Source organism: Watersipora subatra, chromosome 7 (assembly GCF_963576615.1).
Source record: "Watersipora subatra chromosome 7, tzWatSuba1.1, whole genome shotgun sequence".
Lineage (NCBI taxonomy): Eukaryota > Metazoa > Bryozoa > Gymnolaemata > Cheilostomatida > Watersiporidae > Watersipora > Watersipora subatra.
In genome coordinates, this window is record NC_088714.1 from 17,047,572 (window position 1) to 17,119,660 (window position 72,089).

General features: G+C 35.5%; 2 protein-coding genes and 1 long non-coding RNA gene across 3 annotated transcripts in view; 2 read left to right on the top strand and 1 right to left on the bottom strand.

Moving 5' to 3' along the window:
• Nucleotides 1-18,935: 18,935 nt before the first annotated feature.
• LOC137400002 (uncharacterized) lies at nucleotides 18,936-39,239 on the top strand. The gene is made up of 8 exons (XR_010979200.1): nucleotides 18,936-19,051; nucleotides 19,738-19,797; nucleotides 19,928-20,046; nucleotides 22,108-22,178; nucleotides 37,587-37,685; nucleotides 37,797-37,889; nucleotides 38,285-38,352; nucleotides 38,462-39,239. It is a non-coding gene; the product is annotated as an uncharacterized lncRNA (long non-coding RNA).
• A 5,676-nt stretch (nucleotides 39,240-44,915) lies between these two features.
• LOC137400486 (THAP domain-containing protein 1-like) lies at nucleotides 44,916-45,820 on the bottom strand. The gene is made up of 2 exons (XM_068086812.1): nucleotides 45,791-45,820; nucleotides 44,916-45,407 (listed from the first exon to the last, which is right to left on the bottom strand). Exons 1-2 carry the CDS (start codon nucleotides 45,818-45,820, stop codon nucleotides 44,916-44,918), a joined length of 522 nt encoding a protein of 173 aa, XP_067942913.1.
• Nucleotides 45,821-61,750: 15,930 nt separating this feature from the next.
• LOC137400487 (uncharacterized) overlaps nucleotides 61,751-72,089 on the top strand; it is a 10,418-nt gene continuing 79 nt past the window's right edge. The window contains exons 1-2 of the mRNA XM_068086813.1: nucleotides 61,751-61,842; nucleotides 70,221-72,089. The exon at nucleotides 70,221-72,089 is cut by the window's right edge and continues 79 nt beyond it. Coding sequence (XP_067942914.1) covers nucleotides 61,751-61,842; nucleotides 70,221-71,742 — 1,614 coding nt within the window. The 3' untranslated portion in view covers nucleotides 71,743-72,089. The remainder of the gene's footprint in view (nucleotides 61,843-70,220) is intronic.

Genomic DNA, 72,089 nt, shown 5'->3' on the forward strand with positions numbered 1-72,089 from the left:
AATATTGCAGAGCACTCCTTGAGATGACAAATGATGGACAGTGTGTACTTTACCATGCCATTGTTTCATAAGATAGACATTGTTTCTTTATGATTTATGTATATAAGATGCCAAGCAACATAAAGAATGGCAAATACTGTATATTGTCACAATTTTCACACCGCACATGCGAGGGCGTATATAAATGCAACGCCATTTACAAAATTACTGTTACATGTAAAATGATCTCTATATGATATGCAATGATACGCAATGATATACAGCCACCCAAGAATAGGCAACGGCTATCATATGGGCGGGGTTTAATGATCGAGCTCTGTTGGGATTGTGCTAGCCTGGGTTTCGGAGCTAACACAATTCTCGCGGGGCGGTCACGTTGCCTTGCTAGATTTTGGAGAACATGACTCGCTATTATCGTTTCATTAGCTCATTCAGTCAGTAGACCCAGCGGTTCACAATAGCAAACCTTGAATTTCTACAATGTAGGGGTAATACCTAACCAAAATAATGAATCCATGCAAAATAAAACATTTCAAATTACCTACTTTTACTAATTTTGAATTTGGTAAAGGTCGTAGTATATGCTTAAAGTTGAATATAATTTACCCAAAATTACCCAAACAACGGCCTTTTTTCCCTGGTTTTTGATTAATATTTTGTCACCCCTAATATAAAATGATAAAGTCTTTTATCATTGTCACATTGTTTTACCTGGCCAATAAGATGGGACAGTAGGCAACTGTATCCACAGTATCCACTGTGTTGTAAGGATGATTGCTTAACGTGAGACAAATAACTCTCGTTAGCAAGTTTATTCAAATTTTCCATTGGCAATGTGCTAGGCTAATAGCAAGTGGCAGACAACTCTCATTACTTCTCATTGTTTATAAACTGATTTTGAATACTCAGGCAACGCCGGGGTAGCAAAGCTAGTTTATATATATATATATAAACTAGCTTTGCTATCTCGGCAAAGCAACTTATATATATATATATATATATATATATATATATATATATATATATATATATATAAGTTGCTTTGCTGGGGTAGCAAAGCTAGTTTATATATATATATATATATATATATAAACTAGCTGTGCTACCCCAGCAAAGCAACTTATATATACATATATATATATATATATATATATATAAGTTGCTTTGCCGGGGTAGCAAAGCTAGTTTATATATATATATATATATATATATATATATATATATATATATATAAACTAGCTTTGCTACCCCGGCGTTGCCTGAGTACTCAAAATCAGTTTATAAACAATGAGAAGTAATGAGAGTTGTCTGTCACTTGCTATTAGCCTAGCACATTGCCAATGGAAAATTTGAATAAACTTGCTAATGAGAGTTATTTGTCTCACGTTAAGCAATCATCCTTACAACACAGTGGATACTGTGGATACAGTTGCCTAATGTCCCATCTTATTGGCCAGGTAAAACAATGTGACAATGATAAAAGACTCTATCATTTAGGTATTAGTTAGGTATATATATATATTATATATTATATATATATATATATATATATATATAAACTAGCTTTGCTACCCCGGTGTTGCCTGAGTATTCAAAATCAGTGCTATCTTAGCTTACACATCTTTCCTTCTAAACCTAACCAATTAGTAATTTGTAATTAATTTCACATTTTACAACAAGCATTTTTAAGATTATTGTAAGATTATCTGTTAGATTATCTGTAAGATTTACTGTAAGATTTATCGTGTAAGACTGCAAGTATCAGTTATTTCTCTCTCTTATATTTACATGCATTTAAATACTTTGATAAATAAATATATAGATATATAGTTTTACATTCTCTTATCTATATATATATATATATATATATATATATATATATATATATGTATATATATATATATTTGAAAAATTATCGCGAAAAAAGTAAACTTTTAGTATTTGCGTTACAAATTTGTTTCGTGCGGAGTACTCATCAGACGCAATTGTACTAAAAATTTAAAGTACAATCGCGTCTGATGAGTGCTTCGCACGAAACAAATTTGTAACGCAAATACTAAAAGTTTACTTTTTTCGCAATAATTTTTCAAATATTTCATACTCCACTAATAATCTTTTAGGTTTTTAGTGTAGAGTTCTCTTTTTATATGCTTTTGCACTTGCTTTTAGTTAATATATATATATATATATATATATATATATATATATTCATCAAAGTATGCGTGTGGATCTGTCTGCCATTCCGGCTATAGCAATTAAATGCTTGAAATTAAAATTCCGCACTTGAAAGAACTTCAACTCACAAAGAAGGTAACCAAAAGTTACTTAATCAAACACTCTACCACTGAGCTACAACGCCATATTGCTCAAAGAAGTTGTCATATACCGCATGCCCCATGCGCATGCTAATTATTTTAGCAATGCACTCACGCATTATGATGCCCCTGTTCCAAAATTTTTAGGGACCTAAGTATATGTAACGAAATGCTTCTTCGTCTTTTTTCGTTAGAGTTAATCATTTATATCGAACTTCAAATTTGGTGATTTTTGTACTGATTGCATACGTACCAAAAGATATAGGTTGCACTGGTATTTCGTAGTTTACATACTTGCTATTTATTTTACATCTACATTTAGTTCGTTACTAATTTATTCCAACTCTTCAGAAGACTTTTCCCAGCTACATTATGTTTCTTGACTTCTGATTTGATACCTGCGTTCCACAATCATTAAATACGAACTAAATCTTTGTTAGTTTAAAAAGTCTTTTTACATTATTTCTTTTAGTTCAAATTAAAACATTTTTGTTTGTATGAACATTTTTCGATCTGCTATTTAACGTTTACTTTAATAGCGGTATAGTACATTAACAAGCGCAATTTCCTTTCCTCAACAGATAAATATTGAGTTCGTTACACACGCGATTCACAAAAGTTCCTATCGGCGCTCGCTTTGTGTATTAGCTTACACATCTTTCCTTCTAAACCTAACCAATTAGTAATTTGTAATTAATTTATTAATTTCACATTTTACAACAAGCATTTGTGAGATTATTGTAAGATTATCTGTTAGATTATCTGAAAGATTTACTGTAAGATTTATCGTGTAAGATTACAAGTATCAGTTATTCCTCTCTCTCTTATAATTACATGCATTTAAATACTTTGATAAATAAATATATATATATATAGTTTTACATTCTCTTATCTATCTATCTATATATATATATATATATATATATATATATATATCTTATATAAGATATATATATCTTATATAAGATATATATATCTTATATATATATATAGATTATATAAGATATATATATCTTATATAAGATATATATATCTTATATAAGGTATATATATCTTATATATATATATATATATATATATATATATATATATATATATATATATATATATATATATATATATATATATATATATATATATATATATATATATATATATATATATATATATATATATATATATATATATATAGATAAGACATACATCTGTAGCAGCTTGTTTTCATGAATCTAACCAAGGTGTGAGACTGCCTACGATATGTCTCAAACTGATTAGACAGATAAGATTGAAAATGCTGGAACTAATTAGATAGAGGGTGGGTGACCAATGTTTCTACTGCCTTTTCTATTGATCATTAGCATGCAGTGACTGATATAACGTTTTTAGTACCTAATTAAATTTTTAAAATCTTAATTTTCCGAGCTGTGACTGTAAACTGGGGTATGAAAAGCTCAGAATAAATTGATGACGCAGTCTGTTACATTTATAGCAGCAACCAGCTATCAGGTTTTACCAGTCTAACATGTCTTAAATAATTTTTTGCTTCATTGGAATAAAATGCTCATCGCATTCCGCCAAACTGAGAGAATGTACAATATATGGAGCACCTAATATTTAAGATTTTTGACTGAAATTACATTAACTACCATATTATTCAACAACAACATTTCTAAAGATCTTACCTGGTCAATCATTCATTAGCTTGAAGTTTTTGGTGAAATAATAACTGTTTTATTTTGCTAAATCATTTATTCAACTAAAGTTCATTAGAATCTACATAAACTTCTAAGGCTGTAAGTCTACCAAAATTAATTTTACAACATTACACAAACTTTTTTACAATTAACATAAGAAATGATCAAGCTGAGATGTTAGTCAAAAACCAAGTCAACCATAAATAGTATGTTGTCCTTAAAAGGACAGCTATGAACTAAAATATATATTAATAAGTGCAATGTTTATTTATATAATAATATATGCTGAAGACAAATAAAGGTACATTGTTTTGTATGCTAAAATAATCATGAGGGATGCAATTACACCGGTCTCAACTCTAGATAGAGAATCATAACAGAACAACATTACAACAGACTTTAGAATCTGAGTTGGTTGATCTTCAAACTCAAGTAAGTTAGAAACCAATTTTCTTGATACATTTTGAGCAATCACAGTTTCCAAAAAGATACAGCTTACACATCAAGACAACCACCTGTAGCTTATAAATGACTACCTCAAATATACTCTTTAGTAAATGCTGTGAGCTGGTTACAACCGCTTAGAAAACAAGTAGATATAAAACGGCTACTACAGCTTCTATTTCTTAGTTTGATGCCTGCTTCTCCCAGTCTTTCAACATTTAAGCAAAATCACACAAGAGTTGGTTTCAGAATATATTAGCTAGGTATGTGGTTAGTTTCCTCCACTTGACCGAATTTACTAGTTTAATTTATTAAACTGCAACATCAAAGTGGTTAGTTTCCTCCATTTGACCGAATTCAGCAGTTTAAATTATTAAACTGCAACATCAAAGTGAACCAATCAAATTAAATTTAGAATAAATAACCTCTTTGACATACCATTATCAAATAATTATATTAAAGATCCACCCTTTACATAGCTAACAATGGAGGTTAAAGGTCAGGCAGCACTATATAAATTGAAACAAGGAAGTCTATCATCAGTATTTTACAATTTAGTCAGCCTCAAGAGTCAGCATGAAGATTCAACTGGTTATTTTAGCTATTACTGTTATTGGCAGCATCAGATCAGCTCCTCAAAATGAAGCAGCAGTAGCAGCAGGTCAAGAAAAGATGCCTGTGGTAAGTTGTGTTTTCAGACTATTTCTGACAGCATAGCTCTTGTACGTCACCATTCTGTTGTTTGCGTAAGATTGATGGCCATAGAGTAACTCATTTTATTTTTCTCATAGATAAATGGCCGTTATAAATAGGAGTATAAGAAGGGTCTATAGAAGAGCACCTGCCACAGTTGCCATAAAAAATAGACTGCAATTACAAATGTCAAGTAATGATTAGAAATTACTTAATATCCTTCGTGAGCATTTAAAATAAATTGAATTAAATTCCAAGCAGATCCTAAATTAAAGCATAATTTATACTTTAAGCAAGCATTGACAGAATTTACAGAGTAAATCCTTGTTAAAATTATAAATATTCTACGGTTTTTAGTGTTGTAACTCTATTTTTAGGGTGTTGCTGAAAAAAAAGGGGCAGATGATTCTTCAGCTGACTACCAAAATGGTGAATATGGTTCGCCGTAGCATCATCAAATATTTAGCTTGGATTTAAATACTCTGAATAGTAAACATAAATATGCAACTTCGGTATATCATACAGAGTAATAACAGCAGTAGATTACTAGCAACTTTTTTCTGTTACCATTTCATTCACATTGAGTTTAACCTTGGAGGATATCTTTAGGTACAGACATCTCCTAGTTAAAGTGACCACTCTGAAGACGTTTCATTTTATGAAATAATTAATTATGAAAGGATTACTTGCAGATCACCATACTGTGTATTACGGCACTAAGGACATGAGCAACGTATACACGGCCCCTTACTATGCCAGTTGGACTGTGAGTATCATTTGCATTGTTCACAGTAACAAGGGAAGTTTTATCAATATTGTGTTACTCATACAGAGCTGTAATTATCTAATAGTTTAACAACCATGCTGTAATTTGTTCCTCAAAAGTTAGGGTTCATTTCAGGTGCAGTTGCCGTTATGTTGTCAGTCTGTTGTAGCTACTCTGAAAATGTATATCGATAAAGTTGAGAGAGACAATTTCCAAAGGTTCCCTGTTTTAGATCACCTTAGCATACTAATCTATGTGATAGGTGTCGCATAAAAAGCAATTCGAGGTCAGGTTCTGTTGCTATCCTTGCTGGTAGTCTTTCTGAAGAATCAGATCACAACATGTAGTCTTCTAGTCAGGAGTTCTAAACCATTAAAACACTGAACTGTTCCTTTCTTTGTAACAATAAATGGAACAAACCACGTTATTTTTGGATAATTATGTTAGATTAGCTCACAGTTTGTGAGAATTAAAGTTTAAATAGAACCTTCTATTATGCAGTGGTCTGTGGTTGAGAAAAATTGCCCATTTTTTAGCGTGGGCTAAAAAGTATGTTTTTTCTAGTACACTTGATTGATTGATTTTTAACAAAGCTTATAGGCTTATGGAATACACATTTTTGGTATTTGTTTCCCTCTGCATTGATCTAAATTTTAACATCTGTGTTAGGCCTATAACAAAATGGCTACTGACTTGGCACAATGCCAGAGAGAAAGAGACGCTCTCATGGTTGCTCAAAGTTATGAACTCCAACAAGAGGCTAGAGAACCAGTGGAAGAAGACGAATCCAAAGAAGAGGAAGGTATAAAGTATAAACTATCATAAAGTATCCAAATAAATACTGTTACCAAGGAGCAGCACTTGGCCTGTTACGGGAGAGAGGGGACGAGGGGGAGGGAGGAGAGGGCTGTATGGGCTAATTAACCTTGTATAGATACTGCTTCAAGTATGCATTATTAATTTGAGTAAACTTTTAGGAAAGAATGAACAATCTTCAGGTTATTTTCCTTTTCAACTATTTAAATAAAACTGTACTCACTTTTTAAAACCATGGTGATACTTTCATTTAACTCTTTTTTGGATATACAATATATTATTAGTAATATTATTATCATTATTATTACTATTACTATTATTATTAAAAATATCTCTTTTTAGGGTTCAAAATAAATATGGAAAACTGATAAGAAATTTTTTTCTCCAACTTGCTGCCAGAATGGAAAGTTTGAAACCACCTAATTTTATGGACATTTAGTCTCATTCAGACTCTTTTTAGTTACATTTATACTATCTGCAACAGTATTTACAATACTTGCTTACAGTTGCTTTCATGTGTGCTATCAAACCCGATTCTGGACCCTGCAGATCATATGTCCAGAGATACTACTATAATGAAGACACGCAGAAGTGTGAAATTTTTACTTATGGCGGGTGCTATGGCAACACCAACAACTTCAGGTCAGAGCTAGGATTCTGAGCTATGCTACTTTCTGCCAGTGAAATCAGTTTATGATTGCGATGAATAATAATAATTACTTTAAGAACAAACAACTGCAGATTAACTCTGAAGTTGCAGATTAACTCTGATATATAAAAAATAGTTGTGATGTCCTAGTCAAACTTTCAGAAGTCAAATGAGATACAAAAGTTTGACTATAACTTTTCATCAACTTTAACTAATTCTTTCTAGCGATTAAAAAATGTGGCAACCATGATTGTCAAAGTTTCTTGTAACTTACTCTTTTACCATTTGTTTATGTCAAAACATGTAAACAGCTTCAGAGCAAATATTTTAAGTTGAACTTTAAATTTAACTTTAGATTCAAACTATCTTTACAACTTCATAGTTTACCGATGCTAAAAGTTTATTTTACACCTAATTAAGGTTTTAAGACCTTTTGTGGTTTGTTTCCTTTTTTACGGGAAAGTTACAGGTTGAATGATTACATATGCATTTGCATACTGACCAATCGCATATGAACTCTAACTATTATTTTGAAAGTATTATAGCTAGCTGCATTAACATTCTTCCACCTATTATCTATTCTCGTAGCAAAGAAAAGTACTTTGAACACTATTTGTTAAACCATTTATTTAGTTATAGTGGCGAACTGTTGCTCTTTTTTGTTTTATAATTGTTGTATGGGATAATTTAAAAAAAATATTTTGGAATGAAATGATTGGCAACAAAGTGTTAATATGAGACGTATGCCGCAATGCTATATAGATATCACAATAATCACATTTTAGGTAGCTTAGTGTAAGCCCCTAAACTGTGCTTATCAACATTAAAGTGATAAACATAAATAAATATTTCATTTTAGAACTAAATACGAATGTGAAAACTCTTGTATGAACCGATGCAGAAAGCCTATCAGCGTTGGATACTGTGTAGCTCGTCTCCCCCGTTACTATTATAACTCTGCGACAGCAAGATGTGAGCTTTTCTATTACGGTGGATGTGGAGGAAACAGCAACAACTTTATGTAAGTCAAAAAACTGTTTTTTCTTACTTATGCCAAAAATATACCAATGTGCAAAAAATAAAACTCTGAACTAAGGGCTTGCTAATATTTTAAAATATAAAAAAAAATCTTATAAATATACATTTTAGGACTATACAGGAGTGCCGAGCGAGTTGTGACAGTGTCTGCGTTTTACCTAAAGAACAAGGTCCTTGCGGCAGTGCCATGGCAAAATGGTATCACAACTCAGTGACTGGTCAGTGTGAAGCATTCATTTACAGTGGCTGTGGAGGAAATGCTAACAACTTTATGTAAGTACTATCTGTGCTACCCAGCGTTGCCCAGGTAATAAAACGTTCTTTGGACAGAAAACTGATTTGTATTTAACATATAACAACTTCTGCCATTCTAACTTTCAAACAACATATCATGAGAGAAGTGTTTCGTGTAGTTGAAATAAATTAAAAAAGAAAATAAAAACAGCTTTAAAGCTTTTCAAATTTTGTCAAACTACTGTAACTAAAAGTTTTTTTCAGGACAATTGAATTAAAAATTAATAAAACAACTGTAAAGGTTTGCAAACCACTGTAAATTAAAAATTTTATAACTCTCAGCGACGTATATCTTTTAATAATGTACAGTGGAACATCAGTTCTTGAACATAATTCGTTCTAGAAGGTTGATAGAGATCTGAAACAATTTTTCTCATTAGAATAAATGTAAGTAAACTTTAATCCACTCCAAGTCGAAAAAACAACTTCGGTCAAGTATTTTACATTTTACGCCATAAATTGTACTGCATACTATAAATAAAAACGAGTACACATAGATTGTGTTTAATTTTAATTAAACACAATTTTTCTATTTATGATGATGGAAAAAGAAAACAAAACTAAACATTTTGTATATTTTGCTCTTAAAACAGACATTAAAGGTTAAAATACAATGACAAAAATTGTAGAAATTGATAATGAAACAACAAAAATTGCAACAGATCAGTTACATCAAAAATCTTAGGAAAAAGAAAATATAAACAGCAACAGCACGTTTACTTCACATCTTTGGAGGAGAATCTTAATCCAAAACTATTTAGGGTAACTCGACTAAAGGGGTTATCTCCATTGCAAATTTCTTTGTTAAATGAGACGTCATCCCAGATGGTTCCTCCCTTTTTGTAAAGAATTTATGAAGCTTTTCCATTGTTAACGAATGTTCCCATGCTGTTTCCGGAGCTGTTACAATTTCAATGCGCATGCTCATAATTAACACGTGCATGGTGTATGTGGTGTAGGAAAACATCTCTGGTTGCTATGCCGTTTTAGCTCAGTGGTAGAGTGTCTGGATATGTAATTTTTTGATGCATTTGTGGTGGTTATCGCGAGTTCAAATCCATCAGAATGTGAAACTTCAAATTTTAATAGCTATAGCTGGAGGGACACACATATTTTGAGAAATGTATATATAAATAAAACATTTTAGCTTGGCAAGAAACAGTGTTTCTTGTCAATCTCAAACAATGAGCAAATAGGAAACAGCAATATCTCACTTTATTGGCGCTTACAAAGTTTAAAAATGACTCATTAACAATACAGTTACCTGTAGTCTCTCATACAAATCTCAACAACTTTAACTGTTATGCTATTTTCAGTCATTGACAGCTGTTAATGAAGCTTCATTTGTCTCCCGTCCGTAGATAGTGCTAATACGGGGGTGATGATAGCACACTACAGATAACCAGAACTAGTACCCTGGTAGTGTAACGCACCATGAGAGATTATCAGGCGTACTGATAAAGCACAGATAATAAGTATGTGCGCAATTATTCCATAAATACTAAGGCGGTTGATTGGCTCAGGGGTAAGAGTGGCGTCTACCGATGTGAATGTAGAAGTTGAAATCCCATATACATGGGGAAATCCCCGTATATATAGTTGAAATCTCATATACTCGACTTACACCATAGATCCGTTCTTAAACTATGGTGTAAGTCGAACTTTAGTGTAAGTCGGAACACCATAAATAAAGTACTCCAAAGGCTCTGTACTGTAAAGTATTGTACATTGCTTTAATGAAATGCATCAAATGACATAACAAAGTATTAATTAAAGAAAAAAACTCTTTACCACATGAAGTAAATATTATGTTTTTTTAAAGAGAGAACAATTTCTTACCTTATTCCTATGGTTGACTAGCGTTTTGGATCGCTTAATAATGTCTAGTTTTCTTTGCATAGTGATGGCCTTTCTTTTCTTTGATACACTACCATCAGAAGCATCTGACTTTCGTTGTGGAGCCATAACAAAGGGCAAAAAGTTAACAGAAACAAGCAAACACGTGAGAGACCGGCAAGACACAACACAACCAATATGGCACTAGAACAAACTGACGCTATCTTCCTCACCTAGCACCGGCTCACAGCGTGTTTGTCTGCTCCTCTCTGCTGCGCGAGAGGAACTAGTTCGCTGTTTGTTACGTTTCTTACGATGCAGAACAGTGTTTAATGTTTTTTATATTTCTTATGGGGTAGTGCGTCGTAACGCCAAAACGGTGTAAGTCGGGACCGTCGAAAACTGAGAGCCTCCTGTATAGCAACATTTTATCCACACTTCCAATACTGACTACGGACAAAAATGGCCTTTAGTATTGATCGCTAAATTATGAGCTTGTCAACAAGTATAAACAATCCATTTTGCTTCAGAATTTAGAATAAAGTCAACAGAGTCTTTATTTAAAAATTAAAGTAATTTTATAAGCTATCGGGGTTGACAGTCCTGAAAGTTGAGCTGTTAATTTATATACGATTTACGATATATGATCATTTAAATATAAAATCACGTTTGTACGTTGGCCTAGCACCGTTGCCATCTGAATATGACAATGAGCAAGGTTCAAGTGCAATCAGCTGTTAGGGAAGTTTCTGGTCAGCCAATAACTAACAGTTGTTTCTGCAAACTAAATCAGATTTTGGTCCAATAGACTGAGTTTTATTTCTGTAGAAATACAATCTTAAAATTAGCAAAGTAGTTGGTGTGCAAAACCTTTTCAATTTTGTTCCTATCAATGAAGCCATTCAATTTGCCAATCAGTGTATAGATCAGCTGCCACAAAATATTTTCAAACTATTTAATAAAAAAAACTCCAACAACAGTCCTTATTACACAACTATTATTCTGAAAATAATTTTTTACTATTATATTTCACTTTTTAGGACCAAGGAGGCCTGTGATGCACGATGTTAGACAAGGAAACATGACGAGGCAACTCCAACGTGTAACGGAAAGATTGCATTTGTTTTTCTAAACAAACTGTGTTACATGTAGATGTGTTCTCTGATTTATCTGGTGGCTGTGGATAAACCTAATAAAGTTTGATCTTGTTAAAAGTAGTAACTCGATACAAACATAGAGTGTGATACATCTATGCACACATTGATTACAATGGCTTGATCTTTACATAAGCAATGATAACTCTATGAATCTATCAACTTCAATAACCTTGTGCTTGTGAAGATTAGAACACCAACTACAATAACTTTATGCCGACTTAAACCTTACCATAGAGGTAGACAGCATCATAACTGAACGAAGAACATTAAGCCAACATGGACCCATTTATTCTTTTTGTTGATTGCATGTTGCATCCAATGACAACCGTGGTGATCACTGTGTATACAACAACAACCTGTTGAAAGCTCCGAAATTCAAATACACATAACCATCATTTGCCTTGGACTTTTGGAGTGCTTGTCCATCTATCCTAATCTATTTTTTGTTTTGACCATTGGAATCAAAACAGGTAAAGGCAACTCTAAAGTATTGACCAAACAGCAATACTACAGAGCACTCGGTGAGATGAAAATGTTGGGCATTGTGTACTTTATTATACCTATGCTTCATAAGATAGATGTCATTTCTCTATAGCTGTGTATATAACATGCCAAGCAACACATAAAGAATGGCAAATACTATATATTGCCTCAATTGTCACAATGCACATGGAGGTCATATATAAATGTAATGTCATTTACAAAACTACCGCTACAAGTAAAATGAAAGTTAAACAAAAAATATGAAAATATTACTAGTAGTAAAATCTAAACAAAAATACTCTGTACATCAATTCACTATTATAAGATAGATTGATATATATCATATAGATGATATTATAATTATATATATATATTAATATCATCTATATTATATATACACGGTTATATATACACTGTATATAACATATATATTAATATAGATGTTATTAATACTCTGTACATCAATTCACTAGTATACGATAGATTGATATATATAATATAGATGATATTATAAATAAATATATATTAATATCATCTATGTTATATATACACGGATATATATACACTGTATATAACATCCATATTAATATAGATTTTATTAATATATAGATCGATATTATATATTGTCTGAATCATATATATAATAAATCTATATTATATAATATAAATACATAGGCCTATATGATTCAGATGATATATAATATTAACTATATAAAAGGCTCTTATAAAAATTATATAACATATATATTATAATATATAATATAATATACCAGAATATAATATATATGTACTATATTCTGATTTTACCCCGGATTTCTCACATATATATTCTCATTTTTTATAAAAGCCCCTGACTTCAAATTCCTCCAACCATATAGCACTGGTGTGAACCTGTCAAACAGGAAATGATCAAAGCAAACGAGGAAAACTCACTCAGAGTTAGCCCTTTGCGTATCAGTGCTCTTGTCCATAATGCTGAAGCAACTAGATTAAAAGTAAACCTACAATTATTAGTAAAGTCTTTTGTAAAGTTGAAAATAGTAACATATCTTTGAATATTTGATAAGATGCCTATCACATCTATATATATTATATATCTTATATCTATATATATATATTTCTCAAAGTCCGTCTGTTGGAAATCCGTCTGTTGGAAATCCGGCTCTAGCTATTATTAGAACATCTGAGCTGGACAACAATACAGACTCAAAGTCATGGCTTACCGTCATTGGAAGCCTAACCTTATTAACTAGCTTAGTGGAGTTTCCATTGGCAATATGCCAGGCTACTAGCTTGAAAGGTACAGTTGTTTGACAAAGTTTTAAAACTTTTACAGTCGTTTTTATCTTTCTCTTAATTTATTTCAACTACACGACACACTTCTCTCATGATATGTAGTTTGAAAGTTAGAATGGCAAATGTTGTAATATGTTAAATACAAATCAATTTTCTGTCCAAAGACTTCTATTACACGGGCAACGCCGGGTGGCACAGCTGGTACATGTATATTTCTCAAAGTGTGTTTTATGTCGTATGGCTTATGTCTATCTTCATCCCGGCTATAGGCTATTAAAATCTTTGAATAAAGAATCTGTACCAAAGAAGATTTGACCTCAGACCCTCTCATTCACCAGTCCGGCACCCTTCTCAATAGGCCACAAAGATTGAGTTCTACGTTGGCCGATATAAGTCGGTATATGGGAGCACATAGCTAACGGCTTTGCATACCTCGCAGGGTGATTGCGTAAGTAAGTGATTGTCATTAGTTAGCTTACTAAAAATTTCCCATTGGCAATCTGCCAGGCTAATAGCACGTGGCAGGCAACTCTCATTACTTGTTATTGTTTATAATCTGATTTTTAGTACCCGGGCAACGCCGGGTAGCATAGCTAGTCATTTATATATATAAATCTCAGTGTTTGTCTGTATTCTGTCTGTCTATTTGTCTGTCTGTCTGCATGTTTAAGGTATAAGTAAAAATTACACGAAAATAAACACAGTACACAAAAGTAAACACAATAAACAGAAATAAACAAACACTTTCATTTAAAATTACGATGGTAAATATTTTATATTTTGATTAATAATAAATTTCATGTTTTTTTTTTCTTATTACCCGTGCAACGCCGGACATTCAGTAGTTTGAAAACATATGTAAAATGTACCCAATACTTGTGGCAAGATGTATCAAGTGCTTTCAAAGAATTTTTGTTGCAGCCAAATGCAACACAAAATTTTAACGTGGTTTTGTTTTCAACAACATGCTGCAATTCAAACACAATCATCACTGAAGTAGAGAGTGAAATGACAATGGTTGGTTTTAAGAATTTCTGCAACTGCTCAAACTTTGGAGAAGTTGTACAAGAGGAGAAGATATATCTGCTCATAACTACAAAGACAGGAAGGTTTTGAGCAAAATCTAAAAACTGGTAAAAAATAACATGTTGCTGGGTGTCACCATCTCACACAATACTAACGGATAATAGAATTCTCATGTTGTCTACACAAATATTTTATTGTTTATAGCAGCAACTAATTACATGCAGAAGTGGAGAAAATTGTAAAATGAAAAAATGTGAAAATATTATTTACTATTGTTTATTTCCCATTATCATTGCATTTTTATTATTAGTAGTGCAATATGTGATGCAAGTACTAAGCCTGTCAACTAATGAAATGAGCGTTGTAGCCTGTGTAGGTGAAAAAAGTGAGACTACAGTAGTTTGTAACAAAGCGGAGTTCCCGTATCATTCTTGCTATTAATTGTTATAGTTTAAAATATTATTATACCAATAAAATTAATTGGTGTTCTGATTGATGAGAGTCACAGAGCAGACAATGAACAATTAAATAAATACATAAATGATAATTGTTTTATTCTGATAATGATTATTATCATTGAATAATAATTTAAGAAACAACAAATATAAAACTACTGGGTAGTAATAAACAATCGTAGTGGTGGGTAAGAAGAGGAAGAGATAGTAGTCAGCAATGGTAACAGTAAGTGAGTGTGTAGTGATTAGTACTAGAGTAGTACTAGCAGTAGTAAGTAATAATAATCACAATAACAATAATGAAGTGGCAGCAATACCACTAAAAACACTGTTAGAAACAGTAAATAGAAGGCAGATGAATATAACAGATTTTTGTAATGACAATTATAGACATTTTGCAGTAGCTAGGACATATATTGAAGGTCTCCGGATCCAGAAACAAAGCTAAAACGAACAGAGAACAGACATATGACTTACCATCTAAAATGACAACTTCATACATTCAACAAAAGGATTGTGTCTAGATCGGCCCATTTTTTATGTGTCTTTCTCATATACTATCAACTCATGTATCTATAGAATATTAATAGAACAATACATTCATAATATATATACACACAGACTGCAATGCATCTGTGTACCTGCTGATGATGCATTGCTTAGAATAGCTTTTTTCTTACATTTATTATATCTCTATGCCTGTATTCATTGTAGTAATTCTGTGTATACATCAACTATGATCATTTTATGTATTTACTGAGTAAAATAGCTATTTGTTTGCATGCACTATGGTAACTCTATGCTTGCATATACTATGTAAACTCTATGCTTGCACATACTTTGGTAACTCTATGCTTGCATACGCTATGGTAACTCTATGCTTGCATATACTATGGTAACTCTATGCTTGCACATACTATGGTAACTTTATGCTTGCATGCATTATGGTAACTCAATGCTTGCATACACTATGGTAACTCTATGCTTGCATACTCTATGGTAACTCTATGCTTGCACATACTATGGTAACTTTATGCTTGCAAGCATTATGGTAAAGCAATGCTCGCATACACTATGGTAACTCTATGCTTGCATATACTATAGTAACTCTAAGCTTGCATATGCTATGGTAATACTGGATGTTCATCGATTGTGATAACTTATGTATTCATTGACTACAAAAGATCAGTTCGTGTATGGAAAACGATAAGGTTGTGTAAGCCTGTGTAGTATGATAAACCAGCAGATGTAATAAGCTAAAAGCATTACATAACATTATTACATTACCAGCATTACATACATCTTTTAACAATCAGTACGCATGGCTAGTATTTGAGAATATGATGCCGATACTCAAGACAAGCATGTTCTGCTGGCCTCTAAAAATCTGTCTTCTTAAATATCTTTTGTTTTCAAATCGTTCAAATTTTAGCCATCTCATTGGTGTGCTTTGTAAGCATGCGGAATACAACAAAGTTTTTTCTGAAAGTGTTAAATAAAATTTTACAAAACAGAGACAAAGACTCATAGCAGTTACCAAATTTATACTAACTTTAGATACCTTAGACTTAACAAATTTAAACCTAAACTAGAATATAATAAACAGTCACTTTACGTCTGCAGTCCTTTTTTATTGTGCACCATCAATACGGCAGTCACTTCTACCATGCTTTTCGGTATGAATAATGCCTCCTCACAATATGCTGTATCACACCTCGACTTTATTGAAGGCCACCCAATTCCCAAGAGTTGTGTTCTACTTCATTGGGTAAAAAAAGAGACAGCTCTACTTTTAGCTTAGGAATTTATTAATTTCTATACTTTGGGCTAGCCAACAGAATGATTTAAATCCAATGCTACCTGAAATGCAACCAGCAGATTTCAAATGGCGAGAGCTGAAACTAACTCTATATTATGCTGAAACCAACAGACTGCACTGAGCTCAATACTATGTAAAATACAACCAGCAGAATGCCCTAGGCAGGATTTGAAACCAACTCCTTATGCGCTGCTAAACCAAAAGATTGTGCTGGGTCCAATGCTACTAAAAAAATAATTTGTTGAACCTAACAGGAGGGAGCCGAAACCAACTTACAGCCCTTTTGAGGCCATCATAAAGTTTATCCTATAGGAGTATAGATTATCTCTATGGTTTTACACATAGATATATAACCCTTATATATCTATGTGTAAAATATATTTATGGTTTATATATTTATGGTTATATATCTACGGTAATATATCTATGGTTTATATATCTATGGTTTTACAAAACTATTCTCCTCTAAGACTTGTTTCTGTCTCAGAATAGACAAGGGTTGGAAATATTCTACTTTTGTTTTGCTGAGCTAGTAAGTTTTCACATACGCTGGATGCGCTGAATTTATTTAGCGAATGAATGTCTGATTAGCGTTTATGCTGTTGATTAGTTCGATTCAGGCACCATTTTTAGTTGCCCGTGATTCTTTCTGAACTCTGCCGTCTGCAAGGGCTATTCATTACTATTGAAGGGTTTTCTCTGTTTTTTGGTATAGCCTGTTCCTTTATGCTGCTGTTGCTGCATAATCAATTTCTATTCTGCTCTATTTCATATGTCTGACAAATGAGTGATTTTGTGATCCTCAGAAACTTACACACTTCAGTTAAAGTTTGGTTCTACTGCCTTTTGTCTTAACATAGGATTTTAACCATACCTTGTAAGTAGTTATATGCTTGTCTCAAATATTGTTTGCGCACAAATCTTAGTCACAGCTATGCATTGCTGCGTAAGCTCAGAGCTCACATGATTGATGCTCCTTTATTCAGTGTATTTGTGCGCAAGATATGCATCAGTGATCATTGCAGTGCATAAATCTTGACACTTGGCTTTGTGTGTTGTAACTAGCTGGACTCCTTGTGGGTATGTTTGTGAGCATAACCTTAAGTGTTGTAATGGTGGATTGAATGTGAGACTTCAATCCGCAGACAATATTTGTTTCTATCTTTGAGGTTTTTTCGGAGCAGCTCAGAGTTTGATATTGATGAGTATTATTGATGAGTTTTATGAGTATACCACTTCTGCTGAAAGCATGATTTTGGTTTCATTGAAGTAAGACTGTACTACTTCTTGGTTACTGAAAATTTTTTATGTGCTGCTTTTTTAAAAATATGTGTAATATTGGAATGTTATTTTAGTTTCACGATTGACAACAGTAAACTAGACCAAGAATATTTTGTATATCCCATCATATTTATTGGTACCTAGAGCACAGTAAAATACAATAACATAACACGTAAGTTGTAAGTAAGCAGTGGTTTTCAAGAACTAAAGAATGTATGAATGCTCATATGTGTATGTTTTTAGCCTTGAATCTTGTTGAGTAATATTCGCTAGCAAATATTGTCAGCTTTGGCTACGCTCTGAATGATCAGAGGAATATTGTAAAGATTGTTGTAAGCTTTTTTAATTAGGCAGTTCCTTTTGCATAGTTTGCTCGCTATCAATGGCCATTATCATGGTGGCTATGTCCTGGCAAGTGGCAGGATGTGGTCAGTGTGTGTGTGTAAGCGTGCGTGCGTGCAGACGTGCGTGCGTGCGCGCGCGCGTGTGTGTGTGTGTGAGTTACCGGGTCAGGAATCTTTTTGGTGACATCCTGCTGGGTCACTAGCGGTTTGGCATTAGGTAGCTTGTCAATTGCACCAGCCATATGTCAGCCAATAGACTTCACAAAGAATATGTGACCTAGGCCGTCAGAATGCACAATCGTGCTAAAACCACATTTTTGAGTTATTTAAAGAATTGAAATCAGCAAATTCTGCGGATTTGAATGCATTTAAAATTTTTTAAATTGGATTATTTATGCCCAGGTTATGCAAGATTTAGTAGAGAAAGTCTCGCGATGAACTAAAACTGTTGTTTTGAGTTTAAGCAGGATAAAGTTGGTGATTCATGAACTGTAAATCATGGTATTTGTTTACAAATCAAAATGCCATAGCAACTATGTGATACTATGCCATACAACACATTGTGTTTTAGACCAATCTGGCTGTTTGCTATTTGGTGAGGCTCAACCTGGCAAGTATAAAAAACAGCCATTTTGTGGGACATAGGTAGGCTTTATATGTAGACATAGGTAGCCTATTATGCTTGATAGAGTTTTAGTAAATATTTACTCATACAATAGTTTACAGGTTCTTTAAACCTTTCAATAAAGATCTATAAAAATTGAAAGCAGGGATCTGTTTGATAAGGTTTATGATGTCTTTTTTTCTGTTTTCTTGTCTTTTTATGTTCATTTTAATTACTTTATTACAATTGTGACAGTAATTTACTGCAAATAGTGCATGCAGTTACTACAATTCCTCCAATTACTTTTATGTTAAATAGTGCAGTGCAGATAGCATTATTATCGCTATTTCAGTCTTGATGATGATAATGGTTATGATAGATTTGATTATGTTGATGGTGTTTATGATATGGTGATGTACTTGAGTATAACAAACTTATGACAATTCTTAATACATAGCAGTTAGTATAAATTGCCATAAATATCACTGGCTTTAGATTGGTGATGTTGATAACATTGCTGTACTTGTGATTTGAATAATTATATAATGATGAGTTAATATTGTGATCAAAAGGGAAGTTCTTTACAATATGTGTTCAAAAATGATACAATATTCTCTGCCTGCCAAAAGGAAAAGAAAATTGAAGTGGAATAAAAATAATTGTAAGTTTTTGAATACATTCTATTTAGCTAAGCAAGGCAAATATAACATTTGGTATTTGTTGTTAGGAAGGAACAGAGGAACAAGAAAGGTTGAAGGTTTTTGGAGAAGAAAAAGAGTGACCAGAGGTGGGCTTAATATTACATTAACTGGCTTTTGTACCTGTAAACAGTTTAGATATTTAGTTAGAAACCTACATATGTTTATTAATGCTATTTGTGTGGTATTTTAGAAGTGAGAAAAATCTTTTATTAATAGGAGTTGCGTGAGAAGAGAAACTAACTTTTTAAGGCAAACCAGTGCTACGGTGACGCCACTGTTTCACATCAACCGATGACCTCGATAGACAAAGTTTAATCAACCGACCTACCAGCTCAGTAAGTTTCAAACAAATGTTGGATTTAAATGATCTACTGATGGCGCAGGCAGTTGCACTCAGTGCTATAGCTGCACGCAATTGCACACTATGATAGGTGCAGACAACCGCACACAATATGATAAGTGCTGAAAATTGCACACACTATTATAAGCTTTATGGGTCTGTAGGTCACTGATAGGCATACTGACAGTGATCTACAGTGCTCATAGAGACATAGATATCTATCAATATATAATCATCATTGTTAGGTTAACGAACAATGCATGAGACACATATACATAACCTTGTACAACATAGGTATGCACTCACTAAACAGTATGAAAAATGACATTCATGCTATTTAGACACATAGATATGGTATCTATGTGACCAGTGGGCAAGCTCTGCTTGCGGTCAGAAAAGTAGATTGCTAAACAGTCTTAGCTGGTACAAATGACCGCCTAAACTGATTTAGAAATCGCTGAAAATGGAATTGCTCAGGATTTGTGCGGATCAGAGCTGATTAAATTTGCAGCATAAATCCGATTTTGGAGCCAACTTGTGTCCGATCAGAACTGGTACCTACGTCAAAAATAATCGGCATGCGGCCGAAGAAATAGGTCCTAATCTGACTTGCACACGTCTAGAAAAACATCCGTTACTTTTAATATAAAAAGACCAACTTGTGCTCAGGCTCATCAGTCGTTTGCCAGCGCACTAACGAGACTGAAGTGGAGCACACAGAGCTTACATACTCACAAGTAGGTGTTTTGTGTTGATACCAGGTTATTAAAAACTTCAGATGGAAAACACTAGAGGGAGATGTTTTAAATTTAAATTGAGTGTTCAACTAATTTTATAAATTATATTATATTTGGAAAATAAATGTTCAATTCTTTTATACCGTTGAAGATAATTGATATTTAGTGTATTGAGACTTTTAACTATGACTGGACGAAGTGACTCTAGAAGGTTTGATTGCTATAAATAAAGCCAGGGTTAAATGACAAACTAACAAATCACACTTTCTTAGTTTTGAGTCATACAAAGCCATTGTTGAAGTTTATAAGTTCACACAGCAGAACCGGGTTGCTCAGTTCAAAGTTCAAACATGTAGTGTGTTACACATAGACCTTGTAATAAGATTTATATGCTAGCGAGTGAATAATAACTGAATAAAAAAAAGACAGACAGAGAAATAGCCAACTAAAGATATGTTAGGGACAAATTTGTAACACAATAAATAACAATGGTATGCTAAGCATATTTTTTCTATTACAAATTTGAAGGTTCATTTAGAGACTGTATACTTATAAAATTTTATAATTAAAAGAAAATTATTTTAGTAAATTTCAGCTGATTCTCCCCTCTGATGTTTTCTTTTGATCTGTTGTTTATAACTACATAATTACATCGGTGTTGTTAAACCATGTTGGCTATGGGTATAGAATATAATGGAAGATAGTGATATGTTAGCTACAAAGTAGATCATTGTTTAGAGTTATGTCTAGTTGGGTTAGCCGCTAATCACTTGGAATTTTAGTGTCATGGTTGATTGCCACTGGACCATGAGCACATGTAACTTATGACGTATATTTATAGTGTGTGTTTTCGCCTCTATGAATTGATAGACTGGTGATGTTAACAGTTAGATGTTGTACCTGTGATATTTCCCCCTTTTGCGCAAAATTTGTTGACAATTTAGCCCTTGCTGTCTATCTGGGTTGGTTTAGCAAACCACATAGCAATTAATTGCTGATAATTAGTGCACTGAATTTTTTAACAGTGAGCAAGCAGAATAGTATTATTGTTGCTGTAATAGTTGTTTGTATGAGCTATAGCGAGTAATAAACTGATGAGTTTTAATTGATGATTAAGCCTTAGGATTATGAAATAATTGAGTTTATTTACAGTTTCAGTCTAAGCATAAGTTATGTAGATGATCCTAAGCAGTAGGCAGATTAGCCAACCATAGCCAACATGCTCCATGGTAGCCCATTACATTTTATATCCTTGTTGTGGTTCAATGACCTGGATATGAGGCAAATCTAAAATAAATTACTTCACTGTAATTTTGTAGATTGCCAAAAGAATACCAGCCAATCTATAAACTATATACATATCCGGATTCACTTTCTTTAAGAAACCCGGGTAAGCGGTTTATACTTTGATTAGCTGAGAATTCTTAATAATAGTGATGCTTACCAGACAATGTAACAACACAAAACCTGTTTTATTTTAGGGAGTCTAATTGACTGCTGATGCAGAAAGTCATAATCCTAAAACATAAACTTTTAAGTCCTTAAGAAAAAAAAGAAGAAGAGGTAAACAAGTAGAATTCACTACGCTTTATGTAAACATATACCTATATATTTATGTTGACATAGATTAATTAGCATCTAACGAAGTATACTACATAGGTGATAGCCATATAAATAGTATTATTATCTGACCACTACTAGTATAATTCATTTAGTAGTTTCTTGCTTTAATAATTTGTATAGGCTATATAGTGATAGTTAAGTTGGATTCACGAACTATCATTTAAAAATCTACGGATGTCTGAACTCGAACAAGCAAAGGCCGACAATGTAAAACTGGTCGAAGAACGAGAGCGGTTAGTTTGCGAGGTGGCTGACGTATGTCAACACATGCAGATGTTGGAGCGTCGGGCTGCCGACAATTCAGAACTTGCGAGTTCTATGCTTGAAAGTACTTGAATGTCGACAGGGGCAAATGCGCTGCCCCAATATGATCTGGAGAAAAGGGAGTTACCCTTCTCCCAGTTCAGAGTAGATTTTGAAATCTACTGTGGAGGAATGGGGCTAAATGAAAATAGCCCTACACGTAAAATGCTGTTACACCAAGCCTTAGTAGGGTTAGCTCTGCAACGGTACAAAGACATCCTACAAACTGGTAGTATTACCGGTTATCAGGCAATAATGGATGATTTGGAGCAGTACTTAACCGCCCTAGAGGGAGGTATTAAATACTCATCCACCTTCTTCTATAAGAAACAGCAGGGTGACTCTGAGACAGTCACAGTTTACTATGCGGGACTGATGAAACTAGCCAAAATGTCTTGGCTTGATCCTAGCAACCCTGCCCCTGAGCAGGTTGTTTTGGAGCAATTCATCAGGGAACTTCGGCTGCCTTTAAAACGTATTGTGCTTGCTAAGGAACCTTCTACACTGAAGGATGGGCTTGAGCATGCCTGCAAGGCCCAAGCTCAAGGTGAATTTCTTCTGGAGGATGAGCCTTTAGTAACCGCCGCTGCCGTTGCCAATGACTCCTTAGCGCAGCAAGTGAATGTGTTAACCAAGCAAGTAAGCAACCTAGTTGCTTTCAATGCTGCACAACGCCCACCTCAGCATAATTATGGGCATACCCCTCCTCCTCAAGGCAGACACTCTTGGCTCGAACCACGCCACCATTTTCCTCCTCGAAGAAATGGTGGGGGCCGAAGCCAGGAACTGTCTATAATAGGAAAGGGGATCAGCGTTATTGGAATTGCCAAGGCTGGGGGCATTTTGCTGCCACTTGCAGGAAGCCACAAAAACCTGCAAATAACCACCAAAACCAGCTTGTTAGGAGACAACCTAGGTCTACTAGGGGTGTTGTTAACACAGTAAGTGTTGATGATTCTCAAGTGACGCAACATACACCTACGCCCAGCGCGGGTTCAGGTGTGAGCTTTGGAAATGGGCCTATATTTTTGGCAACGATCTGTTTCATGAGTATGTTGAGCATTTGCGCTGCTCAAAGGCCTATGTTGTGCCAAACCTTAGTCAAAGGCCAGTTATTTCGGTTTTTGAAATATATGGTTGCCAGCCTGACGCATCTTCTTCTCCTACAACTCCAGCTAGAGTTACGATTGAGCTTGCTCGACGTAATCTCTTACAGTATGAGACTAGTGGATGGTTGTGTAGCGGTGTGAAATTCTCTGCACGTCTTCTGTGATACTTCTCTGGAGATGAAACTCTCAAAGAGTTTACAGAAAGTGCCATCCTGGTGTCCATTGACCATTGTAGGGAAATGCTAAAAGATGGTGTCAGCCCAGCTGGCCCACTTGTTACTTCTCCCACTGGAATGATGGAAACCAAAAACATGCTGAATTGGAGAGTGCCACATGGTGGGTTACCCGAATGTTGCAAATGGTGGGAGTGGTTAGAGAACAACTACTTTATTAGGCCTGTTTCTGTGTATACCCATTTTGGTGCAAAACGGTTTCAATGCACTGGAGCTGATGTATCCGCATGTCCAGGGTATGCTCAAGGCAGTTGTCAGTTAGGGGATAAGGCTTTGGTCTGGGAAGTGAACCACAAAGTCGAGTGTGAGTTTCTCCCTTATCAAAACTTATCTGGTAACATGGCACATAAGAGTTGGATGTCTGAGAATGGACAATTGGCTCTTACAACACATTTTGATCATAATGTGTTCGACTGTGGAATAACATGGATTCTTTCTGATCAAAGAATTGCTTTTAGGCAAACTGATCAAGCAAGCGCCAAACGAGAAAGTGCGTCTAACAACGACGTTGGTTATGTGATGACCGATATGTTAGCCTCTGAACTTCAAGCTCTACATGATACTGTTGTGGAGGAAATGCATACCGTGTACAGGCATTCCTTACAACAGGCATGTAGCTCACTGAAGCTTACGTCAGAGTTAGTACGAGCTTTCACGATTGCCAGTCCAACTGTTGCTATGCGACAGTTGCTAAACAGAACTGACGTTGTTGCGGACTTTTCACATGGCGTTCTGGAACTGTGGTCGTGTCTTGAGGTCCGGAATGTGACTTTCAAACGATATCCTTTAAGGAGATGTCAAAGGGAAGTTGCATCATAGAAGTACCATTAGTGTTACATATAAATGGAGCACAGTATAATAGGTACTTAGACACAAATACATTGGTTATTAAACATACTGGAACTACCATAGACTGTTCTGAACGTTCATGGGTGACATTCCAATTGTTTAAATGAATGTATACGTACCATAGACCTACGTTTACTGTCAAGAGAATATCAAAGAAAATGGGTGTATCACTACCATTTTCTCATCTAACACTAAAAGACGATTTTAGTGAGCTGGTGAAGCCAAAAGTGTTTAGCCTAGTCATAATGTACATTTGGCAGGAGCTACAGTCAGTAGCCGACCTGAATGCCTTGTTACATAACACTTTTGTTGGGAGCGAGATACTTGAGAACCTAAAGACGATTACCCATCCCGCCAATTTTTCCTCTAGTAGTGACCAACCTGGAATGGCCGGAAAAATTGTTCGAAAAGGACTAACTAATGTCTACTTTTTTTACGGAGCTTATACACATTTGGATATTTGTTAGTTACTTGGCCCTAAATTCCTATTTTGTAACAATTTGTAAAAAGCTTACATCGTGTAATAAAATAGCCAATGGAGCTCAAAAATTACGAGCTAAAACCAGAAACCGAAAAACGGTTCATGTAACAGTACCTGACGTTACCAATCCAGAGGTAGAAAGTTTTGTCAGTAGCGAACCAATTGAGACCATAGTTAGGAGGGTGTGCAAAGGCAATGCAGTTGACATTCAGGAAAGTGAGATGGTTAACCACTTGATATCAATGAAAAAGGTCCTGACTATTGGTGTGAAAATCAAAGGCAGGACTTTTTCATTCCTCCTAGGCAATGGTGCATCGGTGTCGTTAGTAACCAGCAGACTAATAGAACAACTCAAGTTGAAACCTGTTGAACGGAAACGTGACAGTGATGCTGATGTTGTATCAGTTACTGGGCACAAACTTTCATTGGACTGTGTAGTTGAGTTGAATGTCAGAATAGGAACCAAGAGCCAAACTCATGAGTTTCCTGTTCTGAGGAACTGTCGTCTAGCAGTAGATGGCGTCCTCAAACTAGACATTCTTGCAACTCTTCCTCCATTTTCAGTTGATGTAAAGGTTAAGAAAGTGTTTATTGGTAACGAACAGCTTCCAGTATCAGGTGCAGATGATCTTCAAGTGTCCGCGTGCACAGCAGACACCATAAAGATTGCACCGCGAACTGCAGTAGTCGTGCCATGTAGACTCTCTCTACCAATTAAACAGGGCACAGAGTTGTTGTTTAAGCAGGTCTCACGGCCTGCAGATGAGCTTTTAAGCCCACACACGTTAGTCTGTGCAGATACTCTGGCCTCAGATTGAAGAGGAAAAAATGTAACTGGGTCAGGCAATCCTTGCCATTTTTGGGGTTTGTGCTATCTCCTGATGGAGCCCATTCAGACCCAGGAAACATCAACAAGTTGGCTAACTATACTCCTCCTAAAAATGTGTCACAGGTTTGAACTTTTCTAGGCTTTTGTAATTTCTATTGCCTGTTTGTGGCTAACTATGCAGACATAGTGAGGCCATTGACTAGTTTGACAAAAAAACACAATAACTTTGTTTGGACAAAGGAATGCGAAATAGCATTCAAAACTTTGATTGAAAAGCTCACCCAAGCACCCATACTTCGGTATCCGCAGTTTGATAAGGTTCTCCTTTTATCTGTGGACGCTAGCAAGTACGCTTGTGGTGGAATCCTGAGTCAAATGTATGGCGATAGGGAACATCTCATTGCATATTTCTCTCGAACGTTTCAGAAACACGAGGCGAGATATGAGACAGTGGAGAAAGAACTATATGCGATAGTTTTAGCACTGAAACACTGGCGTCATTACCTTTATGGTCACCCAGTGTATGTTTACAGTGACCAACAGAGTATAAGCTGGGGCGTAAAACAGGTCAATAATGCAAGACTTATGAAATGGGTATCGCAACTGGCAGAGTTTGATGTAAAACTCTTCTACTGCCCAGGGTCGAAAAGTCACCTAGCGGATTTCTTCAGTCGCATGAATTATACTTCTGTTGACTTGGAGGATGAAAAGCCAGTAATTGCAACTAGATCTGTGTTGTCCGCTTTGTACTCAACAGTACGCGAGCCTCGACAAGACTTCTTTAGAGTCGAGCGACGTAAGGATCCAGTCCTTTGCTATGTGATGGAAAGGAAGTTGAATTCACTTCCTCTTTCGCATGTGCCGGAAGATTTGAGGTCTGAGGTTAAGAGGTTCGAGACTAGGTGTGACTACTCTCGTACCGACGGGTGTCTTCGTAACTTTAGCGAATGATGGGGCGCCTAGTTGTACCTAAACATCTGATTTCAAAAATATTAGAGGAGTGTCATGATGCTGTCCATGGAGGGCATTTTAAAGTAGATAAGACACTTGGCAAGGTGCTCGAAAGATTTTACTGGCCGACAGTCAGACAAGACGTGGAAAATTGTGTTAAATCTTGCCAAGGTTGTCTTACAAGAGCACACATGACACATCCTATAAAGGAGCTGATGCAGCCTATTATGGTAGCCGCTCCATAGACTGCTGTGGTAATGGATATTTTAGGGCCACTTCCTGTTTCCAATAGGGAAAATAAGTACATATTGGTCATTACGGATAGGTTCACGAAATATCCAGAGAGGGCACCACTGAGGTCGATTTCTGCCAAGGTTGTGGCAAAAAGCTTTGTGCAGCTTATAGTCTGTAGACATGGTGTACCAGCTAAGTTACAGACAGACCATGATACGCAATTCACACCACAGTTGTTCAGCGAGGTTTCGAAGCTGTTGGGAATGAGACAGTCGATCAGTTGTGCTTAACACCCAGAAAGTCAGGGTTTGGTGGAAAAGTTCAACGGGATACTGTTGCAGCTTTACAAAGCTTACATTGATAGGGAACAGATAGACTGGTGTTCATATTTGGACCTAGTACTTCTAGCCTATCACACCAGCAAGCATTCTTCAACTGGACATACTCCATTTGAAATGGAGCACGGACGGACATGCCGCCTACCAGTTCACTTGCTGTGTCCTTCAACCGATGAGCCCTGTTTTGAGTCTTCAGATGAATTCATGGAGACTTTAAGACAGAATCTCAGAGGCTGCGGGATAGTGGCTCACGACAATAATGAAGCGGCTAGTGCAGCACAAAAGAAACAGCATGACAAACGGGTGCGCTTTGTTGATGTACACCCAAGATATGAGGTTTATGTGAAGCGGCGTAGCCCAAAAGCGGGTCTCTCACCTAAACTTCAACCTCTGTACAAGGGACCTTATGAGGTTTTTGTCAGACAAGAGGTGGAGGTGCTGGTACAGCATGAGAGCACTCAAAGGCCTGATTGGGTCTACCTAAATGACTGCAAGCTTGCTGAGGAAATGTTGCAGCATTGGCCAGAGGCTGTTGCATGCGACTCAGTACCGCCAGTACCGGGCGACGCAACCGAGTCCGCGCCAATAGGGAATCCAAACGAGTCATTAGGTGCTGAGATAGAAGGTAATTCATCCGCATCTAATGCTACCCAGGATCTGTCAGATGCAGACCCCAACGACATTGTTTCGAATGATGAAGGAGGTAAGGCTGATGAATCTGCCGACACAGATGAACAGCTAAAGTACAGGTTAAGGCCTCGTACCGACCCGAAACCATTATATAACGTAAACAGATGGTTTTAAGGACCGGCTGACAGTTTATGTTGCTAGTACTAGATCGTGTCTCGATCTTGTATCAAAAACAATATATATATATATATATATATATGTATTATACTCATACATCAATAAGGTCATATGTATTGCGTGGCTATGTTGCAATAGATACATGTTGAACTTCTAGTTCACTTGATATGTCTTGCAATGTGCAGAGCAATAGTGTAAACCTTGTGTGTATTATATGTACCTATGAACTAGGTTGCAAATGAACGTAATTGACTAACTGCACAAGTGCGGTTAGATTGATTACATTTGTGGATGTCTTCCTTGCTTTAGATGGCAAATGCAGAAGAACCGCCTATTAAGGTTGAGGTGATGGAAATAGCGGATGAAGTCCGACCAGAGGACAAAAGAGAAGACAAGAAGAATAAAAAAACAAAGAAGAAAAACTACGGAAAAAGGAAACAGAGCAAGGAATGCTGCGCGGCGGCAGCGAAGCTCACCAGGCTTCAAAAGAAGCTAAAGAATAGGAGGGCGGCCGTGCAGTCTGCTAGAGACAGGTCTGCACACATGACCACCCTTCTGGACAGACTATTAGCAGACATATTGGCTGCATAAGTAATTAAGGACTATTGTTTAACGAATGAATACCTTTGATACAAGCAATTTTAAATTTTAATACAACCTAAACATGAATATTATATATGAGTAAATTTATTATCTCTGCCTTCACACTACTTCATATACCTATACCTGCCATTCTGCTATCTAGCTTAAGCATCGGGCACGATGGTTCAAAAATGAGGAAGATATAAGCTCTATGGGTCTGTAGGTCACTGATAGGCATACTGACAGTGGTCTACAGAGCTCATAGAGACATAGATATCTATCAATATATAATCATCATTGTTAGGTTAACTAACAATGCATGAGACACATATACATAACCTTGTACAACATAGGTATGCACTCACTAAACAGTATCAAAAAGGACATTCATGCTATTTAGACACATAGATATGATATCTATGTGACCAGTGGGCAAGCTCTGCTTGCGGTCAGAAAAGTAGATTGCTAAACAGTCTTAGCTGGAACAAATGACCGCCTAAACTGGTTTAGAAATTGCTGAAAACGGAATTGCTCAGGATTTGTGCGGATCAGAGCTGATTAAATTTGCCGCATTAATACGATTTTGGAGCCAACTTGTGTCCGATCAGAACTGGTACCTACGTCAAAAATAATCGGCTTGCGGCCGAAGAAATAGGTCCTACTCTGACTTGCACAAGTCTAGAAAAACATCCGTTACTTTTAATATAAAAAGACCAACTTGTGCTCAGGCTCATCAGTCGTTTGCCAGCGCTTTAAGGAGACTGAAGTGGAGCACACAGAGCTTACATACAAGTAAGTGTTTTGTGTTGATACCAGGTTATTAAAAACTTCAAATGGAAAACACTAGAGGGAGATGTTTTAAATTTAAATTGAGTGTTCAACTACTTTTATAAATTATATTATATTTGGAAAATAAATGTTCAATTCTTTTATACCGTTGAAGATAATTGATATTTAGTGTATTGAGTCTTGTAACTATACCTGGACAAAGTGACTCTGGAAGTTTTGATTGCTATAAATGAAGCCAGGGTTAAATGACAAACTAAAAATCACACTCTCTTAATTTTGAGTCATACAAAGCCATTGTTGAAATTTATAAGTTCACACAGCAGAACCGGGTTGCTCAGTTCAAAGTTTAAACATGTAGTGTGTTACACATAGACCTTGTAATAAGATTTATATGCTAGCGAGTGAATAATAACTGAATTAAAACAAGACAGACAGAGAATTAGCCAATTAAAGATATATTAGGGACAAATTTGTAGCACAATAAATAACAATGGTATGCTAAGCATATTTTTCCTATTACACTATGATCTATGATAAAGGCTGGCGATTGCATACTACGGCAAGTGCAGACAATTTCATACAATAGAATATGTGCAGACAATTGTGCATACTATGCTCTATGATAAGTGCAGGCGAGTGCGCACACTAGAAATGCAAACAATCAAGTCCAATTGTACGTTATGTGATAAACTATCCAAAAAACCTGGCTTTTGTTGAAAGTTATGAGTAGTTATAATGAATTAAAATAATAAATATATGCATGTTATCTATTATTGGAGGCTTTGAGGTTGATCCATAGATATAGTAAACCCTAGATATGCGAATAATTAAAATTAGTGAGGCCTATAAATAAGATGACGCAACGTCATGGTGATGTGTAGAGTGAATCAGCTGATCTATGAATTCCTATTGATTTTACCCTATAACCTGCTCATAATTCCATAGTTTGTGCATCTGAGAATGCATATTTTATTGATAATATATAAAACTGACTTTAGATGAGAAAGGAAAGAATCTTAGACACACGGTAATGGATAATACCAATGATTTAGAAGCTTCTATATCATTGATAATGCAAAGAGTGACCAAATAGAAATTAAACTAATAACAAACTAATGCGTCAAATGAGATTTAGAAGCAGTTAAGCTGGACCACTGTGTTAAACACCTATTAGACATGACTGAAAATAGCTAGACGAAATAGTTTTTGTCCAAGGTTGGTTGAACTAGATACTTGCTTTGAAGCGGCATAGTGTGTTTTGATTTTAATACAGCAATTACATCCAGATCAATACAGTTAGCATTAAGACTTGGTGTGGTATATGCTTTAATGAGCAGGACTCAAGGTGCAGATCTAAAGCACTGCCCATCCGAGTTCTTTTTATAGCTACCCTTGGATTGTATCTTTGAAAACGGAGTCTCAATGTGATCCTGGTTGATCATTAAGGTTAGGAACTAGTTGATGTAAGGGTAGTTGCTGAAAAGATATTGAGCAATGTCATGTGCAGATTTGGCTGCTGACTCAAAACCAATGATGAAGGTTTTCCTATTATTTTCCACTAGCGGCTTTCTGCTTGGGTCTTTGGTTGGCATAGATAGCTTATGATATTGTTGAAAACTTCTTGTTTTGAGTTCAAGTTCTGTCTTGTTATGGGCAATTCAGGATATACCCAGGGTTTTTTAAACTCTTGTGATGACATTTCACTAAGAATTTAGTCTTATTGTTACGTTTATGACTTAAAAACCAGCATGATAAGCATGCTTTCACTACTAAACTCAAGTAGTATAGTAAGCCACTTTTCGATTCACTTACTAGCAACTTTGTACAGGGAGTTTTCGATATGCTCACTAGAATGCTTACTACTAAGAATGCTTACCATCAAAGCACACTTACTATCAAAGCACGCTTACCATCAAAGCCCGCTTACCATCAAAGCACACTTACCATCAAAGCACACTTACCATCAAAGCACGCTATCCATCAAAGTACACTTACAATCAAAGCACACTTACCATCAAAGCACGTTTACCATCAAAGCACATTTACCATCAAAGCACACTTACCATCAAAGCACACTTACCATCAAAGCACATTTACCATCAAAGTACACTTACCATCAAAGCACACTTACCATCAAAACATGTTTACCATCAAAGCACACTTACCATCAAAGCACACTTACCATCAAAGCACGCTTACCATCAAAGTACGCTTACCATCAAAACACGCTTACCATCAAAGTACGCTTATCATCAAAGCACACTTACCATCAAAGTACGCTTACCATCAATGTACACTTACCATCAAAGCACGCTTACCATCAAAGCACACTTACCATCAAAGTACGCTTACCATCAAAACACGCTTACCATCAAAACATACTTACCATCAAAGTACGCTTACCATCAAAACACGCTTACCATCAAAGCACGCTTGCCATCAAAGCACACTTACCATCAAAGCACACTTACCACCAAAGCATATTTACCATCAAAGTACACTTACCATCAAAGCACACTTACCATCAAAACATGTTTACCATCAAAGCACACTTACCATCAAAGCACACTTACCATCAAAGCACGCTTACCATCAAAGTACGCTTACCATCAAAACACGCTTACCATCAAAGTACGCTTACCATCAAAACATGCTTACCATCAAAGTACGCTTACCATCAAAGCACACTTACCATCAAAGCACATTTACCATCAAAGCACACTTACCATCAAAGTACGCTTACCGTCAAAACACGCTTACCATCAAAGTACGCTTACCATCAAAACACGCTTACCATCAAAGCAGGTTTACCATCAAAGCACGCTTACCATCAAAGCACGCTTACCATCAAAGCACGCTTACCATCAAAGCACGCTTACCATCAAAGCACACTTACCATCAAAGCACACTTACCATCAAAGCACGCTTACCATCAAAGTACACTTACAATCAAAGCACACTTACCATCAGAGCACACTTACCATCAAAGCACACTTACCATCAAAGCACACTTATCATCAAAGCACATTTACCATCAAAGTACACTTACCATCAAAGCACACTTACCATCAAAGCACGCCTACCATCAAAGCACGCCTACCATCAAAGCACGCTTACCATTAAAGCACGCTTACCATCAAAGTACACTTACCATCAAAGCACACTTACCTTCAAAGTACGCTTACCATCAATGTACGCTTACCATCAAAGCACGCTTACCATCAAAGCACACTTGCCATCAAAGTACGCTTACCATCAAAACACGCTTACCATCAAAACACACTTACCATCAAAGTACGCTTACCATCAAAACACGTTTACCATCAAAGCACGCTTGCCATCAAAGCACACTTACCATCAAAGCACACTTACCATCAAAGCACATTTACCATCAAAACATGCTTACCATCAAAGTACGCTTACCATCAAAGCACACTTACCATCAAAGCACATTTACCATCAAAGCACACTTACCATCAAAGTACGCTTACCGTCAAAACACGCTTACCATCAAAGTACGCTTACCATCAAAACACGCTTACCATCAAAGCAGGTTTACCATCAAAGCACGCTTACCATCAAAGCACGCTTACCATCAAAGCACGCTTACCATCAAAGCACGCTTACCATCAAAGCACACTTACCATCAAAGCACACTTACCATCAAAGCACGCTTACCATCAAAGTACACTTACAATCAAAGCACACTTACCATCAGAGCACACTTACCATCAAAGCACACTTACCATCAAAGCACACTTATCATCAAAGCACATTTACCATCAAAGTACACTTACCATCAAAGCACACTTACCATCAAAGCACGCCTACCATCAAAGCACGCCTACCATCAAAGCACGCTTACCATTAAAGCACGCTTACCATCAAAGTACGCTTACCATCAAAACACGCTTACCATCAAAGCAGGTTTACCATCAAAGCACGCTTACCATCAAAGCACGCTTACCATCAAAGCACGCTTACCATCAAAGTCCGCTTACCATCAAAGCACACTTACCATCAAAGCACACTTACCATCAAAGCACGCTTACCATCAAAGTACACTTACAATCAAAGCACACTTACCATCAGAGCACACTTACCATCAAAGCACACTTACCATCAAAGCACACTTATCATCAAAGCACATTTACCATCAAAGTACACTTACCATCAAAGCACACTTACCATCAAAGCACGCCTACCATCAAAGCACGCTTACCATTAAAGCACGCTTACCATCAAAGTACACTTACCATCAAAGCACACTTACCATCAAAGTACGCTTACCATCAATGTACGCTTACCATCAAAGCACGCTTACCATCAAAGCACACTTGCCATCAAAGTACGCTTACCATCAAAACACGCTTACCATCAAAACACACTTACCATCAAAGTACGCTTACCATCAAAACACGTTTACCATCAAAGCACGCTTGCCATCAAAGCACACTTACCATCAAAGCACACTTACCATCAAAGCACATTTACCATCAAAGTACACTTACCATCAAAGCACACTTACCATCAAAACATGTTTACCATCAAAGCACACTTACCATCAAAGCACACTTACCATCAAAGCACGCTTACCATCAAAACACGCTTACCATCAAAGTACGCTTACCATCAAAACATGCTTACCATCAAAGCAGGTTTACCATCAAAGCACGCTTACCATCAAAGCACACTTACCATCAAAGCACGCTTACCATCAAAGCACGCTTACCATCGAAGCACGTTTACCATCAAAGCACACTTGCCATAAAAGCACACTTACCATCAAAGCACACTTACCATCAAAGCACGTTTACCATCAAAGTACACTTACCATCAAATCACACTTACCATCAAAGCACGTTTACCATCAAAGCACACTTACCATCAAAGCACACTTACCATCAAAGCACGCTTACCACCAAAGTACGCTTACCATCAAAACATGCTTACCATCAAAACACAGTTACCATCAAAGCACGCTTACCATCAAAGCACGCTTACCATCAAAGTACGCTTACCATCAAAGCACGCTTACCATCAAAGTACACTTACCATCAAAGTACGCTTACCATCAAAGCACGCTTACCATCAAAGCACGCTTACCATCAAAGCACGTTTACCATCAAAGTACACTTACCATCAAAGCACACTTATCATCAAAGCACGCTTACCATCAATGTACGTTTACCATCAAAGTACACTTACCATCAAAGCACGCTTACCATCAAAGTACGCTTACCATCAAAGCACACTTACCATCAAAGTATGCTTACCATCAAAGTACGCTTACCATCAAAGCACGCTTACCATCAAAGTACGCTTACCATCAAAGCATTATTAAAAACGCTCACCATTAATTTGCGGTACAGTAATTGTGATTCATAGCTTAAAGGTTGACTTGCAACAAAATTCGCATTACAGTTATTTGGTATTAAAAGATTCACCATGTCTTACTCTGCTGTCTTGTATATGCAAATGATGTGGAAATGTGGTTACAAGCCCTTAAAAGCTCAAAAACGAACAGTTGATCGCAGCCATCACGAAACCGCCGTAGATCGGAATCAGTTTATTTTTTTGTTGTCGTCATTACATTTGGTTATTATTTTGTCATGTGATGTTCTCACGTAAATTAAAAGGCCAATAAAAAGCTCAATATAAAACTTCTCTTAGCACTAGTTTATGACAAACACTTTGGGCTTTACCGAAGACCCTGTATCAAATATAGATGCTCGCTACTTTACAGTTTTGTTTCGGCTTGGTCTAATCATCTAGTCATAATCTGATCATACGACCCAGACTTCACGACTAATTTCTGCAGCATTTTTCAAATATCACAAGTGACGAACAGGCTCGTCATGTTTATCAGACAATGATATGTACTCCTTTGAGCCAAGGTTAAAAAATTAAACGAATGTTTACGGTAGGTTATAGGATATCAATGCTGAAAGTGACAGCATAACAATGACGATGAAATAGAGGTGTAAGAACAATAGACATGGCTTTATCGAATGCGTGAAGTATAGTTGTGAAAATATTTTGATGAGGTTTCATGAAAGTGAAAGCAGAAACCATCTACCACAACTACGTCACATTTGAGCCGTTTTGGAAAGAGAACCCAAACTATGGCGGTCTCGTGTGGCTGCGATTAACTGTTCGTTTTTTAGCTTTTAAGAGTTTGTAATCACATTTCCACATATATGGCACCTACAACCCAACAGATTAAGACATAGTGTATCTTATGACACCAAATAACTGTAATGTGAATTTTGTTGCAAGTCAACCTTTAACTTCTCGCTAATCGCTACACTATCGTCTAATGTCTCACCTTAATTACACAGTAACATTCACCAAGCCTAATACCATCAATATCTCGTTAAATCCTCCTCCATTTACTAGTCATGCCTGCAGACTCTATAACCTATAACTATAACCTCTATAACTATAAGTTGTACAACCTTGCTTAGAGTTTTCTTTTCTGAAATATAAATTATAAAAGTTGCATTAAAATGATTTAGTTTGATATCAACCATTGTTCAGAATTTCCACAGATGATGCTTCAACGCCTTTGAACTCGGAAGAACAAATTGACAGTACGACTATCAATATTAATCCTTTATCACCAGCTATACCGTTTAACAAACAAGCTGAACAAATTGATGGTAATCAAGTAATTCAATCGATTAAAAAACATCTATACGAGTTTTTTGCGTTATGTTCTTTATATCCTTTCTTCTTATTGGAGAGATGGTGCTATCATCTGTGCAATCAGAGAATGAGTATGTCAGTCCTGAGCAATCCTTCAACTCGTCTGCAATTATTAATTTGATAAAATCATTTTCATTCTAGCACAGAAAAAGTTAGGTTGATGTTTTTTGTATTGTTTTGTTTTTTTAAAAGCTACAAATAAATTTTTTTTAACTGAAAGACATAAATATTATACTATATTTGCTATATGTTATTGCTTTTAGTTAGAAACAACTTTAGAAAGACAAGATACTATAATTTGGATTCCAACTCTTAGCACAAGTCTTTCGGATGACATGATGGCGATATTTCAGAAAAAAACCTAAAAAATGCAAATTATCTCTTCGACGCCGTCTATTGATAACATTGTCCATAGAAGCAATCAACACAAACAAATACAATTTACATTTCAAGGATTCTAATAATCAAATTAAGCACATTGACATTAATTGTCCCTCAATAAAAACATACCTTTAAATACCTTATACATTTACTGTAACAAAATTACTCTATGATTCAATGCAAAAAATTATTCTAACTACTATACGTAACTTATACTTGATCTATTTGCAAATATATATTTATCCAACATCATCATTGTTGCATCATTTATATTATCTGTTGGTGGTACTCAGCTAAAATCCTATGTACAACTTCAATGTTTTTTTTGCTGACTGAAATTATAACTTCAAAGAGCTAATCATAATCTCGTAATTACTTACTTAACGACGAGATCGTATTAACGGTTTCATGCAAAAAGCTTATCGCAATATCAAATGAGCTCATCCCAGACTAGAATAAATTTTACCGCAGGTATACTTTCAAGTTTCGGGCAAAAGGTTTAAAAAAAACATCCCAAACATTAAATCAGCCTATTTCTGATGTCAGCGTTCCATTAACTATATAACAAGGCACGGTTTTAGGTCTCTTCACCAACTCATCTGCTGTGAAGAGAGAGACACCTATTTTGTGAAGCTAACACTTCTAACTGAGCATTAAAGGATGGATGAATCTGAAGTTGAGTGAGTATTTAAATTTGTTATTTTGAATATAGCTATGATCATCTAATACATCTGATCTTTCCTTTTGAGATATTATATTATATTATATTGTTATATAATGAAAAATTTTAGTCAAACTGCTAGAATGCATCAGCTTGAAAGGAAACTAGCAGAAGAGATGAAAAAACTCCAGGATAAGAATAAAACAGCCAGGAAGTGCAAAAGGTAATGATTTCCAAACATACCTAAGTTGAGTTGCAAATTTCGCAGCATAGATATACTCACGTGAATGTAATCGGCATATGTTTTGATACATAGACTGATCTGGAATGTTCTCGTATGTATGTTTATTGGTATCTTCCTCGTCTATTCACAGTAATGGTGGTAAAGGTCTGATCTTTATCTACCACGGTGGGAAACAAAATATTTTCAAATGATGACAATCTACTGATAACTACGCCTTATAAATGTCATACTGAAGTGCTATCACTTTAGGTTTAGAACTATTTATTATTACACTTTAGTACATTTGCTGTGAATATCCATTCCAAATTTACTTCCCAAATAAGTTTTAGTGTACGTTTTGATTACTAAGCCTGAAATCAATTTTTGATTTACAGTGACACAGAGGGTACGGAGGGAAAAACAGAAAAAATGAGAAACTTGATGAAGATCAACTCACCACAAGGTAAATATTTTTCTCCATATATGCTTGTTATTCGAATCATTTTTGCTTGTAATACAATTAATATGACAGATGACGAATAGATATGACAATGACCAATGATTAATTGTAGTGTCTCCACTACCGCTAGCAACGAATCTATAACAATTAGCAAGACCTTATCATCCACCGATAAACCAGTCGTCAACCTGGAAGGAGATATTAATCAATCATTTGAAATTGGTAATGAAGCTAACGAATCATGTCTTACAGAGGTCCACAATTTTGACTTAAGTAAACTTCCAATTGTGGTTAAAAACCAAGAAAAGAGATATGCAGTTTACAGCAATGACAAATGCATATACATAAAAAGCGCGCCAACCTTTGGGCCTATCTAAAACTATCAAGGCAAATCACCTTCTGCCTCACCTAACATTCTTGTTAAGAAAAGCGATGTGTTGATGAAAATGCAACAGGGAATTGCTGAGAAACGAAATTCGGAAGTTGGTTTTTATGCAAAACCTGAAAGTGATTATGTTTCTTCTTTTATTGATACGGTGTATAACAATCAAAAAGAAAAGTGCATCAATGCGATTGATAATGGAGAAGTTAGGCTTATTCCTGTTACTGAACTGGAAAATAGAAACTGCGTTTTTGATGTTATACTAAGAAGCAGAGTGATTAAAAAATCCAGCTTGTACAATGATTATGTTTGGGGGCTATGTGTGACTGAAATGATAATCAAGCCTTGCCCACCCGATTATAAGGGATACTTGCCCGAACAACCTACAATTCAATTCGGAATGAATATCTAATGTTACACATTAATGAAAATGCACAAAAAAACACTGACAGATTCCTTATCTTTACATATTTATATATCTGAATGATTACATACATATAAACTCGGCAACTTTGTATATTATACTTTGAATGTATGTTATGCTTTGTTTCAATACAAACAATAGATATATTCATTTCCTATTATCACATATAATTAAGTGTACACAAGAATAAATCGGGTTAATAAAGGCTTCTTTTCTTCCTTCAGCTATATTCTACTACATTTAGTTATCCAACAATGCTAAGCAATCAAACATCAGTACACATCTGTTCTCTATCATAAACAGATAGCATCGAATTCGTTAAAATTGTAATCATTGGTCTATGAAATTATAAGCGATTTATTGAACATTTAAAACATAGAAAGGCATAGGTTTATAGATCAATAAAACCTTCAGGCTCGTGACTAAATAATAGTCCTTACAACCTAAAGTTTAGCTAAGGATGGACAATGCTTAAGGATGTAAATTCAAATATGCTTAAACCAAGCATTTGCATAAGAAAGATTGATTGTATAGCTTAATTACCGGAAAAAATTATCCGTGTAACTCAAATAACTGATATAGATTTTGCCTAAAACTTAGAAACTAACTATACTGTATACTTGTTATGCCATATCACTAACAACATTATCAAAAGACATGATATCATTGCAGAAAAATACTCATGATCAGAATTTAAGAAAACATACGCGCACAAACAATCACTGTTGAGACACAGAATGACCAAACATACAACCTGATGTGAAATATGCATGGATATTATCCCAACAAGTTTTTCTCACAAGCATAATTGCCAACAGGTTAGTTTTTTCATAAACTTTAATAACTTACTAGACAATACAAATTGTCCACGTTACATATTTATTCTTCTAGAATAGCATAAACAGAATGTATTACATTTATTTTAGAATGGACAGAGCTTGAGTCTACCACCTTGCAGAGTTGCTACATATCCTACTGATCATAGCACAAAACCTAAATCACACATGCTTATGAGTCCTGCATGGTACTGTTATGCTGATGCACAAAAATTGGCAAGCAATAAAAGCTTACTCACTGATTCGAAAGCATACGAAAATATATAACGTAGTGATAAAAGATAATGATATCACTGGAGCCATAGAAAACTCTGCAGTTCGAGCAATATATCAAGATCAAGAATACAAGATCGAGAGCAATGCAGCAATAGGGTGTATTTTGATGAATTATACGGAGTCTACAAGTAGATACTTTCACTCATCGCCCAATGAAGACAGACTGTTTGACAAACCAATTTTGATAGAAAATATGGAAGACATCAACCAATTCCTTCAGAAGATAAAAGATCAAAATTTGATAGAATGTGTTACTAGACAAAGACTAGATGCATCATGGTCGTTGCATACTCCAACCAACATTTCCTTCTACGTATATCCTATTCCATCACACGCTATAGATTGTGGGATAGCTCTACCTGAACATATACGAAATAACCAAGCACTAGCATCATTGGATAAGGATAGCAATGAAAGACTTTATACAGACAATCTTTGGTTTTTAGAGCATTAGCTATCATGAAAGGAAAAGGTATTAAATTCGAAACAATCGTTCAAGAATGCTTCAACATCTTCATTGAAACGATGAAAGTAGATAGAAGTACATATTCAGGAATATCACTCCAAGACCTACCAATGCTAGAATCACTATTCAAAATTTTTGTCAGTGTGTATGGTTTGGAAAAAAAGGATGATGAAACAATAGCCTACTTAGTCAGGAAATCTGACTCTAATCATAAAAAAGACTGAATTTACACCTCGAGAGCAAGCATTTTTGTTGAATCAAGAATTTACGCTTATACACCAGATCTTATGAGTTTTTGTTCTGCTCCAAACTTCTACGCCCTGCCTCTTTGCTCAATGGACATACAGCCAGCTGTACGAATGTTACTAAATATATATATATCCATTCAGAACTTGCTCATCCGAAAAGGCTATACTTCAACGGCATATATGGCATATGGCATATATGGTATATGGCATACGGAATATGGCATTTTAGTAGAAGACAATAGACGATATTATCCATTCTATGCGGTCTTTAATACAGAAGCTTATTTTGGTAAGCCCACCCTACCTAATGACACCAAAACCATGATATGGGAGGTTGAACACAAACTGTCATCTGTCAGCATAGCTAGCAATATTCCAGGCTACACAAAACTTATTTGTTTCGTGAATGAAAACGGAGTAGCTTATGATGTTGTGTCTAAGATGTTGAACTATCTCGAAAACTTATCGGAGCTATGTTACTCAAAACTCAGATGCGAGTATGATGATGTATTTGAAGCTATTGAGGATTAGCAAACAGAAATGATAGGTAAGGAGGAAGGGACGCTTCGAAATAGTGGTGTAGACGATCTGAAATATAGGTTTCAAAAACTAGAAGAGGATCTAATATCAAAAAGGACAAATACCTAACCGAACTTCTCATATTTGGATTCAACTCCGGCTCTTATGATATTCCTTTAATCAAGCAAGAACTAGTTCAATATATAATCAAACACAACAAGAAAATTTCATTTACAGTAAAGAAAGGAAATTCATACATGTGCTTGAAAACACGCGAACTAAGAATTCTTGACGTTGCAAATTACTTAGCACCAGGATTAGCTATTTGACATATTTAAAAGCTATGAATGTTGAAGCCAAAAAATGTTTTTGGATTTACGAAAAGATTCATCATTAGATTTATTGAAACAGAAAACATTTCCTTAAAAGGAAGACTGGTACAGCCAATTGAAACAGGAAGGTATCAGCCAAGAAGACTATCAGTACTGTAAAGATGTATGGGATAAGCACAACATGAAAACTCTCAAAGACTTACTAGTGTACTACAACAACGAAGATTGTAGAGGTTTCATTCAAGCTCTGCACAAGCAAAATCAATTCTTTTTGAGTAAAAACCTAAACTTTAAAATGGCTATATTTATGCCTGGACTTGCAATACGAAGACTTTTACAGCTAAAAGATTCAGAAGCTACACTCTTTTTATATGGTGAAAGAGTTAATTAGACACAACATTAGAGGTGAACTTTCTATGGTATTTAACAGATATCAAGAGAAAGGCTTAACGACAAGTAAACCTGAATACTATGGTGAGATGGCAGAATCAACTAAAGTCTGCCTTGGATTTGATATAAGTGGAATGTACCTGAGCAACCTTATGCGAGAGATGCCAACTGGTGCTTATGTTCGAAGAAGGAAATGTAATGACTTTAAAATTGAAAATAAAAGCAAACATAGACAGCTAGCCACATAATGGATAACTCATATGGAAAGACAAGTGAAGGTAAAGTGTCAGCATATGTTTAATGGTCTGGAAAAAAGGTGTGGAGGTAGACGTTTGCCAGTTGATGGATACGCCAAGTGAGGAAAAGAAGAACACGCTCTACAACTATCCGGTTGTTATTTTCACTCACACATGTGCAAGTATTCACCATTTGGTAAACATAAGGATAGAATAAAAGACTTACACAATCAGTTGGAGAGATACGAGAACTTGAGCTACCTGGAGGCATTAGGATACACAGTACATCATATATGGGAATGTGAGTTCCTACAAATGAAAAAAAATGATGAGGAGTTGAAAAAATTATGCGAGAGACCTACATTCATTGTTGACAATAGGCCAAAACTCGCAGAAAAACAAATCATCAATGAAGTGAAAAACGGTCGACTATTCGGAATGGTTGAATGTGATATCAAAACACCTGATTATTTGAAAACCATTTTCTCCAAAAATCAACCTGTATGCAAACACGCTAGCATGTCGAGAAACGATTGAGTGACCATATGAAATCGTTTGCAATCAAAAATGAACTACTCAATTCTCCTAGCAAAACATTACTTAATAGCTATTACGGCAAACGTATGCTTTTCGCAACACCTCTCCTCATATGGTACTTGAACCACGGTTTAGAAATTACAACTGTTCATCAAGTAGTACAATACACACCTATGAAATGTTTCACAGCCTTTGGAGAAGAAGTAATGGCGGCCAGACGATTAGGAGATGTAGACCCTACAGAGAAAATAATCTCTGACTCATGCAAACTGATGGGTAATATTACTAGAATCAATGATTAATTAAGCAATCGTTTCATTGTTGGTGCAATCTTATGTTGTTTTTAACTTAAGGATGTATACTATATCCTTCTAGGAAACTCCGCATATTGAAAAACACTAGTGAACAAGAAAAATCATACGGATATACCATTCCAAATGTTGACAGATGAATCAATATCATCAATAGTAAAGGAAAGACTGTTTAGAGGAATGGAGGAAATGGATGGCGTAACACAGATTAAATGTGCCAAACCGCTTATTAAGTTAGACATTCCCATTCAAATAAGATTCTTTGTGTTAGAGTATGCAAAATTACTGTTACTCAGATTTTATTTTGATTTCTTGTCCGTATTCATACCATTTCAAATTTTCTTTGATTCAATGTGACACTGACTCTATGTATCTCGCTCTTTCCGAGCCAAATCTATACGCAGCTGTACCGCTAGAGAAGAGAGATCGGTTTGTACACGATTATGAACAATGGTTTGCAGTTGAATACTGTCAGGAACACAAACAATCATTTTTAATTGTATGTTTAGAGCAAAAGAATGGGTCAGTCAGAAGTGTTGCAAAACCATGGCTAAGTTTGATTCCGGTACAGTTGGTAGATTTCATACTGAATGGAAGGGTGATAGAGTGATAGCGCTGTGCAGCAAATGCTACTACTTCATAAGTGAACAATCCAAGCATAGCTCCAAAGGAATATGCAAGAGGCATAACCGATTGTCAGCGAAAGATTACAAAAATGTACTGATCAATCAAGAAATATCAACTGGTACAAATCGAGGATTTAGAGTTAAAGAACATAAAATATTTACCTACATTCAGAAGAGGAAAGGTTTGAACCATAGATATAGTAAACCCTAGATATGTGAATAATCAGAACAAGTGAGGCCTATAATTAGCATGACGCAACGTCATGGGCATGTGTAAAGTGAATCAGCTGATCTATGAACTCCTATTGACCTAACACTAAAAACTGCTCAATTTTTCCATAGTTTGTGCATGTGAGACTGCATATTTTATTGATAGTATATAAAACTGACTTGGGATGAGAAAGGCAAGAATCGTAGACACATGGTAATGGATAATACCAATGATTTAGAAGCTTCTATATCATTGATAATACAAAGAGGGACCAATAAGAAATTAAACTAATAACAAACTAATGAATCAAATGAGATTTAGAAGCAGTTATCTCTGGATGGCATTCTACAAATTCTTGATGACATCTGTCAAAAAGCCAGGCTGGCACTCTACTGTTTCAAACCCTGATCGGATAGTGCATAAATTTGGTAATTTAAATTGTGTCCGCAGGTATTCATAAGCCTTGGGAGAATAATAGAACAATGTTATGGCAAACTCTTTTACCTTTTTGCTGTAAGTCTTTTTAGTCTTTTTATCTTATTTTGCGCTTTTTTTTGTTTGTGGTTTCATTTTACAATCATTTTCCTAGACATCCATCCATCAATGTAAGCTCTATATTGCTAAGTTTATTGCCCTTTTTTAGTATTGTGATCAAATTATTTTGAATCTTATTCCTCTGCTCTAATCAATGAACTCTCTGCTGTAGAGTTTTGATTCTTCTTTTTAATATTGAGATACGTGTGACAGCAGGCTGTTTAGGTCTACCACCAAGTCAGCAGCTCGTTGTCAAGGCTGTAGGTGTATCTTGATTATCAGAAGCTGCAGGTTGCTCATCATGGATAGTAGTATCACCAGGTGTAGTATATTCAGGGTCAGATATTTTGGTGCTGGCTGCTATCTGAGATGTTCTTCCACATTTCAGCAGGCTTTCTGTTCTTATGGTTGGTGTTCGTCTTTTCACAGCTTTTGGCTGAAGGTAGGTTAGATAAGCTGTAAATATTGTAGGTATTGCGTCAGATTTTAGCATTGGTTTACTTCCAATACCTGGAGGAACCTTGTAGCAGTCTTTCTGAAAATGTCCACTGCATACTACAGAGCTTGATGTTGGAGTCCAATGCTGTCTTCGCACAGCCTTTACCCAAGCATTGCGGCTTTCAGCTCGTTTCTCGTTTGAAAAGCGGTGAAACGCCAGATCTGGACATTTCTCAGGATTGCTTGAACATCCATAGGCACAGCACCAGCTGCGGCTTGACTTTTTCTCACTCTAAACATTAACAATACATACATGTAGTAGAATGAATATCATTACATTACTTGGAATGAGACAAAAAAGGCCTTTGATCAATCATGCCAAGCTAGATTACAACCTTATTAGCTGAGAGACAAGTTTGTAATAAGTGTTGTTGTAATAAGTCTCGACACTCTTTCTTTTGATAGTCCCAAGCATTCATTCACTTCACTTTCAATTCAGAATAATCATAGAAAGGTATGTTTGTTGTTATGAGACCATGATAAGACAAGTAAGTTCAGTTGAGTTGGTAACTAGTTTGTTTCCAGTTGTAACTTACAACGTGAACCAATGATATAGTACATGTGCAAAGGTTAAGTTTACCAAGTATTTAAATTTTTTATTGTGGGTTCACATACCTGGGGTGTTGTAGTCTCATCTGATGACATTCCACCAAGAATTTGGTCCTATTGTAACGTTTATGACTTACAAACTAGTAGGACAAGCATGCTTCACTACTAAACTCATCGCTCAGCTGAAGGCTGTGTTGTCATGATGCACATCACTGCGACGTAACGTCATGAGAACAACAGCGAATTATATACCTCACTTTTGCTCCATTGTAATGATAGCTATTCGCCAATCTAGGGTTTACTATATCTATGGTTTGACCTATCTGCACGGAAAACGGAAGGTATCTGAAAATGGAGTCACAACTTTCCCTACTCATTTATAAACAACCAATAGTGAATAAGTTGTATGTGTTTTTGTTATTTTTGTACATCTGTAGACCAACTGTATATAAGTTGTACATGTTTGTATATCTTCAAGTAAATATTGTATATATAACACAAGTCGTATATATATATATATATATATATATATATATATATATATATATATATATATATATATTTCATTTTAGTACAATCGCGTCTGATGAGTGCTCCGCACGAAACAAATTTGTAACGCAAATACTAAAAGTTTACTTTTTTCGCAATAATTTTTCAAATATATATATATATGTATATATACATGTATATATATATTGATCAATTTCCTCATTACATCTCTAAAGGTCTCAACTATGGCTCTCGCTAAAGAAATAACCATCTCAATCACAGATCATCTATATTTCTTTGTTTGGTCTAAACTTGAAAAAACTAACATTTACTTTCATAATAGTACCATTGAAAAATCTATTAAAAAGCTTACCATCTTACTACAGTTATTAAGCAATGAACAGGAAAACAAAATTAAACAACTAGCAATACTTTCATTAAGAAAAAATTATGATGAGCTCGCAGAAATTGTATCTAACTATATAATAGAGTCAAAGTCATCAGAAGGAAATGTAATAGCCATGCTTTACTTTATTGTAAGAATGTGCGAGCTATACGCAGCTACAGGAAAAAACAATAAGATAAATCCATTCATAGGAGGAATACAAAAACGTTTAAAGTCATCATCCAATCGTTCTCAAGCTGGTGCCTGTTTTCTTATTTTTCTAGAAACATTCACTATAGGATTCTGCACATTATATATGACAAACACCAACCATTTTTAGTTTATTCCTTTCCATGACACTTCCATTGATTCATCCTTTCTCGTCTATAGTGGCGGGACCGAGTCAAGCTGGGAAATCAGTATGGGTTTCTGAATTGTTAGCATCCAGAAAGCAAATGGTATCTCCTCTACCTGAAAAGATTTATTTGTGCTATAAGGAATACCAACCGTTATACGATAGGTTCACGAATGTTATACTTCATGAAGGGATGAGTGATATAAATGAACTCGATACATCGGTTACAAAATTGATCATATACGATGATATGATGAAACAAGTTGACCAAAATATGTCTGAAATATTTACAAAATATGTGCACCATAGAAATATGAGCGGGGTATTTTAAACTCAAAATATATTTCATAAAAATCAACACATTCGAACGATGAATCTCAATGCTAGTTATTCGATATTGTTTAGAAATCCGAGAGATGTAAATCAAATAACTCACTTGGCTAGGCAAATGTACGCAAGGGAACAGTCTAAGTTTATGATACTGTAGATGCTTTTAAGGATGCTTATTCATAGATTTAAAACAAGAAACTCCTGATTTTTGAGGTTAAGAACATCTATATTTCCTAAAAACAACACCTATATTTATGTCCTAAAATCTACGAGCTTACCAGTTGAACATTAAACATTAGGCAGTACAGACCATGACCAAAAGATTTAAGAAGCATAAGCCAATGCTACATCTCCTAACAAATTGTGACAACATATGAGTGACTCGTTCAATAGTAAAATTTGCTAAACCTGAATTTATTGGGTTGTATTTCACACATTTTTCATAATGTATAACAAAACAAAGTAAAACTAACGCCTAAAGAAAAGAAGAAATTAAGTAGATATAAAACATATATAAGAGCAATCACTAAAAGCTTTACAGGACAAAAATCAAAGCATGAGCTTATACAAAAAAGAGGATTCTTAGCTCGCCTACTAGTCTACGAGCTCCACTCATTAGTACTATAGCTCCAGTTTTTTCCAAAGCTATATCGAAAAAAAGAAAATTTTTTTAATAGATTTTAGCAATATCACTCAGCTATTATTATTACATTATCCTAAATCAAGACTAGAACCAATACAGAGAAGAGAATTAAAAACGTTGATGAAATGATGATAGTAATTGACTGAATCTGTAAAAGTTTCAGAATACAACAGAGCACTCACAGAATTTCAGAATACAGTGATGGCAAGAAACGTTCAAAAGAGAGATAACGATCAACAGAAATAGAGATGTAGATTCTCAACAAAAAGTCGATAAGGCTCAAAACAACTTGAAAGCGAACAGTGATTAGTCAATGAATGATTTGAAAGTAAATGAAAAACTTAGTACGTATATCTCGGATAAGTATATGCTGGAATTATTGTAGATAATCCCAGCATATACGTTTATATCTGGATTATCTACGAAATTCAGATACAACATTTATGCTGAGATAGTTCAACAATGTCAGGCTCAAGCGACACAATTTTTATCATCATTAAAGAACAATATACAATATTTTAATACGGTAGAGGTATCTATGCATGGACATAGAATTCCTGGAAAGAATATCACTGAGTTTCCTAATAAGGCAGCAAATCCACGGGCGAAACAAAGTGACATATATGGATGGAAAGTATTCGCCGCTCTTCTCTCAAAAGTGAATACACCTCAAACTAATAAACAGTTGAAAATTAAACCTATAAAATCTGCCCTCAGCCCATGAAGAAATCAGACCTATCCTATGCATCAAAGAAGAGCGAACAATTTTGATTAATGGGGAAATATACGACTCAACAAGATAAAGCGTTGAAAAAATAAGCAAAGAAAGATTTTAAAAAATAAATGTTGCAACATTAAAAATTCTGCTAGTTATGCAAGAAAAGAAAAGCTTACCAAGTTTTTAAAATTTAAAGTACACCCAATTAAAATAGAAACATGGTTAAATGAATCGGACACCTATACTCTACGCAAGCAAACAAGAAAAAGGTTTCAAAAAAGATTTTTTGTAGTGTCAGGCATTGAGCAATCTATCTACATGTGAGCTACAACAATATAACAATGGTTATAAATACATATTACTGAAAATTGATCTATTCGTAGAATGGCAACTACTAGACCTCTAAAATCGAAATCTGGTTTGAAAGTCATTCAAGCATTTGAGCAAATGATTCTAGAGGCATCACCACCAGATCAATTTCACATGGATAATGATGGCAAATTTTGTAATTCTCATTTTAAACAAGCTACTAAAAAGTTCCAGATACACCACTATACCACTAATAATCAAGAGATAAAAGCTGCTCTTGTCGAAAGATTGCCAAAGGCTATCAAGTCAAAGCTTTTTAGATATTTTACGCATACTAATTCACTAAGATATATAGATGTGTTACAAGATATGGTTTCATCTTATAATGATTCGATTCACTCTACAGTTGGAGTACCATCTAATAACGTTTCTGCTGCAAACAGTAAAGAAAAATGGCATAACAGTTACAACCCAGACAATCCTACTCTACCAAAATCACGTTTCAGATATTCAATAGGTGATACTGTAAGAATTTCAAAATACAATACAGTATTTTCTAAAGGTTATTGAACTAAACGGAGCAAACAAATATTTACTGTGGCTCAGTGTCATATTACAGATCTTCCGGTCTATTCACTCAAAGATAGTTGAGGAAATGTATTGGAAGGGATGTGGTATAAACCTGAATTACAAAAAGTAAATAAACAAAATAATACAGATAGAATCGAGTCAATTTTAGAGCGGATAAAAATAAACGGTAAAACCAAATTTCTTGTTTAATGATTAAGCTACTCCTTTAGTTTTAACTCTTACATTGATAAAAGAGATATGATAGCTAATTATAAAAACTGGTGCAATCGATTTCAGATTTCATTCACGCAAAATGAGAGTCATAATGCATGCGTCGGGTGTGCGTGCGTCGGCATGCGTGCGTTGGCGTGCGTTGGCGTGCCTCCAGGTGCATGTGTGTTTGTCCAGCTCTAGTTATTAAAATCTTGGAATGAAGAATCCGTATTACAGAAGATTTGATCTCGGAACCTCCCATTCCCCAGACGATATGCTAAATTATCAAGCTACACAAGATTTATGATTTCATTGGGCGATATGTGTCACTATGTGGGTGAAAATACCACTCTGAATTACAGCGCAATGTCATTTTATGCTTGCTCTCATGGCTATTGTTAGTAAGCTTTTACTAGCTTACTCAAATTAGCTATTGGCATTGCGCGCAGGCATTGGCACTGCGTGATGGGATGATGGGCGCCTTGCCATTGCGCCAAGCTAATAGCAAGTGAAAGGCAACCACATTAATGGTCACTGTTTATAAGCTGGTTTTTAATAGCTGTTCAACGCTGGGCATTCCGCTAGTTGTATAAGAAAGTTGAAAAATAAAATTTTCATCACATCAGTGACCTACACAGAAGAAAGCAGAGCTTGCCAACTGGGAGCCACAAAGTTGCAGAAAATATGGAAAAAACAAAAATGCAATTTAATATAGCGAGAGTACACTTCAACCCAAAGCACGAAATGAGCAATTTTACAAACCACCTTAAAAAGCAAAGCACATTCAACAAACATTTACAAATGGCTACAACAAACTGATTCATATACTCCACATAAACCAGCTAAAAAAAGACAAAAATGTTTCTCAGTTTGTAAAGTAAAATGATGAATACAAGTACATAATGATTATTGTTGATGTCTTCAGCAAAAAGGCTAATGGTATTCCAATTACATAAGTCAAAGTCTGCTTTAGAAATTAACAAACCAATTGAGGGTTTTTTACAAATACCAAACAAAGATGTATTATATTGTCAAACAGATAGAGGTTCAGAGTTTCTCAGCACACAACACACCAAAAATGCATCAAAAAAATTTAATAGTCATCATTACACACACAGAAACTAAAAAATCGAAGCTAGCTTTGTCCAGTGTTTGTTGCTATGCTAAAACAAACGATACATTACCATTTCATTTGTAGTAATAGCTACAGCTATATCAATGTTGTACAAGTTCTGATTGAATTATACACTTTAACAGTTCATAGTGCCCATAGTAGAGCTCTTGACAAAAGGAATTACATCAACCAAGAAAAGATATGGAAATAGATTATAATCCAAATAATCCTTTGCTGAAATCCAAGCAAAGTTCAAATTTTAATTAGGTGATAACGTGAGACTATCTAAATATGTTATTACTTTAGCTAAATCATACTTACCACCTTAGACTGAAGAAATCTTTGCCATCTCCAAAAGGCATAGCACCTCCCACCGGTAAATTATTTTAGTGATGGCTACAGCAATAAACTCATTAGAGCTTATTATGAGCCGGAGCTACAAAAAGTGCGAATAAAAGACAACACAAGATAAAACTAATTGGGGTCAGCAAAAAGTAAATGAAAAAAACACTACTTTGTCAAATGGTTAGGATATGATTACAGTTTCAACTGATATATAGACAAATCAAATCTGACTAAAGACTAAAAAATAATACCCCAAAGTCACTCGCTCAATGTTCACAAGATGAGTGTTGTTCTATTTAGCGATGCTTGGCTGAAACATTTCTCAAACAATACGATAGAAAAGTATACAGTTAAATTACCTACAACTATTTTGATCTATTAAAAGGATGATGAGAGTTTAAACTAGACAAAATGTCATTTTATATTTTACAAGTTTTCATTAAATTCAATTTCAATTTCATTAAATGATCAGTGCCATTCAATTTTATTACATGACACTGATCATAGAGTAGCTATCTATGAAACACCAACAGTTTTAATCAATCAAACAACTAAATGCTAGCATAGCAGACAAGATAAAAGAAGAATTAGTTTTATTGTAAAGTAATGGGGTAACAAAAAAATGTTACCTCATTAAATAAATAATGAGGTATAAATATAGGAATCAGTTATTCAAAAAGTTTGTCTGACCTGATTGGGATGACACGGGCTTTTACAGTTTTGAAACATTAAAGATTTGAAGATTAAACACACACCATTTTTAACCAAAAAAAATGAAATAATCACAACACGTTTATAAAAAAAAATGAGGGTAGTTTGTCTTCATACTATATTTGATCTGTTAATTTTTGCTATTTTGTTATTTACAAAATATTATGTGTCACATCTAAGCTTTTTAGTCCTGTAGTGTATACAAGGGTCTTATCTAAGAAATAACTGGCAACTTGTTCCTACGCAATAAACCGAAAAGGTCAAAACACAACATAAATAGTGACAAGGTTGGGATACTTTTAGGTGGTATACAATATAATATGTATCAACTTCACTAGACACAGTGACTATCATCGGAAGTACATTATTTACTATTTAGAACTGCTTAATCATTTCACCCACAGAAAAGCTGATAGAATTGACGAAGAGGCAAATTTAACAACAGTATAAACAGTAGCAACATATGGAAGTTCAACTGGCACAGCAGAAAGAACAAACCCAAAAGGTAATCCAAATTTCAGCAGATACTGCAAAGCTCGAAGCCTCAAAAGCTAGCTCCAAGGTTACAGTTCACAGTTTATTCAAAGGTGTAAATTGGGACTGACTACTATGGAAGACTAATTTTTTGACTAATCAGCCTATCAAATTTACAATTGATAAACAAATGGAGAAATCAACAAACTACTTAAATAAATATCAATGAAATATCTATATGGACCACATCAAGGTCTTCATAATGACGCAATAAAACCTACGGACTTTCGTTGTGCATGAATGCTACAGATTCTACAGAAAAACGAACAGAAAGCCAGGTGAGATGAGTCTAGAATTAGCTGCAAAAATACATCGAGATGCATAACTTGTAATTTGCCTTCCATCACAAATCCTCCTGATGAAGCTTCGCAGACTAAATTCATCTGCTCAGTAGAAAGTTACTTAGAACTGAAAGTCTTATTCAAACTAGAAGATAATCAGTTGACCTTTTCCAAACCTAACAATGTGGTTGTAGAAATAGAAGAAGTAGCCAAGGTAGCTAAGAAGATAATGTAGGTATGAAACACCGTTAAAGGTTGACTTGCAACAAAATTGACATTACAGTTATTTGATATAAAAAGATTCACCATGTCTTACTTTGTTGTTTTGTAGGTGCAAAATATGTCGGAATGTGATTACAAGCTCTTAAAAGCTCTTAAAAGCGAACAGTTAATCAGGTAAATGATGTGAAAATTCAGTGGAGGGTGTGGATTTTCAAAAATAGATTTAGCCGAGGACCTGATTAACAAAGTATTCTTTGCTCTATACAAAATTTTCATTTACATTGCATATATAAGGATTTTATCTAGAAAATTTCTGGCAGTTTGTTTCTATGTAATCAATCAGAAAAGTTAACACTCAACAAAAACAAGGGCTTTGTTATATCGGCCTTTGCAGCCACGAAGCCTTTGCAGTTAACACCTTGTGATGGACAAAATTTGTCCTCATGATGATTTAATCATCAATTAATGAAATTGGCTTTTTGGCATGTGATGCATATTAACTATCTGCCTGTCATACTTACACATGGTAACTCTCTTTAACCACTAAAAGATTCAACAAATGATTTCACGAAGAAATTGATTTCTGTTCCATTGTCAACAGTAAAACAAATATGTAATAAAGAGGGACACAATTCGAAACTTGAAAAAACCATTTGCTTAGGTTAGAATCACAAACCATTGTTGTGGTACCATTTTTAAACTAAAGCTTGTCACACTCACATCGCATTTTTGATACTAAAAATGGCCTAATAGATGGATATACCAGTACTGCAGAAATAATACAACGTTGGAGTTATCTGCTCTCGCAATAGACTTGCAGCCCGAATGTACTATGTTTTCAATAGTTACAGCTCTTTGCCCGCAACAATGCTATTTTATATCTGCGACACTGTCTCACATGTATAACCTAGCAAATCCATACAACAACATATGTGGGCTGGCTGAATAATGACAATAGGAAGGGCACTGCAGTGCAGTCTGCTGTTAAAACGATTTGTCTCACTCAAAAAATGATTTTTCGCATTGCAACTCGCCAATTGTTCTCAAATAGTTTAATTGGAGCAAAATTCTATTACATAATCAGTTCAACTATTGCATAATTTAATTTAATTGATGGGGGATAATTAATCATTATTTTAATCTGTCAAGAATAATTATATATGTAGTTCACTTAAATAAAGAGCAAGAATTCTGCAAGCAAAACTACTTATCAGCTAATAAGTAATTTTATGTGCGGTTGAGACTGTTTGATTTGGAGGCTGTTTGATGGGTATCTGTACTGCTACTGTAAAGATATGGCTTTCTCTACGCTGGTTGTTTCAACACACATATATTTATTTATATTATTAAAAGCATAATGAATGACAGAGTCAATGGCACCATTTTTAAGGAGATCTTTAAAAATGAGTCTGTTTGACAACCTAAACATCTTTCACCCTGAGTCATCGTATTTCAAAACACTGGCCATTGGCTGATAAATGCAGCAACGAAGAATATTGAATTTCAACAGCTGGGCTATTGGTCAATATACAGACAAACTAAATGTGCTAATGCTGAGCGGGTGTGTCAAGTGACCATCCACAGCATGGAATGTGCAGTCTACAGAAAGTAACAAGCGTATGTAACTAACCGGTGAATGCTCGACTGCAAAACATAAACACACTGCAGTGTAACCACAACATTACTGCTCGCTGGCAGAGATATAAAAGGTCATGCCGTCATTTAGGTCAGCATACATTGTTTAGATTCTTTATTGCGCGCAAAACATGCAGTCAGCAACTAGTCAATCGTATTGTAAAGGAAACTGCCGGTTGCCTTTACCCTCCGCAAGACAATCAGATGACACCGAGTGTTAAGTGGCAGTGAGATAAATATTTAGCAAATAAATATATAAATATACATGCATGCCAATCAAGGAGCATACATGCAGAGAGCAGACGTAGATATCTTTTCCCTTTCGTGTTTTAGTCGTAGCTTTGGCTTCACCCCTAATTTTTGCTCTTTTACACCAGCGTCTTCTCGGTCCTTTGGTCTCCTCTTTCGGTCCCTCGATCTCTCTCAGTCCCTTGGCTTGCTTTCGGTAGTCCAAGCTCCTACTGGTGGCTGGGCCTGTTTCTGTACCTCGCAGGCTCAATCCTGCGACCGTGGTAGCCAAGAAGTTTATTATTACGGCCTCGGTCACAACACTCTGCTGTTGCAGTATCACTGATATAATATTTCTGGTCATCAAATAGTTTAGGGTGCTATTCGTGCTGCATAAATAATTGGCTCCATGGGTGTTCAAGGTTATACGTATGTCGTTAATATAATGTATAGCAATGTTTCCTACAATATGTAGTTGCAACGCATAAAGCTGTAACTATTGAAAACATACTTTAAAGTTATTCAGAGGGTTCACACAATTATTTTGTAAGGAAAATGGTCACCTCATAAGAGCAGATAATTCCTTATATGAATCTGTCACCTGGAGGCTGTGAAACTTGTCTCATAGTTTACAAAACATACTTTGATTTGATCTTAACCCTATTTTACAAGTCAATGCTGACAAAATCAAATTAGGTCATGAAAAAAATATAAATAAAGTATAAATAAAATATATTACTATATGAGTTTGAATATGAGTTTGATCATAGATAAATATCAGGTACAGTCCATGTTTTCAACATCCGAGCTGCATCTTGCAAGCTTCTCTTTCAAAATTCACTTTACGTTTTCAAGGCTGATACAAAAGTAATAGTAGCTTGCTGTGTGAAGAATTACCCTCTGCGTGAAACTCGAAAACTCTCCTTGGTAAACTTTAACCTGCCTGTTAACTTATGCTACTATCTGTAAGATAAGGTCTCTAAATATTCAATCAAGTTGTTACTCTTTGTCGGTTATTTCATCTTTTATTATAGCATGCCATCTAATTAAGTCTCTTTCCTCACTTTTTCTCTCCTAGGCAGCTCATTAGAGATAAAACTTCATGGCGACAGAGACGGGTTTCATCCACCTCTAGACATTGAATTTATGATTTTAAGGTTATTTTTTGTATCAGGTTTTAATAATAACATTAATAATGTGTTATTGAGCTGTTCTCTGTTTTGTAAAATTGTATTAACAAGGAATGTTGCATTTACAGTAAAAGTTTAAATTTCAAAATATTTTTTCAAGTTAATATTAAAGGTAACAAAATCCATGTTCAATTTAAGACAAGTGCTAAAACATAGTTGATACATCATGCATAAGATCCGAATTTCAAAAAAATGTTTTCGTCTGAAATCATAAGATAACAGTTTTAAAGAGAATACAACTTAGAAACCTACAGATGATAAAAAACCTTAAATTAAAGGCATTTATCGGTAAATATGTTAAGACGTTAAATAAATGTTTGTCCTTTAGTTTAGTTAGCTGTAAACACATGTTTTCTTTGTAGTTCTTCAAGTTTTAAATTTTTATCGCTCATTAACTAATAGCAAAATGTTACTTTGGTCACTGCTTCATTGTAACCTTTGTCATTATACAGTAATTGATTTGTGCTCCTAATTAGAATGCTATTGCAAATCGCCAAAGAGCTCATACAAAAAATATTTCTTTATTTGCAAACTCTCGAACCAAATTAGACTTTGCAAAACTGAAAACACGTTTAGCAATTCTTCCAATTTTTTTCTTTATATATACCAAAAATAAGTTGTTACCCCTGCATCACTTACAAAGTTTTTATTTTCTTACCTACGGATGATGAGTTCGCATATTAAAATCGTTGATTCACTTATTACAAACAATTTCACAAGCCATGTTCCTCAGGCTCTCTCTATTGTTACCATACGTAGATTGTTTGGTTATCACTGTAGTCACATCTCCATTGACCTTTCTGTGAACATGTCAAATGATGAATGCAGTTCAGCAAAATTTGGGGATTGTGGCAGTTGAGCTCGACAGACAGGCAAATGCAGTTGGACTTACAGAGAATAAACAGGCAGTTGCCATCAGGTGAAATTGAAATGTCCAGACAAGCAGTCACTTGTACATAGAATTAGCTGGTCAAATTGGTAGTGCTTGGCAAATAGAGTTTAGCCAGACAGTCAGGCAGTTTCCTTGAAGTGGGATGGAGCCAATAACACAGTAATTTAATGCAGGTAACACAGTCTTGTTGACCTGCAGCTGCAGGTAACACAGTCTGGTTGACCGGCAGCTAGTTGCCAATAGAACTCAGTAGCTCAATAGGAATGGGCCTACAAGTTAATGGTGTAAGATGTAACAAACCATTAACAGGTTGTTATAATAGTAACAACAATTATAATGCTCTGATGTTTAAAAACAGTTTTTATCATTTCATTCAGTTTAATGACAATTTGATATCTATCTTCTTATATTTTTGATTTTGCTTTAGCATCCTAATTGTCTTCAGCAGAATGAAGATTTTGAAAAGATTCAGAGTTTTCCGTACTCTACATTCTGACGAAGGTTTTGAACTGGTAGTTGACTTTCACCACATATTTTTGCTGCAAGAATGTTTGGTGGTGAAATGGTTAAAGCACTAGATCTTGCATGTTATTGTTTTTCTGATCAATGGCATAGAGGAACTTCCATTATTTCATGCATTGTTTTAAAAATATTTAATGCGGGGTCTCTGTGAGGGTACAGAATAACCCCAGCTTATTCCAAAAACTTGAATGTTCATGTACAAACTTTGTATGTCTACAAGCTTCGTTATCAAGACTTTCCTTCACTTCAATTTGTCTGTGAAACAAGAACACACAACTTACGGTCGTTGGATCTTCCTCATTCTAAACGAACAGAGAGTATTGCTGATGGCCAGAACAACGAAGCCATAATAAATACGCGTTCCTTTGATTGTTATGCGCAGATTTCTCATTGTTTCATAACTATGGTATCCTATTGGCCCATAATACAGGTGTTAAACTTATTACCAGTATGAATGGCCCATTAAACAATCCTAAATAGAGAATATGTATTAATTAAAGAACTATTTATTAGCCTAGGTACCGATGAGCAATAGCATAGATAATCATAAGCAAAAGACATATACATGTTGGAAATATATTCTCAGGTCTATGCTGACTTGCTGGTATATTTGCAACTCTACCAGAATATATATACACATTGGATGTAAAAGCAATAGTTGAACAATAACAGATTAGCCTGGATTCAAGTGAGGCCAAGAAACCACATTGATGACTTGTGGCTCATGTAAACATTGTCCTCATCTGTGAGTTAGTTAATGTCCATTGAATTACTTCCTGTCCAACGATACATGTACTAGTTACAAGATGATCCCTGAAATAAAGAAATCCTTTTGGCCCATTATGATTTTATGTCTTGCGAACCTTCTGATGATGAAATCAATCTTTTCATATCAACCAGATGCTAAAATATTTGAGCATGTTAAGAAATAAATTGTTGAATGTTTGTGGGGCTCTACGTCTAGCATACACAGACACCACCTCATACTTTTGGGGTTCGGAATATTGCTATCAAAACCTAAGTCCTAAGGCTATCAAAACCTAAGTCCGTCACTCTTTAAACCTGTTCAGTTTTTTTCTTTTTTAGAAGTTCAATCAAGTAAAAGAAACGCTGATACAATGTCATGAAGATTCCTTTTGAAAAATTTGCTAGTTCACTGGCTTGGCTGTTTTGAATAAGGATAATGGGAAACGCGGAGAACACTCCCAGCTGCAGAAGACAGTTAACAAGTTGAAAAGAAGTAACCACCGAACCTGTGTTTTGATTTTGAATTATTGTATCTATATAACATTTTTATACTTAGTTTTGTGAAACCACTGGCTAATATTCATCTCTACTAGCACAAGCACTGAAAGTCTGTATAAAGAAGCTTCTCGATGAAGACCAGATTTCTAGCCTTAAAGATAAACTTACACAAAATTTTAGTAGATTTTATTAGAAAGTATCAGTATTTCTTATCATTTGTGATTGTTTTAGATGTTTGAGGTGATATGACTGCCAAGATTTTTCAAGTTTAAATTGACAAAACTTGTTCGCAGTTAAAATGCTCAGATCAAGCAAAAGTGTGATTATGACGTTTACAGTTGCAAAGAGACCAACAGAATAAAGACGCGTAATGCTGCAACTTAAATTCAATAGCAGTCATCAACTTACGATACAAACGTAACACACCGATAACAACTTGTGACGTCATTGTACATATACATGTATTCTCTTCTGAACGTTTTAACCATGATCAAGTTTTGTCGTCTTTAATCTGGAAACATCCTGAGAGTCAGACCACCTCAAACAACCACAAATGGTAGAAAACTCTGATACTTTTTGATAAAATATACTAAATATTTTGTGTAAGTTGTTCTTCAAGCGATGACATCGGCGAGTGATACCATCAAAGAATCCTTTCAATGCCATGTATCTTCAATCCTTTCAACCCAGATATGTTGGTGGTTCGTAAAACAATAGTTTACTTGTGAAATGAAGAAATTTACTGCCTGCTTATCTATTTATATTATGTAATTAAAGATCCTTGAACATACAGAAATATATAATAAATTATAAATTTACATCTAATTATCTGTTAATATTACATAATCTAGTACAAATTATAATTCCTAAATTGTAGCCTAAATCATAAGTGCATTGTTTCAATGTTACTCTATGGGGCCATTATGAAGTTCCAATGCTAATCTAATGATGCTAGCAACCTTAATCTCTCTATGCTTTGTTCCGTTTCTTCAAGCCTAGGCTCCGCCCGCCTCCTGAAAACGTAATCTATAGGGGAATCCCCTGACCTATGAAAGTTGGATGCATTTCTTTAGATGGCCAAAGCCGCCATAGCCAGGGAACACACAGACAGCAGTTGACAGGTACTCGCGTTCCTCTTATCTTACAAACTTTATGACATGTATATAGGTGTACTCGGTGTAGTCTATAGATATGTCTATTATTGATGTTGATAGGTTTGACATGTGAAGCGACAGTACTTCTGATTTGCTGTCTTTACTGTAATGCTAAATAAAACTAGCGCTCCACCTCTATTTTTTGTATGCTAGTATATCTATGTAATCATTAGCAAACCTCTCTGCCAGAAAAGAAGTGTATTTTGTTCCAAATTTTTAGCACTTGCTTTTGATTTTGCTCATGTTGGCCGACCTAAAACCTTATGCCTGAAATTTTTATTGCAATTGTATGATGTTAACCCGCTACTCCTATCCAGGCAGGAAAAGACTTACAGCCAATTTTTAATGATTATCTTGTTAGGAATCTAAGTTTTAAAACATTTTCTTGATCAATGCAACTCTAAAATGCGATTATCTTAAGCAAATCCAGATCTTGTCAATATGTGTTGTTTTCAGGTGCCAGTCAACATGAATCTAGAGGCAGTAGCCAAGTTGAAAGAAGATTTATTAACCTGCGAAATTTGTGAAAATGAAGCCTTCCACGATAAGACCGACTTTCATAGTCTACCGTGTCCTTGTCAGCATACCATCTGTAGCACGTGTCTCCAGAATATTGTAAGTAAAGAAAGAACAACCTCATTTCCCCTTTGTCCATGGTGTCAACAACAGCTCCGTATCCCGAAGTCTGGCAAACTGCAAACCTTTCGCTATGCAGAAAAATTATCTGCTAAAATTAAACTGAGCTCTAAAAAAGGGAGAGCGTCAGCCCATGACTCGTCATTAAAAGAGAAGGCTATCAAGGAAAAGAGAGAAATTGACAGAAAATGTTTTATGAGGAAACTTACAGATATACCTCCGAATCTGGTTGTTCTTTGTGCTGGAACTAGAGGAGTGTTTTATGGAAGCCTGTGGCATGAGCCAGGCTTGACGCGAGTAAATGCTATGGCAGGTACGTTGTTACAGTTCGGTGACACGGAATCATACTATACTGATATGACACATAATGGTAGAGAGCTATACGCTATTAATGTTACTCAACAGTCTGTAGAGGTATACAGAGATACTAAGTGTATTAGGACATGGTTATGTGCCAAGAAGCCTCCCTACTATACAAGAATCACAATGTGTCCAGGTGGTAGACTAGCGGTTTGGGGGCAGATACCACAAGAACAGCTAATCCATTTTACCCCATATGGAAAAATGCTTCTAGTTACGAATCAAGGAAGGTCTGACAAACATCTAATGGATCTACTAAACAAGGCATGCGTAATGACAGCATTCAACAAAAGTATTTGGTTACTAAATTATAGAGATTACCATTTGTGGGAAATTCCTATGGAACAATCAATAGACGCGATTTGTTACAAAAAACCTATCCAGCATTTGAAGATCGGATGTTTTCGTAACGCATTTCACTGGGGACAAGATCGCATATTTTTTAAGACAGGCGAGTTGCTGAAGATGATTGACTTGAAAGAGATCCAATCGACAAGCACTCGTCAGCGGGCAGCAGTTATCAAGCCAGTTGCCGAAGCTATAAGCAGCATATGCAAAGAGGCTGATGGTGCTGTGGTATCAGATGATGGATACACCCTGGTCACAGAAAAAAATGACTGTCTATCTCTATATAGATTTCTCCATTCGACCAGCAATGTTGAACCCATTTTAATTTCTAGTGACGCTATTCGGGGTCCAGAATACGAGACTCTAACCGAAGCTGTAAAGTCAATGGCAATCACTACATACGTCAAGATAGGACAATCCGTCATCATTCTCACAATATTGATCATTGCATGCGCTTTAGTTTTTTGGCATGAAAGCTATTTTGCCGATCCTCTCTGGTTTAAAGAAAGGAGAGCATGAGAGGCACGCTATGTATACTGGATGTTTCAGCTTGTCATTCTAATGCTCTGCTATGAATGGTCTAGTTTATATTTGAGTATGGGAGTTAGCAAAATGCTGATGGGCAATGCATCAGTGCGCTGTTCCACACTACAGGCAGCACAATGCATGCAGCTAGTCAGTAATGTTCAGTAAGTAAATAAATTTTTGATATTTAGTTCTATTAAACCTTAGAGGTATTGATTACCTACTAGCATTTAGGCAGTCGTTGTTCACAATTTCTTTCATTCTCAATCAGCAAGTTGCTATATTGCTTTCCCAACAACAATCAATGAGCACATTCACTGAAGGTAATTGTTATTAATACATCCACATGCACATTTAGGAGTTTCTAATCAAATGGGTATTTAATTAAGAGGGTGGTTCTCAGGTATGCGATGAAGTTGTGAAACTAAATATTCTTGCCGACCTGGCAGAAGGCACAGAGCATATGTGTGTGAAGATTGGATGAAATCAGCCAAAAATATGAAAACAAATTGTGCTTATACAGACTAACAGTAGGCCTACTACTAACCCAAATACTACTAGAGATGCATTTATTACGCCCGCGTATCGGATAGAAGAAGGCAAATGTGCTTATACAGTCTAACAGATGCACAACGACAAGGTGGGATTTATTATTAGAGATGTATTTATAACACCTGCATATCCGATAGAAGCTTTGGGTTTGTGTAGTAACACACTTTCAACAAATATTCATTAGAAAAGGTGACGTAAGCATACATTTACATGTAACTTCTAACAATAGAACTTCTGACCATGGGAAAATCTTTGAATACACATATTAAGCCTATTGTATGTAGTCATGTAAATGTTGAATTTCTGGGAGAGTATTTTAAGGTAAAACGTAGGGTTGACTTATACATGAGTGTTAAGTTTTACACAAAACTTCCAAAGACTCAAAGATGGATTGTTGTGACATGAAAGCGCATGGTTGTAAAAATGAAGTAGTGGATGAGTGTTTGGTCTCAGTTTCATCTATTCACAAATAGCGCTGACATCGTGAAGCCTTTGTCTCTTTGAACAATCCTCGTTATAACCTTATTTGGTACTAACTCCACGGTAACTCTTTGCTGCCTCACTTCACCGTGTGCAGATAACTCCGACATTCGCTAATCGGCTCATAAGATGATGAAATTCATTACTACTAAATTACCCTCTGAGCATTGCCCATCACCAGACGTATTGCCAAGGCAGGTTTGAATTTAACAAGTACTATACTGTAGTTAGGAAAATGTTGAGCAAAATTTTACAACTGTAAATTCCTAATAAAGTCTAACGCATGTACATTTAAATAGGCATTGATATATAAATACCGCTCGAAACATACGGATGGCTTTTTTGTTTGTGTACTAGCCACAGAGTAGCAAACACATGATCGAGAACAGGCAATACTTACCTCACATTGTAGTGTGCGGTCATTGCACAAATAATGCTGTAAGCGCATCATCCGTGGTAGTTTTTTGACATGTTTTTAACTTCGTTAAAAACGTGTCAAAAAACTATTTATTGCATTTCGTAAAAGCTTTATATTTTGAAAGTTATGTTTTCACACTGGAATGCCAAAACTCAAGTCAGATTTGATATAATTATTCTAAAATATTCTGGAATAACGGGGTCAAATTGTACAGGAGTGATGCTTATAGTAATGTACTTTTTGTCTTAAAATACCTATCAACTTATATATGAAATGGACATATAAATGAGTAGCCTATATACAGTATTTGTGAGATAATCAAAACAGCAGAATTGAATTTACAAATTTTGCATTAGTTTAACTGCATATTGTTGCGACCAAGCCATTCTTGAATGGCAACCACTAGCAGTTCTATGGACATCTATCAATTAGGATTGATAAAGCCATTGATCAAGTCCATAGCTCTTAGGTGTTGATGATGAATACACCTTTCCATGTTTTCTGTTGTAATTATGTAGCAGCACTATAATGCTTTACTATCTATAAATATAACTCTCAGCGTTTGTTTGTCTGCCATTTGTGTGTCCAGTTATAGCAATTAAAATGTTGGAACAAAAATCCACTTTGCTCCGGCATTTAACTCAGAACCACCAGTTCTGCTGCCAATCAAGCCAACCACTATGCTACACTGTTTTTGCCATACTATTGAATAATTGTGCATATCATTACTTCTTTAATGTTGATTAGTTAAAATAGCACGCTTCACGCTTTGCTAACACGCTTGAAGATCATGTCTGCATGAGATGTTCTAATGCAATCATTTTTCCCTAACACTAGCCTCAAAAGCACAGACAAGTACCTTATTATAACAAAGACTTAGACTAGCTTAAGTTACTAGCTTGAGTTACTCAAACTCATTAGGCAAAGAAACTTAGCCAATTAAAAATAAATTGTCTATGTAAAAACTTTTTATTAGGTATACCTGTCGAACGCCGGGCATTCAGTAGTCGTGAATATAAACAACATTGGCATGCGACCATCTACAAAACTGGTAAATTTATCATTCTATTTTTTTACCTCGAGCGACCCACTAGAGGTGACTGTAATGTTTCAGAGTCAGCCGTGCCTCTAATTTCGTACTTCTTCAATGTAGGCCACAAAGGCATGATGTAATATGTCATCAAGCCATTATTTAATACCCATATTTAGCCGTGATATGACCAAATATACATTATGCTACCTCATTCGAAAACCCAAACCTGACAACACAAGTTGCTAATCAGTAAGCTTCAGCAGCCAGTGGTTGTCTAAGGAAGGAAAAGGTAATTTTACTTTTTCATTATTACACTTCAATTATATTTCATATGTATCGTTGTACTATTGTTTATATTTCATATGGCTTGTCATAACTTATTACCTGCTGAGTATGCACAATTTATTTTGCATAGCAATTTATATTTTATATTTAGATATAAGTATATATACAGTCAAACATGGATAACTCGTCCACGGATAGCTCGAAAAAATGGTTAATTCGAACATTTCCTTTGGTCCGTTCCCACGTAATGATAAATTGCTATAGATAACTCGAATTCAACACTGGTAATTCGAACTGTTTTTTTGCCCAACAGCTACCGAAACGGTTGTTTTCGCTTTAGAAAATCACTTTATTCAAAGCCATAGAGGTAAACTTCATCTTTTCGTAATTCATAAGCGTCGTTATTACCACCATCGGCAAAATATTTTTGTCAACGACTTTTCTAAAAGTTTGGTGAAATTTGATTTATACAGCGATACGATGAATAGCACGGGCTAACCGGGTCACGCGCGCAAGAATTTTCGCCACGCACATACAAAACAAAAATCGCATGTTGTTTTGTATGTGCGTGGCGAAAATCCTTGAGTGCGTGACTCGGCTAGCCCGTGATGAATAGTTTTCCGACGTTGATTCCGTGTTGAATCAACGTCGGAATGTTGAATGTTTAAAACGTCTTAAAAATGTTGTAATTAAACGTATACGTTGTCTGAGCTACAAAAAACTATTCATCGTTTGACCTAAACACAGAATACGTGTGTACATTCAATAAGTATCTATTAAAAAAGCGTGAGTGATATAGAATGTACCGTAAAACCTCGTAAAACTTCTAATTGAACTGCCTCGGAGTGTTGCTCTTAACGAATCCCAGGTAAAGTAAAGTAATCTGCATAAACTTCAAGAAAAAACGGCAAAATTGATCGTGGGTAAAACCCCAAAAGAAAAAAATGTCTTTTCTTTTGAGCATCTCAACAACGATCAAGTTTTGCCAATGTCAATCTGAGAAACGTCCTGGCAATAACATCACCTCAAACAACAAACCAATCTCAAGTGATAGAAAAATCTCTATACTTTTTCATGAAAACTTTTTAAACTTTACATTAGAAGCATTTAATTTGAAACAAGCCATTTGTGCTTTTGATTTATATTATAGTTTGTATATGTACATGTATCTACTAATAAATAAGTAAATATATGGACTTGTGACAGTGCTCTGATAACTTGAATGCTCTGATAATTCGAACACTTTTGCTCGGTCCCTTGAAGTTCGAGTTATCCATGTTTGACTGTATATTTAGATTTATATTTTATCTAATAGCAATTTTGACTACAGGTTTCACCGTGTTCTTAGTACTATATTCTACTACTAAATACGAATTCAAATAAAGATTAGCCAGAATGTAGTCAAAAGAATTTCAAAATATTTCTTTAAACAACCCGCATGTACATGCATATAGAGGAGTAAAAACTCTACACTGGTCTCAATCAGTAGCAAGCCATACACTCCAGGGAGACCTTCATCAGTTGTTAGCCATTCACGCCAAAAAAATATTTTTTCTTCACTAGTGCACTCAATGACCTGCTGCAAACTGTGTGCCAAACCAACCATGTAACAACTGTAAGTGTACACACTCAATTCTGCATCACACTCTTTCATTATGTTTCTATGACACAGGTTTCGGATTGCGCGCACAATGAATTACTGTGGAATAATTGTTTCAGTAGACATTAGCGTGTTGCCGATTAAAAACTATATGGAATTCTATGCCAGCGGTCACAGCGGCGCACTCTTGTCTTGCTTAGCAGCATGTTTTCAAAATTCGAACAACTGAAGTGTGAAAATGTTTAAAATGGAATAGCTTGCGCTGCATTTTCTTGCAAATCATTCCCAAGCGCCGTTTCTATTTTTTGCAAGTGTGAAACATTGGGTAAAAATTTGCGAGTAACAAACTCGTTTGACTTGCAACTTAACTGAGTCATGAAAACATAGTATGTCACTCACTAGTTTTATAGAGATCATGAAGATGGCGGGTGCTATCATGTGTTATTTGTCATTTATTGTCTGAGTAAGTCAAAGCACGCAATTCCAAACTGTACGGCGAAATTTAGTTTGTCTAGCAATTTAGCTGGCAGGCTACCAAGTAAATGCACCCCACAAATAGTGGAGACGACTAGGTTAACACTGACCCTAAGAAAGTAGCTGCTGAGTATGACCTCCAGTGAGTAGTTAAACTTATCTTATTTTACCCCTGAATGATTATCAACCAGCACAAACCTTTTATAGATATTGTTATATAGTTTTTAACTTATATAGACGCAAGTTTTCGTCTGACACCATCTCCATGTTCTAATGAATTTGTTCTTCTTTAAACCATAATTGCCACATACAACTTTTATTGTATTTCCTAGGTAAATCAGACACGCTGATTCCGATTTTGTACTCAAAATAAAGATTGATACACTAACTTTCAAAGTAATAAAGGCTTTTTTACAGCGTTTTAATATCGGTCTCGAAAACAACACAATCGGCACAAGAAGGTCCGCCCATAAATATCTGACGTGGTCTAGCTTTTTATGAATGGAAGTTAGGGATGTTTAGTCGATTTGGAACGATAGTGGCTCGTGTCGTAAAACCCATTATTATCTAAATTCAGCCAGCAAAATCTTTTCAGTCTTTTATGAAAGGTGGATAAACTATTTAAAATTGCTCATATATAGCTTGTTACAGGATGTTTAATAGGCTGAACGTCGAGAAAAATGAGCTCAAAAAAGCGTGATGTTATCACAAGCTAGCATTGTTATCGCACTTTTTTGAGCTCATTTTTAATTATGCAATGTTAAATAGCTTATCTACCTTTCAGAAAAGACTGAGATTATTTTGAAGGCTGAATTTAGATAATAATGGGTTTTAAGACAACCATCTTTATCAGTCTAAATCGGGCTAAACATCCCTAGCTTCTGTTCCTAAAAAGCTAGCTTACGTCACATATTATGTTATGACGATTGTGTTGTTTTTGAGACGGATATTGAAACGCTTTAAAAAAGCTTTCATGACTTTGAAAGTTAGTGGACTAATCTTTATTTTGAGTACAAAATCGGAATCAAGGTGTCTGATTTACCTAGAAATACAATAAAAGTTGTACGTGGTCGTTATGGTCTAATGATCTATTGATCGTCCTACTAAAATGATCCACACCAATAACTTGCTAGATGTACTGTAGTAGTTTCACATATCAGACAGTATATACCCTGTATACGATGCAGTTTCTCCAGGTTAGAACAACACAGAGCTCCGCCCATCACATAATTAGGGAATTCCCCTAGCTGACAAAGATTTTTGCTGCAGTGTTATTCAAAACAGTAGTGACTAGGGAAGCCAAGGCTAAAGCAGCAAAGAGGTACTGATATTTCTTACTATCTATGAATTTTGTTAATTTTATATACATAGATGTATTCAATGTAATCTGATAGTCTCACATTGTGATTGATATGTGTTACTTGTGATGTCATCAAAGAACGAGTGCGTTCATTGCTGAATAGCACTGCTTTCTCACAGCGTATTGGATTTGGAATAGATCAAAGTTTCATATAAATATACTTGATAAATCACTGAACTTGTAAGGTATGTAGTTTATTGGGCTGTGAGTCTACTTTATACATGTCTTTGTACATAGATTTCCATATGTTCAAAGAAAATCACTTGTAGCCACGTGTTATAACTTCTAATTGATTGGTATGCAACTACCAAAGGAATGGCAGCTCTGACAGAGTGGTTTTGTGATGCATGAAAAAGCATTGAAAACATATAAAAATAAAATGTGCGCGAGTTAACCATTTTTGCTAGCTATAGAGCAGGGTCTTATACGTGAGAAAGGTGTATATCAGCTTGCTATCATGGCTACCAGAACTCTTTCTATTTATCGTATCAAAGTAAAAAAGAAAGAAGAAAAACATTTCCTTGTCGCTACATAAACAAATTGCGATAAAAAAGATGAGTTTCTAAAAACTTGTGCAGACAACTCCTGTTTAGTTACAAATCTCTGAGAGAGCATTTTCCTCTGTTATAAGTCACTCCTTTTCAAGATTTAACAATTTAGTGGTTTGAGTTTAAAGAGAGCTATATGGGAGTTGTGGCTGTTATTAATACTTGACATCGGGTTAAGGTTACTGTTCGTAATCAGTTGAATGTTGGATCGATTCAGGGAACCTTCATGGAAAATCATTTAAGAAATGGTATACTTTATTTGAGAGGTGTCAAAAATGATCATGCCTCTATTGTCTAAGATTGTCAAAACACAACTCCAGCTTTACATGTACTAGTTGGCAAGTAAGAAAAATCAATCAGAAATAATAATAGGCTTTAAGGCAATGTTGCATGAGTATATAAAATTCCACCATTACAAATGACTAATATGTGTACAAATTTTTACGGGCATGCTTCGTATTTTTCTGCCAAAATGGCATATACGGCTGGTTCACACAGTATGTCGACGCTAATCTCACAATATATCGGTGATCGTTTGTGGTAACATTGTCCACACTATCACAAACCCACCTGCATATGCTGAAACAATGCAATAATAGTCCCGCAGCAACTACCATGGGAAATAGTTAAAAAATCCATGACAGCCAATCACCATTGCCGAGGATGCTCGACGAAATATCGGGCAAGTTTGACAGTTGCAATGTTTCTTGACATGTCTGTGTTGCCTCGGCAGTGTCATCGGTTTACAGCGTGCAGTCCCTAAAAATCTGCAGATGTCTCTTAGCATCTGCTGATGTTTAGGGACATCTGCACATTTGCGGCGAAACTCCTTTGTGAGTTGTTGAGAGTGAGTTGTTGAGAAAGTGCAAAACAGTTGTCATCGGTTTACATCGGTTTACGATTTCATCGGAAACCGCATAATCAACAAATAATCACCAAGAAAAAAACTGATATATAGTTAAACGGTATGAACCAGTCTTTAATGTCAATAAATTTTTTCCTGAGAAGATGTAAGAGTAGCTGTGCATATATTTTAGCTCTCAGAATTATGTCAACTGCTCCCAAATTGAATGCGTGCAATTCCAAAATCATTCTATTTAATAGATGGCCGCTATCTAGAGATGCCGATCATGTACGACATCACTGGCTGTAGTTTGTGGTAAACCACAATCAGTGGCTCTAAAAGTCAGAAGTTGACCAGATGAGTCAGCAGCAGCATTTTAACTCGCTGTAGTTAAACTAGCGCTTTATTTGTATTTATCATTGGCCCAGGCGAATGTATGTTTTAGGGACATCTGCAGATTTGTGGCTAAAATCCTTTGTACGTTATGAAGTAATTGCCTTTGATTTTTTCCGTACATCATGGAGGATTCGCTTACTCGTCTCCCAGCAGTAATACTAGAATATCTACTACTGTCATTGTTTCAGAACTCGAGCAATCCACTCCGCTTAATAGTATGGAATTCTATTCCTCGTGACTTCATACTCCTGCTATTTTCATGGTCACTCAAGATAAGGTTAACCTATTGTTAAGTCTGTAAGCCAAAGCAAAATATCTTGTATTTAACAAAAATTCTAGTTAGTGGTTCAATTTGGTTGACCTGTGTTGTGCTTTTTTTAATGTTGCCAAAACTAGCCATTCAAAATCACCCTTACATGTACATTTACATGTACATTAGAGACACCGCCAAATCCCTCTTAGTACCAGTGGATTCATTTAGCCAGCACTACTTTGAAATTTTGTAACCTTGATCCCACCAACCCTGATCTTGTCAATCTGTGTTGTTTTCAGGTACCAGTCAAAAATGAATGCAGAAGCAGTAAACAAGTTGAAAGAAGATTTATTAACCTGCGACATTTGTGAAAGTGAAGCCTTCTATGGTGGTGCTGACTTTCATAGCCTGCCGTGTCCCTGTCAGCATCCCATTTGTGAATCATGTCTCCAGAATATTGTGAAGAAACAGAAAGCACATGCGCTCCCCCTATGCCCATGGTGCCGGCAGCCCTTTGAGTTCCAGGAGACGGGTAAACTGCCAACTCTGCGCTTTGCAGCGCATCTAGCTGAGAAACTGAAATCCATCCCCAAAAAGGGGAAAACTGCGGTGAAAAACCTACCATCAAGAGGAAGGCCGATCAAGGAAAAGAAAGAACATGAAAAGAGACTTTTCATACGAAAACTGACAAACATACCTAGTAATCTTGTTGTTGCTTGTGCTGGACTGGGAGGAGTGTTCTATGGACACTTGTCCCGTACATATGGTATAGTGCAGATCAATGCCATGACTGGTAATATGTTATTTTTTGGAGATGCGCACTCATGTTATGACGATATGACGCATAATGGTAAGGAGCTATACACTGTTAATATTACTCAGCAGTCTGTAGAAGTATACCGAGATACTAAGTGTCTTAGGAAATGGTCTTGTGCCAAAAAACCGCCAATCTATACAAGAATCGCATTGTGTCCAGGTGGTAGACTAGCAGTATGGGCACAGATACCACAAGAACGCATCATTCATTTTACATCATATGGTACAACGCTTCTAGTTGCAAATCATGGAAGATCTGACAAGCATCTAATCGAGCTACTGGGCGATGCTGCCGTAATGACAATCTTCAAAAACAGTGTCTGGTTACTCAACCGTAGAGATAACCACTTATGGGAGATTCCAATGGAGCAATCAATAGACGCCATTTCCTACAAAAAACCCATCCAGCGATTGAAGATTGGATGTTTTAGTAACGCGTTTCACTGGGGACAAGATCTAATACTTTTCAAGATGGGCGAGTTGATCAAAATGATTGACTTGAAGGAAATCAAAGCCATGAGCGAGAATGGGCAGCAGGGAATGTCCATCAAACCGACCATTAATAACATTATAGGCAGCGTTTGCAAAAAATCTGATGGAGTAGTGATATCAAGTGATGGCAGCATGCTGGTCAAAGACCAAGATGGCAGCCTATCTTTGTATAGCCTTCTCTCATCTACTGGCAAAACTGAAGCTGTCGAGATAGCTAGGGAAGCTGTTGAGGGTCCAGAATACAAGTCTATTCATGAAGTGATTGAGTCAAAGATGAGGAGCTTTGAGCAGACCTGCTATCTCAAATTAGGAACGGCTGTGTTTAATCTTATATTGTTGACTGTATTCTTTATATTTCTATGGCGTTTCAACTGGTTGACCAATCATCTACGTTTCATTGAGAAGGAGCTGCGAACTGTGTGTCAGTATGGAAATGAATACTTTCCTGCTCTCATGAGGAGCTATGGCTGGTCCAATTTATACATTTCAGTGTGTGAGTTTGAAATGGTCTGATGCACAATTACATCACACCTGAATTAAGGATCACGCTTCATCCAAAGCAGAGCAACCCAAATATTGAATGTTTTTGTTCTATTCCATTGGTGTGCACCAGATTTGTTCTCTATGCTAGTAGCTCAATTGGGGTTTAAACAATCAATACTAACAATAGTATATGAAACAAATCGATGGTATTGATTGTAAGTAAACTATTGTCCGAGGGTCACAGTCCATACTGTAACTAAAACAGTGCAGTTAATGAATGCTTTTGTTCTTATTCTCTCTATTCATCTATTATTGTTTTTATTTATTACTTTTATTCCTTCTATTCATGAGCAGCAGATATCTACTTTATACAAATA

Excerpts from the sequence above, each read along its gene's own strand:
- LOC137400486 (XM_068086812.1), bottom strand. The coding sequence starts at position 45,820 with ATGTCATCAGATGAGACTACAACACCCCAG. Across the intron at positions 45,408-45,790 it reads ATGAGACTACAACACCCCAG|AGTGAGAAAAAGTCAAGCCG; the intron begins GTATGTGAACCC and ends GTTAATGTTTAG.